The sequence below is a fragment of the Pelmatolapia mariae genome, linkage group LG8 (assembly GCF_036321145.2).
Source record: "Pelmatolapia mariae isolate MD_Pm_ZW linkage group LG8, Pm_UMD_F_2, whole genome shotgun sequence".
NCBI lineage: Eukaryota > Metazoa > Chordata > Actinopteri > Cichliformes > Cichlidae > Pelmatolapia > Pelmatolapia mariae.
Window position 1 is genome coordinate 322,142 of NC_086234.1, and position 60,359 is coordinate 382,500.

Genomic DNA, 60,359 nt, shown 5'->3' on the forward strand with positions numbered 1-60,359 from the left:
AAACTTTGTTTTGGTTCGTCAGATTTTGTTTTCAGGGATCAATAAAATGTGAATTTGAAATATTGATGTAAATGTTGAATGACTCAGCTCTGATGATGTCAGCGTTCCTGGTATGGACCTCAGAGACCTCTGTTCTTCCAGACGTGCAGACGTTAGCCTCTAGCAGAGCTTCTTCTCTGCCTGCAGAGAGCGCTCAGTGAGAAACATGGAGCCTCGTCTAAAAGTCAGAGGCTCAAACTTCCTGATAAAAAAAACAGCTGCTCCATTTGGGCAGGAAGTAAATAAATCAGGAGATAAATGGAAAATAAACAAGGAAGTAAAGCAGGAGCAGTGAAAATATTTTATTAAATATTTCATTAAATGTTTCAAACAGGAGGAAACTCAAACCCAGAACCGCGGACAGGTGACCTGCACTAACATTACATGCTGAAAGTAATCAGAGTACATCAAAAATGCTCAGTAACTGATCACTTTCTTCTTATCAAACATGTTTGTTAGCCTCAGCGTGCTAACAGTTAGACTCCTCACATCCCACCGCTGACCCCTTATTGGTCAGATCAGAAACAGACTCCTCCCACTTCTCCATGGTTTCCTGACTTTACTTCATGTGCTGAAGATATCTGTCAGAGCTATGCAATGCTGTCAACTTATTGGGTATTATTGATCCAAGGATCAAATTATCAGTAAATCGGCTTCAGGTCAGGAGCCAATCAGACGCCTGAATTCAAGTCATTATGATGATGATCCTCTTATATAAATGGGATAATCTGAAGTCAGCATCTGTTTACTGTCAAGTTCAAACTGCACGTCAGGGCTCAGCATGGCTGAAGTCTGCCCGGCAACAGATGAGTGCCGTCAGCACTGACATTAGCCAATCGCAGTGTTCTAAAAATGAAAAAGCAGTTCAATAAGTTTTCAGTTAAAACTCAAAAAGATACATCGATTTAGTTCCTGATGAAATAAACATCGATGATTTTACAGGTCAATGAATCCACAGCAGCAGGAAGAGGACGCTTTGCTTTAAACCTCACAAAGCTTTTCAAAATAAAGAGCTGAAAGAAGGCTTTAAATAAAGTTTAATCTCGGGGTCAGACAGCAGCTCCACTTCTTTAATATTTAAACCTCATTAAAGTGATGAGCAGTGTGGGGTCATGTGACTTCAGCCTGAGAATGAGACTCCAAAACATCCAGTAGAAACCTGTGGACACAAGCTGCTCTCAGGAGGAAGAGGAGGTGGTACAGGTGCAGCCAACCCAGGGACAGAAACAGCTTCACGGCCTCTGAGGTCATGTGACAGCAGCGATGTAATCCACATCGCATCTGACAGCACCAGATTTAACTTCCCGTCTGCGCGCACGCTCACAAGCTTATATAAGCATAAATCTCCCTCAGTGGAAACTATCCACACACACACACACACACACACACACACACACACACACACACACACACACACTCTGGATCAATAACTTATACAGACCGTCCATCTCACTTCCTGTTAATTGAACAGATTCTGCTCGATCACATGGCCGCTCTGACTCGCTGACCGCCCTTTCCCCTCGGTTCAGTCAGCTGGACTGTAATCAGACAAAACCAGGAATGTTAATCACGCTTGCAGCCATCAGCTCACATCTCATCACGCCAGCCTCCTCCTCCTCCTGTCCCAGAGAGCATGTTCGAGTTTGAAACCCTCAGAGTTGGTTGAACAACAAGGACACTTTCAGGTGAAAACATCCCAATTTAAAACAATTACTGATTATTTATCTTTCATCTCTTCATATGATGTCAGTTTTTCAGAATAAAGTAAGCGAGAATCAAACTTTACAAATGTTAGACTTTTATTATGAAATGATACACAAAAATAGGAACAGACAAACACTCCCTGCTTACATCACTTCCTGGTACAGACATCATCATTACATTTCACATTACGTTACAGCCTTGCTACAGTGCTAGCAGCTAGTTAGCTCATGAGCTAACCAAGTTAAATATAATAAGTCAGAGCTGAGGGCGGGGTTCTGTGGTTAGGGAACTGTGCCCCCACCCCCCGATACAGTCGCTCATACAAAAACTCCAAGCCTCAGGGCTGACAGCACCTGAACGCAGCACAAGCCCTTCAGGAAACACTTCAGGGCCCATCAGTATCGACATCATCATCGTTCGCTTTAAACACATTTCCCTCTTACTTCTTGTCACATGGTCCCCACATGCACACACGCGCACACACACACACACACACACACACACACACACACACACACACACACACACACACACACACACAGGTAAGAGCACTGCAGTGTTCAGTAAAGGTTTCAGGAGCAAAGAGGAAGTGAAAGGTCACGTGACTCCGCCCATAGCAGAGGGTCAGAGTAAAACAACTAAACGTGACAAGGCTTTCCTGACCTTTGACCGTTTAAAGCTACATCAGTGAGGGGGAAAAACATGGCCGAAATCTGCCCGGTAACAGATGAGCCACAGTTTTGACATTGACCAGTCAGACAAGTTTGCGTCATCAGGCTAACCTTTGAACCTGGTTATGTATGAGGTCATGTGACTTTAGCTCAAGGACTAGCCTCTGAAGCTAACATTTTCAGGAACTCAGGATCCCCACAGGGAGACGTGAAGGCACAGCTCTGACTGAAGCTGGTCCAGTCCCTGAAGGGTCCAAGTCACAGGTCAAAGGTCAGATATTAGAAGATCTCAGCATCAAAACAAGTTCAGACTCGAGAACGGTTAGTCTAAGCTCACTGACATAACTATAGCGAGTCCGAGTCGACACAGTAGCGAACAACTGCAACAAAAAAATCTCAGATAAGAGAGCGACAAACCAGTCTGAACAGTGACGGACCACAGGGTGTGCCAGCTAAACCAGCAGCAGCTCAGGTGACCACAGCTCTGCCCCCATGAACCCTGCCATCATCATAATAACTAGCAGTGAGTCACGTGCGTGCCGTCTAAAGTAACGGCTAAAACACTTCCTAAATCTGACCTGTTACAGCACAACACTGATCGTCACGGTCATGCCGAGTTCATGAACCAAGGAAACTCAAAGCTGTGTCCTGACGACAGAAGCAATTCAGTTCATATAAAACAACCCAAAAAAGTTGAGCCCCGCACCTCCTCAGGAACCCTTACATTAACCATGCTGGTGTTTCAGAGTCCTCCAGAGAAGGATGCTCATGAAGACGTGAAGGTCATCCAAGTCCTGTGAAACCCAAAAGAAGAAGAAGAACATGTAGACCAGAGGAAAAAACGTTTGTAAGGCGCTGATTACGGATCTTTGGGAGCTTCTGAGAAAGCACTGAATCTTAAGCCTGTCAGCTCATCTCGTGGTTCAAAGTCTCCTTTGGATGCTGGTTTAAAGCCCTTTGAAACTCCTGGTTCCTCCTGACTGCTTCTCTGTGCTGCGTATGAAGGAGCCCCGGGTGGTATCCGGCTAGGCGCCGGGATCCTGGGAACCAGGGTGTAAGTTAAAGGTTCAGTTTTTGGGTGCATGGGGTAAAAGAGTACGAGACAGATCCAGAGGTAAACATCTGTCTGAGAACTCCTGTGAGGTAAAGTGAGGAAGTGCGCAGTGAATCCTACAAACATCTGGATCACAGCTGGAGGATAAAGTGTTTCTTTAGTGCTCGAGTGGATCTTGTACATCATAAAAGCCAGTGAGTGTGACCTAAAAATGTGTCTTGTGGCAGTCTCACCAGTAGGGGGTGGTCTCTATGTGGCCCCAGCTCTGCCATTCAGGAAAGATTCCCGCTGATGTCCGAGGGCTTCCGAACGGATCAAAGTCCGAATGGATCTCATCTCTCTTGTCTCCGCTGCGTTCTCTCTGGAACGGTACTCCAGCTGGACTCTCAACGGCCGTGCTCCAACTGTTTCGATCGGCCGTTGCCAGCCGGTAGTTGTTCCCAAGGTTGTTGTCCCAGAAGGTCTGGTCCTGAGTCTGGTACCGGATGCAGAACTCCACTTTTCCAGAGGGCTTGAGGAGCTCCGGGAGTGCGATGGAGAATGAGAAGGTGTCGGTGTCGGGACAACCGTAGACGTTGTTCAGGTACTGACAGCGAACGTCCTGGAAGGAACACCAAGAGTCAAAGGTGATCCGCACCCAGACAGACTTCTCAAAGCAGATGTTTCGGACCTGGACGGTACCCGAGAGCAGGTGTTCCTGGACCGAACAGGTCTCCAGGCACACCTGCTGGGCTTTGAGCCGACTCCTCAGGTCTAAGTAGTCTGCGGCTGGCTGGGTGAAGGCCAGAACCAGGCAAGAACCACAATCTGCTGGATCTGGAAGGAGGAGAAGAAGAAAGGTGTCAATAAAGAACATGAAGCTCAGCTGAAATGTTCTGACTTCCCAACTGCTTCAGGGATGCAGAAAGAAGAGCGAAAAACAGGCTGTGAGTAAGCAACCAGGCACAAAGAAGCTTCCAGAACAATGCATTGATTAATAGATTACTGATTTGTTTGTTGTTAAGTATCAGTGACCTCCTCCGTCACCTTTGATGTTTGCCAGGTGCAGTCCGGCGGCAGCACCCTCGATCTCGGTCAGCAGCTCGCTGAGCGCCTCATCTTCGCACTCGTTGTAGACGTGGACAGTGGCGAGTGCCAAACCCCGCGAGTCCGCAAACACCACGGTCTTCCTCTTCTTCCTCCTTAACATCCCCGGGCTGCCGCTGCTGCTCTCTGCGCCTGCTGATGGTGCCGTCGCCATCGCGGAAGTAAGGCAGGGTCGCAGCGGTCGGCAATGCGGCAGCAGAGCGGCTGAGGATGAGGAGCGCTTGTTGCAGTTCCCGAGGAAGGAGCGCAGAGGAGGTGAGCTGGCCAGGCAGATCCTCACGGCCACGTCGATGGGCATGATGGGAGATGGGCCCCCGGGGCGAGGGTTCAGGACATGGAGGACCCTGAGGAAGACAGAGGGGGTCAGTATTCAGAGTGCAGAAGAAGAAATCGCCATTAATTTGAATAAAGTCAATGAAGATACCGACTCCCTGCAACACCAAACACCTGAACTACATATGGCCTCTCAGACGAAGTTCAGAGCGCTTGAGATGAAAAAGTGACCAATCAAATCATTCTTTCCTCGTTAATGTATTAAATGGTCAACATTCTGTGATTCTTAATACATTCAAACTGCCTAAAAAGCAGGTATGTCAGGTGTGCTCATACAGCACCAGCACTCATTTCTGAGTCCTGGACTTTTAGACCCGACTGTGGGTTTTCAGAGATTCTCTTTCCTGCCCGTCCTTTCTTTTGTTCAAAATCTTGGCTGTGTGAAGACGGCGAAGAGCGCAGGAGGCCCAGGTGTCTTTAGAGGTGATTTTACACAGAAAAAACACAAACTGGACGATATCACAGAACTGCAGGTCCAACTTCAAATTAAAGAGCTGGTAAAAGTCGAGACTTAATACAGCGTCTAAAAATCAGTCCGCGTGCAAACGTTTTTTCATGCACGAAGTGAGAAAAACTCCAGCGCGTGTCTCTGGGCCACATAGTTAGGTTTCAATACAGTCCGTGTGATTGGCTGGTTCTGCTGATCAATGTTTGAAACCAATAACCACTAAATGATTGATTATTGGGCATCTTTAGCTCACAGGTATGTCGGACACACAAACATGAGGAGGGCGACTAACAGCAGTCTAAAGAAAACACGTTTGCATTTATCTGCTTTCTGTTTCTGATATCACACGAAGCAGAAAGAAACACACCTGAAGCGGTGCTGACAGAGTAATCTGAGTGCATGGTCAACAGTCAAAGCCAGATTATTGATGATTTGCTGGGTAATCTGCAGCCCTGTGATGAATATTTAAACACTTCTCCGATTTTAAAGCTGAAGTTCAGAGTTTACAGACTGACCCGGCGGTTCTTCTGATCGATGTTTGAAACCAATAACCGAACCATCGCTTATTGATCAGTGCCAGGCTGCACTGGAGCTGGAGTTCACAGACTGATGATGAAGAGGAGGATGAAGGCTGTGGCGCAGTTTAATATTTGAGCAGCTCACCTGGTGCAGTTCATGGAAACCTGTCGCCCGGTTCGGCCCGGTTCGGCCCGTCCCGGACAGCAGCGGGGTTTCCCTCCGTGTCCACGTTTTTTTTTTTTTTTTACTTTTTTTTCTTCGTTTATTTTTCCGCCATTTTAAAGTCCGACCGCTGCCTGTCCGCGCGCACCGACACGCCCCCTGACAATCCGAGAACGGGGAGAGAGAGAAGCCAATCAGCGCTCGGCACCGTCAGCTGGTCACACTGACAGCCAATCAGAGAAACGCCAAATAGAGCGAGCGAGAGAGTGAAGGAGAGAGAAGGTGGGCGGGGCCTGATGCACACTGAGCTTTGACTGACAGATGTGTTAACAGGAAGAAATGCAGGTGTTAGTGAGTGAGAGACGCCACTGATAACTGCCAATCACGCTTCTGTACGTCATCCACCCGCCCCCTCTTAAACTGACACATGTACCTGAAACAGAATTTGCTGTTTTTAAAGTTACCACATAAACAAAGTTATGATTTCGATCTGTCTCATGTGTCTCTGATCCCGTCAATGTCATCAAGGTGGACTGATGAGGACAGAGTCTTAAGAGTCTTCTGCGGTGAAGCTGCACCTTCTGAAAGATGGACGAGACGACCATCCTACAAACTTCCCCACAGGTTGGTCCAAGCTGCTTTCCTTTTTACTTACAGATTTCAGCTGCAGAGACCTCAGGAAATCGCTGAGTCTTGTCAGACAGACTGAGGGCTGAAAGTTCCCATAGTGAACAGGTAAACTCACAGGTAAACTCAGAGGAAGCTTCATCCTTAGCTGCCTCGTACATGATCAACAGACTGACAGACAGTTTGCCTCCTCTGCAGACCGTGAAACTGAGGTGAGGACAGGATTAGACTTTTAGACTGTCCTGCAGCAGCTTTGCATGATTCAAAGATCAGAATAATCCTTCTTTGTCTGTTACTGGTTGCAGCTCCTCGACTCCTCCAAACAAGCTGTTTTAGGGCCTTTCCTTTAAGGGGGGTTTGTTCTGATTGACTGACTTCAGGAAGTCTGCAGAGGGGCAGCCTGTAGTGCTTTAGAAAGACGCTGATGTTTAGTGAGGAGTCAGAGGTACGTGTGATGTCACATGATGTAGATTTAATCTGTGACACATTCAACATTATTTATATAACACCCTTTAACAGAAACATACCTCCAGCAGAACCAGGCTCAGGGAGGGGCGGCCACCTGCCGCAACTGACTGAGGTTAGGGAAGACGCGACAAAGTCACGCTGTGGAAGAGAGCCAGAGATTAATAAGAACTAATGACCGCTGTAAAGCGCTATACAAGTACAGGCCATTTCAGTGCAGAGAGGTCTATTAACACATAGTGAGTGAAGAAGAAACACCCAGTGCATCATGGGAATCCCCGGCAGCCTACACCTATTGCAGCATAACTAAGGGAGGATTCAGGGTCACCTGGTCCAGCCCTAACTATATGCTTTAGCAAAAAGGACAGTTTGAATCTTAAAAGTAGAGATAGTGTCTGTCTCCTGAATCCAAACTGGAAGCTGGTTCCACAGAAGAGGGGCCTGAAAACTGAAGGCTCTGCCTCCCATTCTACTTTTAAATACTCTAGGAACAACAAGTAAGCCTGCAGTGTGAGAGCGAAGTACAGCACAAAGTGAATGGTGCACTGAGGTCTAGCGACAGCAGTGATGATATTGACCACAACAGGCAGAAGCTTCATTAATAAGGTGTTTAATAGCTGTTTGGGGTAATAAGACATACAGACTGTGTTCTGTTCCAACAGGAACTGTGCTTCATCACTTTGCTTACTTCATCTGCAGACAAACGTCGTCTTCATTGTAAAAAACACAAGTGCTTATTGAAGATGTGCAAAACAGAGTAACAAGAACAACAACAACAACAATAATAATAATAATAATAATAATAATACTGTCAGCAACAACAAGGAGAAAAGAGCTTCAAACTTCACAAACTCACAGTGAGAAACTCTGTACCATCAAAACAGAAATTATGGCTTCAACAGTGCAAACAGTCCAACACCAGATCCTCCGAGGTCCAGCCCTGATACCCAGACATCCGGTGCTCGCTGCTGTGAGGAGGTTCCTGTACCTCCTCCACGCCTCAGAGAACCCATTCTTCACACTGAAGCTGCAGTCAGGGCCAAAGTTTGTTGACAGTTTGGGGCTCTGAACGGCACGCCTGAACTCGGAGCTCCACGACCTCAGAGAGCAGTTGTTATTAATAACCCCAGCATGCGTACTGTCTAACCTGACCTGGCGCTCTGCTGCCGCCCCCCCGTGAAGCCTCGTGCAGACTCTGCTGAGAGCTGCTCGTTTGGTGATGTCACTGATTACTGGACTTTGTGAGCTAATGTTAGCTCACAGGCTCTGAGGCACATACTTTGGTTTCAACGTTAGACTCACCCTGAGACCGTCACCGTCCACGCTTTGAGTTCCTGTTTGGTTCTAGGCACAGCGCCTCCTTCAAGACGTCCTGAGCAGCTGATTTAATCAGTTTAAAGAGCGACGTAGCCTCACCTTCAGACTTCACCAAAGAAACGCTTTGAATGAAACTTGATTTGAGAACCTTCATCACCGTGATCACCTTTTTCAGATTATAGTTTGCCCGTATTTAAAGATTATCTTCTATCATTTAAGGAATGAGAACATTGGTACTTTGAGCCCTGATGATGGGATAATGGAGGGTTGTATGAGTTTAGATGATTTAAAGGTCACAAATGTAATTGTTTCCTTTTTTAACTTTATAGTTAATCAGTATAAACACTCTCACAATGAAAAAGACTTTAAAGTCATGGTAATGAGAACATTTCCCATTTTTTCAGATAACTATTTATTTCATTTATTTTAACTCGAATATTCTTCTTTAAGGCCCAAAACAGAGAAATACAAAACTCATATTTTACCAGCACCGAGATTAGTTCAGGTTTTTCTTTTCATGCTAATTATTTATTTTTTATTATTACAAGAAATGTTTTCATTTTTTTTTTATGTTTGCTTTTGAAATGTGTTGCAGAGTAAAATGACTCTTCTCTCTTTTTTAAAAGTCCGAAAATAAACACGTCAGGTGTTTTTTCATTACATTAAATAATTCAACATTAATTATAATTCACAAAGTTATAAAAAGTTTCTTTGATGAACTCTGAACTTTGAGCGATTATTAATGTTCATCCCTGTTGCCATGAAAAGTTATTCTGCTCTCATTGCTGAAAACAGCTATGGAGTAAAAGGTCAGAGGTCAAGCTAACAGCTGATCTGCTTTCCCACACAAACATCATTGTAGTTTCATTTAAGCACTGAAGATCTGAAATTTAACGAGGTCAGATCTTCCTCCTGCTCCTCCTCCTGCTTCTCCTCCTGCTCCTCCTCCTGCTCCTTCTCCTGCTTCTCCTCCTGCTCCTCCTCCTGCTCCTCCTCCTGCTTCTCCTTCTCTACAGACAGATCTGTTTGGCGAGCTCGCGGTCCAGGTCGTGGATTAGCGTGTCAAAGTCCTTCAGGCTGAGCCGACAGTTAAACGGAGCGTCAAAGTCCAGGAAGTCATCCATGTACAGAGCTCCGCCCCCTCCTGTTGGCCATGCCCTCTTCTTCTCCTCCTCGTCTTCATCATCACTCCCTGAAAAACCAAGAGGAAGAAGCAGAGTCAGAGAGGAGAAACTGCTAACACCTGTCAGTTCTACAGTCACCCTCTCAGGCCGTAATGTGACCCAGCAGGAATCAAACAGGTGTGATTTCAGTGACACCTGTGAAGGTTAACCAGACGATCAGCTGATTTTTACCTGCATCGCTCTCACTTCCTGCCACCTCATCGTAATCGGCATCCTGCCCAGTCAGAAACTCTTGTCCGCAAACGCTCCAGTCTCCCGCGTACCTGTTGATTGGCGGTGGACTCTCCAGCCGGGCCACACCGCCACGCCCTCGCCGTGACACCACCACCTCCTCTTCAGGGCTCTGTGGTAGAGCCAGGCGCAACGCAGGATGCCGCTGTTGCTGCACCAAAGGATTCTGGTGAGGGGTGGAGGAGGGAGGAGGTGAGGCATTGGCGTCGGCTGGTGCTCGGTGAGTCGGCACTGAGGAGGAAGAACAATTGGGACGATCTTGATGGGTTCCATGGCCAGGTAAGGTATGTGGGCAGGTCTGTAAGGCTTACCTGGCCACAGCTGCAGCAGGTAGTGCAGCGCTTCGATGTGCCGTTTGAAGTCCACTGCGCTCGCCATCTCCTCGCCATGATAGAAACCCTTCGTTGATCCTCTTCCCGACTTCCCTCCTCCCCCCCTCCACGCATCTTGGGTTGGCGTGAGGAGCACAGGCCCGAAGCACACGGCAAGGTTCTGATGAGTCATCCTGTTGGCGGCGCTGAAAGATGCTACGAGGCTGAGGTGGTCGAGCAGGAGCAACAGAGTGGCCTGAAAGCGAGAGGTGGCGAGGACAGTTAGCAGACAACTCAGCGGTTGACCTGCTGAAATCTGACCTGATGTCAGATTTCAGATTAACTCGTCTCAATTTTCCTGAATGTAAAATATTCAGCCTGTTTATTTTACTTCAAAGGTTCCAGGTTGCAAAAAGGTCAAAGGTCAGGGTGTTAGGTTGCAGCTGAAGCTGCCAGTTTTCTACCCCTCTGCAGGAGCAGGTGTTCATACAGGAAGTAAACAGGAAGCATGCGTTCATTATTCCAGACTATTCTTCCTGTTCAGAGGCTGCTGCCAACATTACCCACAATGCACCGGGAACCGCGACAGCAGCTTCTGCATTAACGAAGAAGAAACGTCCCTATGAGAATGCAGTTGGTGCATGCTGAATTCATTGACTACTGGAATTATGTCACTGGCCAGTTGCAGCGCGACATGCTCGATCAGACGAAATCTAACCTTCATCATTTGCTTTAAATGTAAACACTGTGTGTTCTTTATCTGTCTAACACCAACTCTGCAAACTAGAGGGGTCACAGAGGGCTCGCAGCTGGGTCACAGTAGTGTCCCAGAGACAGGAAGGAGCAGGACCAACAGCAGGCCTGCACACAGAAGAAGAAGAGTAGCATGAGGAAGAGTGTTGTGGGTTAGTGTCCATCAGATAGACCGAGTCAAGGCACTGCTGACCAATGTTCCCTCTAATTTTTCACGTGTCTGAGCGAACACACAAACTCCCTGAGCGATCCCTTGGACCACTGTGTGCGACATCAGACGTGTGCACTGTGGTCACAGCAGCATCGAATCCATCCAAGTTACATGGTTTATTAAAATAATCAAATTACAGCATTTACATTTATGTTAGACTACTTTTAATTAACTGCTGTAGCCCACTTACAATGAAAATGTAAAAAAAAAATCTTGTTCATGACCTGTGTAGTATGTTAACACTACTGGAAGTAAAAATAACTTGAACTCCAATTTTGAAAACACAACTTTCTTTCTTTTTAAAAAAAGCTCTGACTTGTATTATGAGTCTGTGGTCTGGGAGAGAGTCCTGTAACTCTCTGTCTGCAAAATACAGTAAATAATGACCAATGCTGGGCAATTAATTATATAGTTCTTTAAAAAAGTAACTCAGTTTGGCAAACAACAAAGTTTTTTTGCAGCTATTTTTTTTTAAATGCAGCCAAGGCATTTTTAAATAAACATTTCAAACTATTTACAGAACAATCAGCTGTTCTGCATCAAATCTGATGCCACACAAATTATTTGTGCCACTCCAAAAAATAATTTGTGTCCACTATGAGATAAAGTAGAACAACAGCCTGATACCTGCAGGCCTGACAACAGCAGATGTATCACTCCTGTAACACCTGTAACATTCAGCAGTCGTCTCATTGTTCTGACACACACAACAAAACTATTGACTACACTACACACTAACTACACACTAACTACACACTAACTACACACTAACTACACACTAACTACACAAGATTTGTGCTAAACGTCTCAAATCTCTCACATCTCAAAGCACCGCCGTCACTCCTAAAACTTCCCACAGTTTTGTAACAACTAGATGTCACGTTGCCATATCATTTTTTGATTGGTCGACATGGTACTTTTTTGGACGAATAGGAAAGGTGGGTGGAGTTTGTTTTTGCTCACAGGCTTTCGAGCCTTTTTCCTTATAAAACGCCGTTTTTACCGTTTCTTCCCGCAGTAAATATAAACAACGATAGTATTCAGGAAGAAAACCAAACATTGCAGATATTTTTATCATAACTCTGGTTTTACGTGGCCGATCAACACAATTTAAAAACTGGTATAAAGTCCACACTTTTTCCGTAATTGTTCCGTCTGTCCTGCTCACATCTCCAATGGTTGTACACGTTGTCATTAACGTGGCTTCACTCCACATCAGCCACGCCGCTTTGCTCGCTAAAACACCGGTGTCGGCACATAAGGACGCTGTCATAGCCTGTCAACAACGTTGACAGGAAGCTGCAATGTAAGAATACTGCCGGTGTACTGCAAGATTACCACAGTAGTACTGCAGGAGTACTGGGTGTTACCCTTTCTGGAGGTGGCAGACAGGACAGCAGCTCCACGGTCCTTTGGGACAGTTGGGGATCAGGTGTTGCAGGTTGGACAGGTGGGGGTCGTAGGGTCATGGCCTCCCGGACCACCTGGTACAGAGTCCTAGTGATGAGGGGGGATGGCAGCTCCCGCAGGTAGTCCTTTAGAATCCCTGAGGAGACAGGTGAGTGCAGTCACAATGAGGACGATCAGAGGTCGGGTCAGAGTCTAGCTCAGACACAGGGACAGGGTAAGGAGTCAGGGGTCAAGTACATGTTCTCTGCTGTGCTTACCTGTGATTACGTTGATGTCAGGGTAGAGGTCCTCAGACAGACAAACTGCTGAGCTGTTCCTCTCGAACCAATCCCTGAGCTCCTTCTTCACCGCAGCAGAGCCACAGAGCCTGTAAAGACCTACCACCTGACACACACACAGACACACAATCAGCTGACGGTGAAGCCGCGGCATCTTTGTCACAGCAGACCTGCACGCTAACCTTCAGTCCCCGTCGTTCGATCTCTGCCACTGTTTTCTGGATCAGCAGGGGGACGGGAGTTGCAGAGCCCTCTTTCTCCACCAGGTGGTGGAGCTCAACCCCAAACACAGAGGACGGGGTGGACGCGTCGCCGTTGGGCTGCAGACACACAATTTATGATTGAGTCTGTAGCGGCGGTGGTGGTTGGTCCACAGTTCACAGCACTTCATGCTCATCGTGGAGATGCTGATTTCCCTTTTCAGCAGCACTTGACACCTCCTCACAGCGGTGCAACTCCTACCAGAGGGTTTGCTGAGCATGATGCTACTGTGATTGGTCTGCCAGCTCACCTGACCTGAACCCCTACCTGGGCTTCTGTAATACTGGAGCAGCTGCAGGCTGACCGTGTCTATGCTACACTGCACTGCAGCAGGCATTGATGGTGAAGGAGCCCCCACCAGGTACTGACTGTGTGAGTGAACACACCCTTGAGAAGCTGGACGTTTCCATATCACAACCAAAATCACCAAAATGAAAACAAAAAAGGCTTCAAATATTTCACTTTATGTGTAATGAGTATGTGAAAGCTTACTTTTACCATTATATACGGTGTTACTATATTCAAAGTTTTCGAGTTGTGCTATTTGAAGAACAGTCCATACCAACAGGACGATGTGACCCCGCCCAGGTGACCTGCTGGTTCCAGTTAAATCTAGCTCTGTGCTGCGTGTATCAGCAGCAGCAGTGGGATTGTGTACCTGTGTGTCCCATTTCTCCTGCAGAGACAGTTTGATATAGAGAAGTCCTCTGGGCTCCAGCTTCACACAGAGCTGCTGACAGCGACTCCCTGACAAACCAAACACATCCTCAGTATACAATTCAGACATCAATGATAATCATAGTGTCAGCTGCATTAACAATGAACAATGTGGTACAATGAACCTTTGAAGAGAGGGGGGATGGAGACCCCACCCAGACCGCACACCCGGTTTCTAGTTGGACCACCTGAGTTGGGACTCTGCTCGGATGTTGTTTTGGGTGCACAGACTGAAAAAGGGGAGAAAAAAACAATTCGTGAGCAGATTTAAACGGACACCCAAAGAATATGATGATGTTGCGGATGGGGTGGGGGGTGGGGGGTCGTGATCATGACATCATGATAGCTGGAGGTTGTTTAAAGTACAGTTTTTCACCAATGATAGAAATGGAGGAATCGTCAATTTGTCTAAAGACTAAAGTAGAGACTGTCTGAAGAACTGAACCGGTTACTTGCTGTTTGCTTAAAAACATTAAGAGTTTTTTGGATAGATGAGTGTGGTCCATGCTTTTTAGAGCTTAAAAAGCACTTTGATGCAGTCAGTAACAAGATCGTGTCTCAATTAACGGAATTTAAGCTCTCTTCACAGGAGATGATATGGTTTAATACCTACATTAGAAATAAGAGTCAGTAATTCATCACTGCTCGCTCTGAGTCCACAACAGTCTGTTTTTTTAACATTTGCTTTTTAGCTTATTTACGTAATAAGATTTATGAATATTGTACAGGGACTGGACTACACGTTTACGCTGATAGCATTTTCTATAACTGTTTTGGCTTGTTCACAGAGAATATTTCACCCCCACATCCTTGTTTCATCTTAGTCCTGCCCAATGTTCCCTCTAAGCTGCGCACGTGTGCAGTCGCGCACTGCTGGCACGGTCTCTGCGCACAAAAAAAAAAAATCTAACCTGAATTGAAATTAAAATAAATATGTTAACAATTCTGTTTTCCAGTGTTAGTCAGTAAATGACGGGTGACTGGCTGCTCCAGCCAATGATGCGATTCACATTCGTATATACGCAGCCAATCAACGTGGTTGACAGGCTATGGCAGCGTCCTTATGTGCCGACACCAGTGTTTTAGCTAGCAAAGCAGCGTGGCTGATGTGGAGTGAAGCCACGTTAATGACAACGTGTACAACCATTGGAGATGTGAGCAGGACAGACGGAACAACTGACGGGAAAAGTGTGGACTTTATACCAGTTTTTAAATTGTGTTGATCGGCCACGTAAAACCAGAGTTATGATAAAAATATCTGCAATGTTTGGTTTTCTTCCTGAATACTGTCGTTGTTTATATTTACTGCGGGAAGAAACGGTAAAAACGGCGTTTTATAAGGAAAACGCTCGAAAGCCTGTGAGCAAAGACAACACCAAAAAACCCCACCCTTTCCTATTGGTGGAAAATGTACCATGTGGACCAATCAAAAAATGATATGGCAAGATGGCATTTAGTTGTTTAGGAAGGAGGAAGTTTTAGGAGTGACGGCGGTGTTTTGAGATGTGAGAGATTTGTGACGTTTAGCACAAATCTTGTGTAGTTAGTGTGTAGTTAGTGTGTAGTTAGTGTGTAGTGTAGTCAATAGTTTTGTTGTGTGTGTCAGAACAATGAGGCGACTGCTGAATGTTACAGGTGTTACAGCAGTGATACATCTGCTGTTGTCAGGCCTGCAGGTATCAGGCTGTTGTTCTCCTTTATCTCATAGTGGACAGAAATTATTTTTGGAGTGGCACAAATAATTTGTGTGGCATCAGATTTGATGCAGAACAGCTGATTGTTCTGTAAATAGTTTGAAATGTTTATTTAAAAACGCCTTGGCTGCATTTTTAGGTAAACAGCTGCAAAAAACTGTTGTTTGCAAAACTCAGTTACTTTTTTGAAGAAGTAACTATATAATTAATTGTCCAACATTGGTCATTATTTACTGTATTTTGCAGACAGAGTTACAGGACTCTCTCCCAGACCACAGACTCATAATACAAGTCAGAGCTTTATAAAAAAAAAAAGTTGTGTTTTCAAAATTGGAGTTCAAGTTATTTTTACTTCCAATAGTGTTAACATGCTACACAGGTCATGAACAAGATTTATTTAAATTTTCACTGTAAGTGGGCTAAAGCAGTTAATTAAAAGTAGTCTAACATAAATGTAAATGCTGTAATTTGATTACTTTAATAAACCATGTAACTTGGATGGATGCTGCTGTGACCACAGTGCACACGTCTGATGTCGCTCACAGTGGTCCAAGGGGTCGCTCAGGGAGTTTGTGTGTTTGCTCAGACACATGAAACATTAGAGGGAACATTGGTCCTGCCTGAATGCGGCTTTGTTGTATTACCTGGCGTTAATACCACTATGCGGAGCTGCCTGGCTCGCTCTAGCTCCAGGTGGAAAGTGTGGTTTAAGGGGAGGGCCGAGCCTCGCAGCATCAGGAGGGCAGTCCGCGCTCTCGTCACCCCATCAATCTGTATCGCCAGGAAGACTTCCTTACTGCCCTCTGACCTGAGACCGAACATCCAGAGAGACAGAGAGAATGACTGCTCCAAAACTGAACCTAGCCCTCCAACAGGGGGCCCACCTGAACACAACATTCACAGAAAAATGTTGTCAGTGGAGCCAGAAGTGACCAAGAGGGTGGATTAGTTTGTTAGACTGTACAGGTCTGTCCGGTGTATCACACAGACACAGACGACCTGCTAATTAGTACTCAGTAACATCCAAGTAAATTCCTAAAACTGGAGCTCAGACTTCTTGTATGGTCTGCTGGTAACCCCAGCAGACATATTGTTGGTCAAATACCTGCCCCCAAGAGCACAAACACCAGCCAGAGATCCAGTTAGAAGAATGTTTTATATCAGACCTGTACTCAGACAATTTATACCCTATACAGTCATGAATTAGCTGCTCGTAAAACAGCCAGTCTGAGCTTTAGACTGTTGACCTGCAGTTCTCTTAATGTCCACCGGATGCTGCTGTGTTCAGATTCTGTGTTAAAGTGAATTAAAGGCTTGAAGGTATGTTTGTACCTGCTGGTCTTCATCTCTTCCAGCCCCAGCAAGTGGACTGTCAGTAAACCCGTCACCCGTTGGCTGCATCTCGGCGGGTCGGAGCCCACGTACAGCTGGAATGAGCTGACGTCACAGGGCCCATCCTGGGTGGTCACGTGTTGAGAGGGCTGCTGTCGTGGCAGTAGTTCAGGGGAGTCCCCGTCACTAAGATACCCTGACAGGAAGACATACATGTTCTATTATAGTAGTCACTTAGAGGCTGAGACTCCCCACACTCTATTGAAAATGGATGAAGATGGAATCCATGACCTTAATGTGGTTCTGGCAAGGTCAGAAATATCAGGAAAATACACAGATTTCTGTGAAATACAGTCACAGACGCTTTGTATTTACTGTGTACTCATTCTCATTTACTCCTGAATCCTGCCCAGAGCCATGAAAGTTCCTGCTCTACATCTGAGCTAACCTCTTCTAACCCCCGAGCGGTTTACCTCCTTTACTGGCTGAACATCCTCTTGATGACCGTCGCTGTGGTCGGGCTGGAGAGGTGGAGCTGTCCAGATGATACTTGCTGATCACGTTCTGGTTGGAGAGCGCCAATAATGATGCCGTGCTCTTACCAGCCGACTCCTCTCCGCATCCTCTATTGTCATTTGTTTGCCGATGGGCCCGAGAAGATGAGCGGAGGCTGAGTTTTCGTCGCAGCTCGGGAAGTTTCTTCATCTTTAGAGAGAGTTTTCTTACCGTACCAGGAGACCTCAACCTGTCAATCATACTTCCTGACATCCCCCCTTTCTTTTGGGAGGCGGGACTAGAGTCTGGAGGAGAGTCTGAAGCAGGGTGAGATGAAGAATGCCAATGAAGACAAAACCTGAGCAATGTGGTGACAGCAGGTGAAACAGGAAGTCTTACCTGTATTTTCTGCTTTGATGTCATCGATGTGATGACTGACACTTGGATTGGGGAGGCTGGAGCACTGAAAGTCCTCCAGTGGACTGTCACTGCTACAACCTCCGCCAATGTCTGTTCCAGCACTAGGCTCATCTTTTTTTGCCCTCCGCTTCCATACATCCTCGTCCCGGCGTAGACCTCCTAAGTCCTCCTCCTCAGGGATCGGGTTGTACCAGATGTTGCTGCCACTGTCCTCCTGAGGGTCGCACACTTCATCTGAAGTCTTTCCTGAGGAAAGCACCCAGGCTCGGCTGCTGCGATCCAGGCTCTGCAGGTAGGCACGCTGGCCAGACAGCTTGGCACTGACGGAGGTGGAGGGAGATTCAGTGGGGTCCCCTGCTGGGTAGTAGGATTCCTGTTGCATTGTTGTGCTAACACAGGAGGCACTGGTCTTATCCCAGGCCAGACTGGTGCACATCCTGTCAGCACACTGCTGCATCTGCAAACCATGACAATAAGGAGTGGACATATCACTGAAAGGAGAGAAGGAATAGAATGAGGAGTCAAACCACCATCAGATCCAGGAGGAGGTGTCCATCTACCAGCAGCACAATCTCTGTCCAACAACCTTGCAACTGTTATTTCTGGGAAGTGCACATATTTCTCTGTTCAACATTTCCCTGTTAAAAATCCATGCCCAACACAAATAAGTGCACGCACTGTATTGTTTTAATACGTGGGAATGTATTAATGAAGGTACCTGAATTGAGACATAGGAAAGGGTTCAATAAGCAGGAGCAGAACAAGAACAAGGGACCCAACCACCATGGACATCGTAGCTGGAGGAATACCAGGAGGAGAACATAGATAGAGAACTACCAGGAGGACAAAGACTAAGGATTACCAGGAGAAGAACAATGATTAAGGATTAGCAGTGGAAGTAGGAAGACTAAAGATTACGAGGAAGATAAAGCCCAATTATTAGCAGGACAAGAACAAAGATAGCGGACAGAACAAAAACCGAAGCAGCAGTAAAGGTCTGACTATTAGCAAAAGAAGGGACAAAGGAGAATAGCAGTGTGAAGGCTCGATCATATAGATAGTGTGCTATTACCTTGTCTTGCACCAGCCTATGGCTCAAGGCCTGCCCAGATGCATCCTGGGATATCCCTGTGGGTCTCTCCTGGTCTGACAGTCTGATGGTGGAGCTTGAGGTCAAGAAGGTGGGTGGAGCTGCAGAGCCCTGACGTGCCCACTGCTGTTTCTTCGCCACTGTGATGTGGTTTCGAGGAGGCGATGGGGGGTCGGGGTCTGTAAGTGTTGCCGACGATGGTGAGGAAGAGGACTGGAAGATATTGTCGGGCCGGACTGGAGCCTCTGTAGTAAACAAAAAGCTATTATTATGGGCTGGATCAGTACGTTTGGCGCTATCAAAGTGGTGAGGTGGGGTGAGTTTGATCTGCACACACTGGTCCAGATCAGATGATAGGAAGCAAAACAAATTTGTCCACATGTGGTTGTCCCTCCCTGAGCCTGGTTATGCCGGAGGTTTCTTCCTGTTACGAGTTTTTCTTTCGCACTGTTGCTAAGACAGTTGCTTGCCTGCTGTTGTCTCATGGTTGTGTCAGATTATCCAGCGTTTTTGAGCTTTTGGACTTTCGAGTTTTGGTTTGTAGAAATATTTTATTTTGATTCTTGTCTTGCTTTGCATATTATTATTGTATTTGGTCATTAATGTATCTGTGTCGTCCTCATTTAGTGAGCTCACTTTTCTTTTGCTTTGAGAATTAGTGTTCCTCGTGCTTTGATTTTAGTCCTCTGTGATTTGGTTCAGCTGTGTCTCCATCTGCACAGCTGTCTCCACTTGGTTACCCTCCTGTCTCTGTCCTTCATCAGAACATTTGTTCCCCTTACCCCAGTGTTCTGCTAGCGTTATGTGTTTCTAGCTTTCAGTTTCCTCTGTTTTTGGACTTTATGATTTACCTTTGGGATTTCCTGCATTCACTCAATAAGAGTTCAACTTTGTCTGTCTTCATGACTCCTCTGACTCTCGCATGGTCTGCAACACCTACAGCCTTCTGACATGTTGGAGTTTCTCTGTAACATTAAAGGGTTTTTACTTTGACATATAAAGCGCTCTCAGCTGACTTTTGTTTTGATTTGAAGCAGAATAAATAAAATGAATTTTAGCGCAGCAGGCTCTGACTGAAGGTCTGATTTCTTATTGATGGTCATATGATCAGCTGTTGCTGTGAAGGAAAGTGGAACGTTTCTCTGTCACATCCTATACATGTAGATTACTGTTCCAGCCCTCAGCGCAGACCCAGTGTGTGTGTGGGTGTGTGCGTGTGTGTGTGTGTGTGTGGGTGTGTGTGTGAGATCCTCGTGATGGTCTGCAAAGTAGCTGTCTGAGCTGCATGAATACACTCTGTTTGTTTCTGTGTGCGTGTTTCAGCATCTGTAAATGTGACGTGTGTTCTGAGTTCATGTGTTAAACTCGTTTGTGTGAAATTGTTAAACGCCATGAATGCACCATTGTGACTTCTTATTGGGTAAAGTCAGCAGTTTACACTGTGTCCTCTGCATTCAGGCACCCCCACCAAGAGAATCTAAGAGAAGTCCGAATTCAGGACTGCATTCAGGACCCCTCAAACTGTTTTAAAGTGGTTTGGATGGTGCTCGAGTGTTCTCGAGGGTCAGTTATCAGCTGGTGTGGTTTCCTGTAGTTAAACTGTAGTTAAACAAAGTCCCAAAGGACATCAGGATCATAGCTAAAGTAGGATGAACTAAAGAAATCCCTCCTGGAGGTTAGGATCACTCTCTTTCACTTTGCAGGTTAAAACATCGTCACGCACACGCGGGATCCTTTCAATGCATTTGTTTTACACTTTAAAGAAATGAAAGGTGGACTGAATCAGACCAAGCTACAACATGAAGGCTAGCTGTTCTCCTTGTGTTCTTAGCACAGCCCCTTTGGACTGAAAACGGGCCCAGACAGGAAGTGACACTCTGCAGAGGTTGTCCCTCATTTCCTGTCATCAGAGACGAGAGCGTGAGCGCTAATAATAGTCCATCTGTTTTTCATTTCAACGGTCCTACAAACAGCGATCACTGTGGGGCGGGGGTGGGGGAGTTAGGGCGTAGAGTGGAGTGGTGGGGGTGGAGGGGGTGGTAGGGTGAATAAACAGCTGTGACTGTGCAGATGTGAATGAAGTCTCTGTGTTTAAAACCAAACACACTGCTCACACTGCTGTCTATTCACTATTCATTACAGCCTGCAAGCGCGCGCGCGCGCACACACACACACACACACACACACACACACACACACACACACACACACACACACACACACACACACACACACACACACTTTCTAAACAAACTGATGTGTTTCAGACACTTTCATTTAAAGGCTCTTAAAGGGACAGTTCCCTGAAAATCCTCCTCTGACCTTTTGTCTGCTTCAGCTTTGACCTTTGACCCACATGTTTACATCAGAAACTCAGTGAGTGAGTTTCAGGATGACCTTCGAACCATCAGACTAACCTCTGCATTGGTTTAATGTGTTCACTCCGGCTCGCTCCATGAATCGCAGCGTGCATGTCAGCATGTGTGAGCTGAAGGAAGAAGCCATCGAGCTCGTTTTCTGTGAAGTTTAATCTTTGTATCCACATGTGAACGTTTGTGTCTGCATGTTTACATGTTCACCTGCGTGGTTTAAAAAGTCCTTACACATACTGTTTGAAATGTTACTATGAAATAAAGCCATCGTGTTCACTGAGATTCATATCTGAAACTTTTACTCAACATCCCAGAGAGATAAACAGGAAGAAACCACACACAGGCCTAATGACAGGAAGTGGCTAACTGACCCAGATTTTCTACAGAAAGCTGACAACGTGCGACTGTCCCCAGGATCTGGATCTGGTCATGATTTCAAACCAGGACTGAGGAGAACCTGTGACACTGTTTCAGTCTGAACCCTGAACCCTACTGAGGATTTACCTGGAAGTGTAACTACACGTCGCGTCATTGATCGGTCTGTGGAGCACCATCTGTTCCTCCTGTTTACTTAAAGCTTTTCCTCTGGGTTTTCAGAAGTTATCAGAGGATAATGATCATTACTTTAGTGTAAGGACTCCCAGATGTCAGAGAGAGATCAGTAAAACGATCAGGATGGACACGGGCGGAAGAACAAAGAAATGGAAAACTTAAGGGAAAAAATATGTCTGCCCCTCACCACAACAAAGAGCGAGGACTCGGGAGTGGAAAAGTCTCAGCACTTCATCTCTTTGGCTGCAACTGCTGATGAAACAGCAGGACAAGAGCACACAGCCATGAACTCGTGATGCACCTGCATGAAGCTCTGCACAGAAGAAATCGGGCGCGAGACATCATGTTTTCACATGGCACTGAGCAGTGACATCGCAGTGACATCATGAGCATTCGGTCCATTCATTGACTGTTTGTCTGTTGTTATAGAAACAGAAGACGTCACTGCTCTGTGTGTGTGTGTAAGAGTTCGGCCCTGAGCCCAGAGTCTTGATCCAGAGCAGACCTGCTCTAAAAATAAAGTGAGGAGGAGGTCTGAGCACGCACTGAGGAAGCTCGTTGAGGACTCTCTCAGAGAACCGAGGTCATGTGGCAACATTTTTCCTCTCCACAGTCTCTGATGCAAGAGCGCAACTCTGCAGCGCGCACACACACTGCGTTGAGAAAAGGATCTAACGTACATATTAGTGAAAACAGCACTGCAAATCCACACTCTGAGTTCCCTCGGGTGTGACGTGACGGCTGATTGGCTCAGGTAAAAGTGTACTGTGCTGGTGTTCCAGATGTGCAGGTGTACCTTCACCTTCTCTGACACCCCCAGTTACAGGAAAGCGCACTCGTGTTTCTTATTGTTCCAAGCTGAGAAACATGTTATAAACAAGCTCCACCAACACACAATGTCACAAAGACTGTTGAACAGGAGGGAGAGCAGGTCATTTGTTAATCTGAAGGTTGGTGCTTCGATCCCTGGCTGCTCCAGTCTGCGTGCCAAATGTTCTTGGGCAAGATACTAACCCGGAGTTGCTCCCTGATAGATCCATCAGAGTATGAATGTTAGACAGAACACACATACATAGTATGAAGTGCCTGAGTGAATGAGGCAAGTTTTGTAAAGTGCTTTGAGCGCTCAGAATAGAAAAACACTTTATAAGAAGCAGACAACACAACATCAGATGTGTTTGACACAACAAGAGTTTCAGTCAGGTTTCAGAGCTCATCACAGCACAGAAACAGCTTTAGTGAAGGTTACAAATGATCTTCTTATGGCCTCTGACAGTGGACTCATCTCTGTGCTTGTCCTGCTAGACCTCAGTGCAGCGTTCGATACTGTTGATCATAATATCCTATTAGAGCGATTGGAACATGCTGTAGGTATTACAGGTACTGCACTGCAGTGGTTTGTATCATATCTATCTAATAGACTCCAATTTGTTCATGTAAATGGAGAGTCCTCTTCAAACACTGAGGTTAATTATGGTGTTCCACAGGGTTCAGTGCTAGGACCAATTCTGTTTACATTATACATGCTTCCCTTAGGCAGTATCATTAGAAGACATAGCATACATTTACACTGCTATGCTGATGACACCCAGCTCTATCTGTCCATGAAGCCAGGTAACACACACCAATGAGTTAAACTGCAGGAATGTCTTAAAGACATAAAGACCTGGATGGCCGCTAACTTTCTGCTTCTTAATTCAGATCAAACTGAGGTTATTGTACTCGGCCCTGAAAATCTTAGAAATATGGTATCTAACCAGATTCTTACTCTGGATGGCATTACCTTGGCCTCCAGTAACACTGTGAGGAACCTTGGAGTCATTTTTGACCAGGACATGTCCTTCAACGCACATATTAAACTAATATGTAAGACTGCTTTCTTCCATTTGTGCAACATCTCTAAAGTTAGAAATATCCTGTCTCAGAGTGACGCTGAAAAACTAGTTCATGCATTTATTACTTCCAGGCTGGACGACTGTAATTCTTTATTATCAGGATGTCCTAAAAACTCCCTGAAAAGCCTTCAGTTAATCCAAAATGCTGCAGCAAGAGTCCTGACAGGGACTAGAAAGAGAGAGCAGATTTCTCCTGTATTGGCTTCCCTTCATTGGCTTCCTGTTAAATCCAGAATTGAATTCAAAATTCTGCTCCTCACATACAAGGTCTTAAATAATCAGGCCCCATCTTATCTTAATGACCTTGTAGTACCATATCACCCTATTAGAGCACTTGGCTCTCACACTGCAGGCTTACTTGTTGTTCCTAGAGTATTTAAAAGTAGAATGGGAGGCAGAGCCTTCAGTTTTCAGGCCCCTCTTCTGTGGAACCAGCTTCCAGTTTGGATTCAGGAGACAGACACTATCTCTGCTTTCAAGATTAGGCTTCAAACTTTCCTTTTTGCTAAAGCATATAGTTAGGGCTGGACCAGGTGACCCTGAATCCTCCCTTAGTTATGCTGCAATAGACGTAGGTTTGTCCTGTCCTCCTCTCCTCACCACAAGTGGTCGCAGCAGATGGCCCCGCCCCTCCCAGAGTCTGGTTGTGTTGGAGGTTTCTTCCTGTTAAAAGGGAGTTTTTTCCTTCTTACTGCTAAGCGCCTACTCATAGGGGGTCACAGAATTGTTGGGGTTTTCTCTGTATGTATTATTGTAGGGTCTTTATCTTACAATATCAAACACCCCGAGGCGACTGTTGTTGTTGTGATTTGGCGCTATTGAATTCAATTGAACAACATACACACCACACACACCAACACAGTGAGCTGTTGATGTGATTACTGGTATGTGAGTGAAGAGGTCGTGTCTAATATCGATTGATGGTTTTGAATGGTTTGGTTGGCCACGTTGACTGGAAACGTGTGGACATTCACCCTGAAACATCTGAGGAATGGACAGCAGAGAGGAAGACGCCGACCTTGGCCTCTGTTAGCGTGTTAGCACGAGGTCGTCTGCTCATCCATGGATCATGCTGACCTCCACTCTTTGCTGAGAATGCAAACACAGAGCGTCAGAGTCATGTGTCCTGACGAAGGCTGCGATGAAAACAGAAAAGTCACATAGACTCTCCCTGTGCTCTGCTTCAGCTCTGATCAGACACTGTTTGCCCTGCGACCTGAGACACCTGAGGTCATGAGGTCAACGCTGATTCCAACAGCAGAACTTTATTTAAACAAACTCTTTCATAAGAATGGTCCTCTGCCTTAGTTTCCCGCCCACTTCAGGGATGAGAGCAGATCATCCCTCAAGTTTGGGACGCCGCAGGAAGCTTGCCGTGAGCGTGCTCACAGTGCCTTTAATCTGTGATAGGAAGCAGCTTCATCACGTGAAGGCATCGTGAGGTGTTCACTGCCCTCACTTCATAAACTTTATTCTGACATTAAAGGTAGCGTGAGGCATTTACAGGCTGCATGTAAGTGAAGGAAAAGTGAGTTTCAGCTGCTTACCGCTCAGTTTGGGGTCGGTCTTCCTGCGGCTTCTGTCTCTGCCTCTCAGCCTGGAGAAGGTCCTCTTCAGCAGGGGCTCAGCCATCGTGCACCTCCCTCTCCTCCTCCTGCTCCTCCTGAGTCGGGAGGTGCTGGGAGGAGAGTGGAGTCAGTAATCCAGCAGGAGAGCAGGAGATAGAGCTCCTTCTCCACGAACTCCTCGTCTCCTCCTTCGTTCTCAGAGCTGTTCTACAGGAAATGAATTCCTCGCATTCTTTCCCAAACTCCCCCTTCGCCCCTCTCCGCCCCATGCTCCTCCTCCCACTCTCCTCCCTCTGCAGGGACACAGGGAGAGCTGCACTGAGGCATCATGGGAGGTGTAGTTCCGCTCCAAACAAGTGCTCAGTTTCTCTTCAGTTGATGATTTTAAAAGTGATTCTTAACACTCATGTTGACGGGCAGTGAGGGTGACTCCCACGTCATCGGTGACACTCGTCTTCTTCTACTGTCTAATTCAGGGTCATTAACCAAATCCTGGGGAGGACCTGTAAACTCAACACAGAGAAGCCCTGAATACAAAACCCAGGACTGTGCTGCTCTCTGCTGCAAACCGCCGCTCTCTGTCCATCTACTGATCTGTAAGAAATAAAATCTGACTGATCGAACTCACGACTCAGCTGTTACGCCCTCTGCTGGAAGGAAACCGGAACAAAGAGGCTGAAGGTGAAACCAGGTTTAGGTGCAGGAGGAGGAGGAGGAGCTTTGGAGGTCTCTGTTGGTTTCTTTAGTTTTGTAGAACACAAAGTGGGAGTGAAAGCTGGAGTGTCGCCTCACCTCCCAGTGACCTGAGGTAGTCTCCTCATGCTTGCGTTCACAGGTGTAACCAAAGTAAACTCACTTCCTGTGTGAGCCGAACTGCATGTTGTCTGGAGCTGAGCCTGTCAGGCAGCAGGTAACTCACCTGTGCTGGAAGCTGAGGCCTACTTTAGGCGTCTCAGCAGGAGGCGAAATCTGTAAATCCTTTATTTCTGTGTCTCAGTGGAGGTAAAGGAGCGAGGAGTAACATCCATGTGACAGGAAGGAGAGCTCCGAGGTTTGGACATGGAGCTGCAAGCAGAGACCAGACAAATGGCAAAGAGCTTCCTCCTCTTCATCAGCACTAAGGTGCTTGGGGGTCTAGGACCTCCAGACCCCCAACGCTCTCAGTGAGCTTTCCCATGTGACAGCAGACAGCCAATGAGGTGACATCACTCTGAGGTGTAACCAGGTATCTAACCCACTCAGAGGCAGGGGAGCCTGTGGGCCTCCTTACTCACCTGTCCCTCCTATGTGTTTGAGGCTGCCTCTACGGCCCTCACTTTACCAGAAAGTTTATGTCGACACAATGTTTCCTGAATCTTCATCGATCAGCTGACTCATCTGTGTGATGGTGACCATCACATTTTTTATTTTACTTATCTTTTTAGTTTTAAATAGTTGTACAGCACTTTGTTTGAAAGCGCTTTATAAATAAAGTTATTATTATTATTATTATTATTATCAACAACCAGCACCAAACTTAAATCTACAATTAAAGATAAAGACAAATCATAAAACATTATGTGAACATCAGCAGGTATGAAATCACCCATACTGACCAATCAGATCTCAGGAAACTGCGTCACCACTCCTGCAGCTCCCTCAGCTCAGCAGGAGGTCCGAAGTCTTTGTGTTTGATCAGTAACAGAATTTTATTCTTTATCTCACAGAACTCAGTTTTCTGTGAGCATGAATATCTGATCCTAACGCAGAGCAGCTGTTTATCAGACCCACAGCTCAGAGCATCGCAGCTGGTCTTTAATCAGTCACCCGATTAGTCTGTCACACACACACACACACACACACACATCGACAGTCATATGTTTCTAATTTAACCACTCTCTTTCCAGGACACCTGTTAGTGTGTGTGATTGGTTAGATGCTGACAGCCCCGCCTCTTCCATGTGAACCTGTTTTAACACTTGGCGTTCACTCTCTGGGCAAGTAGAGTGTGACTTCCTGTTCCTGTTACAACACAGTGGCGTTTTTGTGTACCCTATCCCCTTACTTGTTATCATCTATCGTCCACCTGGGCCTTACACAGAGTTTCTCTCTGATTTCTCAGACTTTTTATCTGATTTAGTTCTCAGCTCAGATAAAATCATTATTGTGGGTGATTTTAACATCCATGTAGATGCTAACAATGACAGCCTCAACATGGCATTTAATCTGTTATTAGACTCAATTGGCTTCTCTCAAAATGTAAAAGAACCCACCCACCACTTTAATCACACTCTAGATCTTGTTTTAACATATGGCATAGAATAATAACAATAACAATAATAATAATACTGGATTGTATTTATATGCGCTTTTCTAGGCACCCAAAGCGCTTTACAATTCCACTATTCATTCACTCTCACATTCACACACTGGTGCAGGCAAACCACAGTTGTAGCCACAGCTGCCCTGGGGCAGACTGACAGAAGCGAGGCTGCCATATCGTGCCATCGGCCCCTCTGGCCAACACCAGCATCATTAGAAGACATAGCATACATTTTCACTGCTATGCAGATGACACCCAGCTCTATCTGTCCATGAAGCCAGATAACACACACCAATGAGTTAAACTGCAGGAATGTCTTAAAGACATAAAGACCTGGATGGCCGCTAACTTTCTGCTTCTTAATTCAGATCAAACTGAGGTTATTGTACTCGGCCCTGAAAATCTTAGAAATATGGTATCTAACCAGATTCTTACTCTGGATGGCATTACCTTGGCCTCCAGTAACACTGTGAGGAACCTTGGAGTCATTTTTGACCAGGACATGTCCTTCAATGCACATATTAAACAAATATGTAAGACTGCTTTCTTCCATTTGTGCAACATCTCTAAAGTTAGAAATATCCTGTCTCAGAGTGACGCTGAAAAACTAGTTCATGCATTTATTAGTAGTAGTTCTGATTAAGCAGAGATGCACAAATAAAAATACAAGTGTCATGGAGTAGGATCTGTCATCAGAAAGGAGCAAGCACTTTGGCGACAGTGGGAAGGAAAAACTCCCTTTTAACAGGAAGAAACCTCCAGCAGAACCAGGCTCAGGGAGGGGCAGGGCCATCTGCTGCGACCGGTTGGGGTGAGAGAAGGAAGACAGGATAAAGACATGCTGTGGAAGAGAGACAGATATTAATAACAAGGATGATTCAGTGCAGAGAGGTCTATTAACACATAGTGAGTGAGAAAGGTGACTGGAAAGGAAAAACTCAATGCATCATGGGAATCCCCCAGCAGCCTACGTCTATTGCAGCATAACTAAGGGAGGATTCAGGGTCACCTGGTCCAGCCCTAACTATATGCTTTAGCAAAAAGGAAAGTTTGAAGCCTAATCTTAAAAGTAGAGATAGTGTCTGTAATGTTTGCATGCCTCAAACATTAATGATGACACCTTCAGTATTTCTCAGTTCCATTCTTTAATTCTCAGGCTTGCAGCAGCAACACAGTCTGCAGCGCTAACTTGTTCCTCTAACGTTTTCGTTCCTTTCCTACTAACTTCCTTCCGCCTTAAGTTCGACCTTTTCAAAATAAAATATCTGTAAACATTACAGTGTCTTTCTCCTGAATCCAAACTGGAAGCTGCCCCCCCCCCACCCTTTTTTTTTTGCATGTTTCATGTCTGTGTTTGTGAATCCAGCTGCCAAATTAAGTTTGATGTTGTTCTCCACCTGTAATTACGTGTCTCTCCACTAGATGGAGACATACTCCATCAGATGGTTTGAAGTCAGTCCCAACAGCCACCATCAGATCATCACAGAGAGTGCAGAACCAGCTTTAATTGTATGAATGCCTGAGGCACACTATTGTGATCCTGTTTCTCTTTAAACTTTATTATTCTACCTTATTATTCTAGTTGTTCCGTTTCTTTGCTGGCGAACTACTGCCTCAGTTTTTCTGCTCTTTCTGCTAATGCCTGCTATATCTTTCGGTGTGCATAACTTTTATACTTTTTGAAATATTAAGCTTTTATGACATTTTTTGGCCCATTTAGATGAATGGGACCACATTACAAGTGTGATCACTGGTTTTGGATGAGCTGTGTTTTAGCTCAGTGAGATGAGCTGCCGTTCTCAAAGCAGGAGGCCAGCGTTCGAATCTCGCCCATGGCAACATGTTTTCAGCAGATACTTCAGGCTGGCAGAACTTTAGGTTGTGCAGCCTAATTATTTCTGCCAATTAATTACAATTTTGCAATGTTTTTATGATTTCAGCAAATTTTCTAATATCCATTTTAGCTTTTTTGCCTCTTTTCACCGGAATGTTCTGCTTCTTCACCTGTTTTGAGCACAAATTTCAGCTCCTTCACCTCTTTTCTGCGGAAAGTTCAACTTTTTCAGCTCTTGTCAGCTAATTTTTTTTTTTTTTAGCTCTTTCTGCTAATTCCTGCTATATCTTTTGGTGCTCATAACTGTTATACTTTTTGAAATATTAAGCTTTTTATGCAATTTTTTTTTTTACCCTATTGAAATGAATGGACCACATTACAAGTGTGATCAGCGATTTAGCTCTCTGGCACGAGCCTTACTTTACCTCATTGAGATGACCAGCCGTTCTCAGAGCTGGATGGCCAGGTTTGAATCTCGCCCATGGCAACGTGTTTTCAGCAGACAGTTCAAGCTGACGGAACTTTAGCTTATGCATTTTTTTTAAGCTGAATGTGTTGCTTGTTTAATATTTTTGCTAATTCATTACAATTCAGACTTCAGCAGCTTCTACAACTGTCTTCAGCAGACAGTTCAGCTTCTTCGCCTCTTTTCAGCACTAAGTTCAATTCACATGTTTCTCTCATCATTAAAATGAATGGACCACATTACAAGTGTGATCATTGATTTAGCTCACCGGGGCGAGCTGTGTTTTAGCTTATTGAGAAGAGCAGCCGTTCTCAGAGCTGGAGGGCCGGGTTCGAATTTCACCCAATGCCAACATTTCTTTTCAGCACATAGTTTAACTTTTTAACCTCTTTTCAGCACAAACTTCAGTTTCTTCCCCCATTTTAAGAAGAATTTTCAGTTTCTTCATCTTTTTAGCATAATGTTCAGCTTCTTCACCTCTTTTTAGCAGAACGTTCTGCTTCTTTACCCCTTTTCTGTAGAAAGTTCTGCTTTTTCACCTCTTTTCAGGAGAAAGTTCTGCTTATTCACCTCTCTTCAGCACAAACTTCGGCATCTATTGCAGCACATCTTCCCTCTTCGCACTCATTCTGCTTTCTTCACAGTCACTCAGTATACCCTTTTAAATAAAGCTGTCTTCAGCGAACACTACAGCTTCTACACCTCTTTTCAGCAGATATTTCTGGTTCTACACCTCTTTTCAGCAGAATTTTCTGGTTCTTCACTTCTTTTCAGCAGATAGCTCTACTTCTTCAGCTGTTTTCATCAGATTCCACTACACGGCATTCACACTGCATTTTCGCAGGAAATGCAACTTTTTCTACTTCTACCTTATTGTGTGAATGCCGTGAGGCTATTCACACTATTGTGATCCTTTTTCTCTTTATTCTTTATTCTACCTTATTTTATGAATGCCGTGAGGCTTTTTATGCCATTTTTTGCCCCATTAAAATAAATGGACCAAATTACAAGTGTGTTTGCTGATTTAGCTCGCTGGGGTGAGCTGTGTTTTAGCTCAGTGAGATGTGCAGCCGTTTTCAGAGCAGGAGGGCCGGGTTCGAATCTCAGCCATGGCATCATTTCTTTTCAGCAGACAGTTCAACATTTTCACCTGTTTTCAGCACAAATTTTAGCTTATTCACCCCTTTAAAGCAGAATATCAGTTCTTAGCACAGATTTGAGCTTCTTCACCTCTTTTAAGCAGAAAGTTCAGCTTTTTAACTACTTTTCAGTAGAAAGTTCTGCTTTGCCGTGATGCATTCACACTATTGTGATCCTGTTTCTCTTTATTCTTTATTCTTCTACCTTATTATTATTATAGTTAGTTTTAGTTCACAAAATATCACAAGATTATAGGAGATTAAATCTAAAGTTGACTGAAATATAATCTGTAAAATCATCTGGAGACAGACACTATCTCTACTTTTAAGATTCAAACTTTCCTTTTTGCTAAAGCATATAGTTAGAGCTGGATCAGGTGACCCTGAATCCTGCCTTAGTGATGCTGCAATAGGTGTAGGCTGCTGGGGGACTCCCATGATGCACTGGGTGTTTCTTCTTCACTCACAATGTGTTAATAGACCTCTCTGCACTGAATCATTAGTTATTCTTAACAGTGGCGGTCCTAGCCTGTTTGCCGCCCCGGGCAACCGCCCGTGTCGCCCGTATCAAAAACCGCCACTGATTATTAATCTCTGGCTTTCACAGTATGCTTCTTTCCTGTCTTCCACCTGTGACCCAACTGGTCGCAGCAGATGGCCCTGCCCCTCCCTCAACCTTGTTTTTCTGGAGGTTTCTTCCTGTTGGAAGGGGCTTTTTCCTTCCCACAGTTGTCAAAGGGCTTGCTCATAGAGGGTCACCTGATTGGGATTTCTCTGTTTTCTCGTCTGATAGTTGAATGATGTGTTTATAAACTTGGTGTTTATATACTTTATAAACACACAGACTTTCTGTTTTAGATTTAAAAACAAACATTTGTGAATTTGTGTAGATAATTACAACTCATGATGTTGGAGAAGAGGAAATAAAGTTTTTGTCCAGCAGGGGGCGTAATGCCTCCTCACAAACACCACCCACAGCACCTTAAAGAGTATGAATAAATGTATTCAATAGCTTTAACAAACTTAAATAACAATTAAAATAATTGTTATTATTGTTGAAGTAATGACGTAATCAAAACTATAAAAGTGATTAAAATGAATAATGATAATAATAATAGTTATAAAATTCTCCACCTTGTGCGTGAGGTCACTGATCCTCAGTCTGGCCTGACGGGCGCGTTGCCCATCAGGCTTGATTACGGTGTGTGTGCATCTTTAATTGCTGCTAATGGAAGTTGATGCTTCTTTAATGAATTGACAGCGAGGTTAATGAATGCAGCTGTAAATGGCAGGTCCAGATGTCCAAACCAGGCTGTCCTCAGTTTGTATCCTGCTAACTCGTCCTCTGAATGTCTCTTTGTCCTCTTCATCAGGACAGAGATGGGGACTTTTATTGTGAAGGGGAAGCTTTGACATAAACTTTAAATTGCAGAGGTCAGCAAGCAGTGATGTCAGCTGATCAGCTTTTCATGTGAAGCTCTTCATACGATGTCTGAAGAAGAAAAGAGGATGTGAGTGGTCCTGAAGCTGATCACATCATTACAAACCGTCACCTCCCACTTTGAGGTGCAGGACACGGGGGGCTTGTACTGGGACAAATGAGAATTTAATCAGGTTATGTTTCCAAATGTTTTGTCTGCAGTTTTATTTCGATGTTGCGTGAACAACATGGCCACACTGTTGTGTTCTAGTGCTAAACTTTGAGCTTGTTTAAAATTTGAAGAGGAGTCTTCACGGAGAGTAAGGGATGAAGAACAGGGAGACAGTGTGTGGTTTTTTTCTGTTTGCAGTGAATTTTATTTTGCTTTATTTATATTTAAATGTTTGAAATTAAAAGTCAGTCAATGAAATGTCTTCATCAGATTCCACAGTCCTTCACACATCAGTTTCAGGAAACGTCCCCGGCCTGCTTCCCTGCACAGCAGCTGCTCGTCCTCTTCATGCTTTAAAGTGTTCTTTGTGTTTTCATGTAACACCATCTCGTCTCCACCTCTGTCAGCTGGACGCATCATAGTTCCTCTGGATTAGGGCTGGGTATCGTCACTGATTTCTAGAATCGATTCGATTCCGATTCACAAGGTCCCGAATCGATTCGATTCAATTTGATTTGATTTGAATCGGGGAAATTTTGCCTCAGACAGTCAGAAATATTATAATTCAGATCATGCATCAGTACATTTCCATATTTTTATATCTATAAAAAGAAAGCTGACACTTTATCAAAGGTGTGAGCATCACAGCAGATGCCTTTGTGTCAAAGTAACTGAGGATAAAACACAGAAAAACATGAAGGAGATTTTCCTGGCCTTGGATTTTATAAAAATATTCTGCAGTAGATCAAAAACGAAAAAGAAAACCATTAATCAACATATGAACGTTACCTGATGCTGCTGAAGTGAAGCAGAGCAAAGTTACAGAGGTTTGATTAGAGACACAGCGTTTTGCAATTTTAAAAAGTTTAAATTTGTTCAGTATTGAACAGCAGAAATGAGGCTTTCTTTTCAGAAGTAAGTAAAAGGAAAAAACAGCGGCCGACAGCGCTGTAAGAACGGTAGACTTGTGCGTAACAAGTAAGCGAATAATGCAGAAAACAGATTTTTAGACGGGAAACTGTTCATGAAGTACACAGAGAGAGAGAGAGAGCTGTGCATGAAGTGTGATTTTATCGTGGTGGAAGCAAAACAGCAAAAGTCAGAGTGAATCCATGACGATGTTTATGTGAAGCGTAGTTTGGATCTTCTTTTGCTGCTGGTTCAGTCAATATTGTTTGGAGAGAGATAAAAACCTGCAGCTTCAGAATCGGCGCAAAAAGGGCGTAAACACAAAGCGCCGACGCATCAGAATCAGCGAGCTGTTGGCTTTCACCCCCGACCGTGTCCGTGCTGTCGGGTGAGAAAAGCGAATTCTCACTGATTCTGATCCGTTGGCGGGTCCGAGCTTTGTGTTTACGTCTCTGTGCAGAATCCGTGTTCCTGCTCTCATTTACTGTTTTAGCTGTTTGGTGGTTGTTGAAATTTTGTGAGGTTTAACCTGAGATTCTGGCGTTTCGGCCAAAATAAATTTATATTAAAAATCGATTCAGGATTTTAATGAATCGATATCACCTTATCCAAGCTAGAATCGATTTTAATCAATAAATCGATAATCAAAACCCACCCCTACTCTGGATCACTCTTAAACACTAAATTCATTTTTGTGTCCTCACAATCAATCATATATTTATAAAAATGAACAATGTGATGTAGTTTATTAACACCAGTTATTATAAAGTGTTTAATATTATTATTATTATTCATGTCTGTTCTTTTATCACAGTTTGTTTGGTTTTTTTGCATGAAACTCTGCTTCACTTTGTAATTCCTTCAATAATAATAATAATAATGATGATAATAATGAATAGCTCTTATTTCCTGTTAACAGGATTAGGATCTTCTGAAGCCTCTTTCTGCTGTTTTTCCTTTTAGTTCAAGGCTTTGAGGCTCAGTGTGTCATCATCATCATCATCATCATCGTTCTACTGTTTCTATTGTTTTTTCTCTTTTGTAACTTTGAACTGAATAAATAAACCAATCAGTGTCTTTGCTCTGTAGCAGAAAGCAGCTTCATTCTCATCTGTGCAGTCTTCATCACGGACCAAGCTGATGATGAAGGTGAGTTTGGGGTTATTTTCCCATTAATGGCTCGTGTTGTGGAGTTTGATTTGGTTTCTGCTGTTGGACTCGTGTCTTTAATGATGCTTGGACTTTATTCTGAATCATTTTACATGAGACTCACAGCTGAAACGTATCCTCGCTTTCTCCTTCTGGTGTCGCTCTTTCCTCGCTCACCCAAGTCTCTGCTGGGATGGAGGGAATTCCCTGAACTGGGATGCCTGGAAATCCCTTAGCAGCGCACACACACAGACACACACACACACACACACACACACACACACAGTGTTTTTCTGTTTGGTGCTGAAGGTCGAGCGCTTTGTTTCCTCTCGTTTTATTTCCATTTTTCTGCTCTCTCTCCTGTTTTGTCCTCTTTTTGTTTGACTCCCTCAGTACCTGCAGTAGAGTCAAACAATAGAGACACATTGAAATAAAATACAGTGGAGACGTGAGGAGAAAGGAGAAGGTGAGGAGAAAAAGCCCACATAAAAAATGAAATGGGGACGAGCGGATGAAAAATAAAGGGTAATGTCAGTGATGACAGGACACTGAGGAGTCGAGCTGAAGCCGGTAGAGTGTGACTGAGAACCTAAAGGAGAACTGTCAGCCATTATCCAATCAGATGCAGTCAGCAGTTTGATTGACAGCTGAGACTCTGGTTGACTGGATCAGCTGAGATGTGAGGCACACGAGACAATACGAGCTCAGGTTTAGTGTCAGGCTTAATACATTATTGTCTTTGATTTTATTCCCATCTTCAAACTGACCGCGGCACAGCCGAGTCTTCGCAAACTTTTCGGAGCTGTTTCGGTGACGCCGTCATCCACAGCGGGCTGATGTCAGACTCGAGCCACTGGCTCGTTCACACCGAGCTCGTCTCTTTTCATTCAAATAGAAGAAATCATGCTGAAAGCTGATTGATCAGAAATCGTACGTCTCTTAAGATAAAATGAACTTTACAAGGGTAACAAGGTCAGGATAATGTTGGAAAAATGTGACAACGTAACCTGACATGACGTGGTCTTTTATTTTGTGGCTGTAGTAAGATCCCAATACAAACACTTAATGTAAGATGTTTGCAGATGTTTTATTTGAGGAAAACTGAATCTTTGAGATGAGCCTGCGATAACAATTTAAATAAAACTGGAAAAAACTGAGGTATTGATGTGTGCACAGGTGCAGGTGTGCAGAGAGTCGTCTGCTTAGAAAATCATAAAAGCAGCAGAAACAAAACTGGAAAGAACCAAAAATTGGCACGTGTGAAAAATTGGAACCGTCACGATTTACTGAAATTTAGACGGTGAGTTAAAATGTTTAGACGTCACTGACACATTTAAACATGCGTTATATTCATCTTTCTAATGCTGCTGCAGAGGTTTGTCTGTGTTATCACCGGCTCTGGTCCTGGGACGGGTCTAGATGATCAGGAGGAAGCTGGACAGATCCAGAGTTCCTGTAAAGGAGAGCTGCTGGTGGAAACACTCAGGTGATCTGACCTGCTCAGTCGGGTCGGTTTAAACACTCTGTGAAATCAGCTCAGACCGGCTCAGGCTGCAGCTTCAGTTGCCGCTGTAGTTTTGGCTAAACAAATGAACCAATGAGTGTTTTTTACAGAGTCAGCTGTGTGTGTGTGTGTGTGTGTGTGTGTGTGTGTGTGTGTGCGTGTGAGAGAGAGAGAGAGAGAGAGAGACAGCTGGGCCATCTGACTTTGCTGTGACATCTGGGAAACCCGCCGGTTTGTGCCGTGAACGCTGGTTGATGTCGCTATTTAAATGCAAATGTGTGTGTGTGTGTGTGCTGAGTGCTCCCAGCGTCTCACACACACACACAAAAGGAAACACTTGACACACAATACAGAGGGGCTGTAACGCACACACACTCGCTGCAGCGCTGAGCCTCGGCAGTGAATGCAACGAAAAACTGCAGAAAGAAGAAGAAACGAGGTAACATATCTGAGTTTATTTGAAATGATTAAATTCACATATTTTAACTCATCTGCTAATCTGCGTCTAATCTGAGTGAAATCATTGGATTTCACTCAGATTAATAAATAAAATAAAACAGACAAGCAATGTTACATTTTTCATTCAAAGAAAATATCAAAAGCTAATTTTAATTTTGGCACAAACAAAAAACAAAGATGAATTCAGGCTTCAGTCTGGATTCATCTGTTTGAGCTGAAAGACTTTTTTAATCCTACATTTAAATGATTTTTCTGAGAAAATCACAAAAACATTAAGCTGATAAAATGTTGATAAACCTGATCACTGAGAGGTGAGACCTTTGTCACGGCTTCAGACGCTCCAATAATGAAGTCAAATGTGGGGAATAAGTGATCGCATCCATCAGCGCGAGCGCGCGAGGATCGGTCGCCTGCGGTTGATGAATGGACTCGGACCCTAACCGAGTTTCTCTTCATGTAGATCAGATCATAAAAGCACATTTAAATAAAAGCTCACAGTGGAAACAGGAGTGCGTCTCTGCTGACCTCTGCACCCACATTTACAGCCTCGCTTTAAATCAACTCTTTTTCCTCTCGTCACCATCAGTCCGCTCTTTATTCTCCAGCTTAAAAAAAGAGAAACTCAATTTTCTCGTGTTTATATCATTTAAAGGATCATTTTCTGTCTCTAATGTAATTACAATAGACGAGCGTCTAAATTACTGAACGTCCATATTAACAGTTCATCCACAGGATGATGAATAAGCAAAAATTAAATTAAAAACATAAAATTATTTTTATTAAAAACTAAAAACCATCAGCTGATGTGGAAGTGAAGCAGCGGGGGTGTTTACGTCCATCCCCCTTTATTTTCTCTTCACCCTGCGAGCGGCTCGGGGATGTGTCCCAAAAGAGCGACCTCCTCCCTCCCCCCACCCCCCCCAGCCTGCCCGTACTCGGCAGCTCATTTGTTCATTGTTCACTTTGTTAAATTTGAACCTGCAGGCTGATAAATTGTTATTAAATATAATTATTGATTATCGCCGATCGTTTATTGGTCGATGAGTTGCTGAAATTTTTATTTATATTTACAATTTGTTTTTTCATCACTCACATTCATCCTGGAGAAAGATCACCTCCTGCTCCTCCTCTCCTCTTCCCTTTCTGCTCCTCTTCATCATATTTTCACGTTGAATTTCCTGGAAATAATTTAATTCTCCTCCTTGTGTTTTTCCTCTTCTTCTTCATTTGTGCAGATGGGTTTTCTCTCCTCCTCTTTTCCTTCCTCTGCTTGTTGGTCCACCCCTCGGAGCCTCGGAGGCCTTCGCCCCTGAAGACTGGAGTGCCTGTGAAAAACCTGCCTCGCTTCTTGTCTGACAGTCAGATCATCTCAGAGGAAGTTTCTGACCAAGGTGATGAAAATCAGCCAAAAGACAAAAGTGAAAGAAAGCATCAGACAACTGAAGATTGTTCTCAGTGAACCACAGGACGCAGGAACGCACCGTGACGGCCGATTGGACATTTACTGATGGAGATGATCGATTGAGATGATTAGGATTCAGAGATAATTGGATTTCTGAAGTCACCTCTGAGACAGGAAAAACAGGCCCAAACCTATTTGTGTCCAGGTCACAGCGCTCCCTGGTGATTGAGCACGAGACTATTTAAGCTCAGGTGTTTGAACACCTGTGCCGGCTTCACGTTACCCAGGTTTCAGTGAGCGAACACCTCCGGTACCGCCGCCACTTAGATTGGTCCCTCTGAGCAAGCAGGAAGTGGTCACAAACTTGAGCCACAGAAGACACTTGCTGTGTTAGAAACATGAGGATGGGACCTGGTCCTGAAGCTGAACCAGAACTAGACCCTGGTGACTGCTGTTCAGGTTCTGGATCAGGGTCAGGAATAGTTCCACCTTGACCTCGTCCCTGGACGAGAGTCTGAACTCGGTCTGGTCTTTCAGCCTCCGTCTGGCCTGAGCTGCTACCATCAGGGACCCGCTGACCTGGCTCAGGGTCTGATAACAGACCCAGGACCACAAGGACTGGATCTCTGAGCGGATTTTCATCACAACCACACGAAGTGATGGGATAAACTAGAAACCAGTTCAGACTGAGAGAGAGAGAGCGAAAGCATGGGGCGATCAAGACCTCTCTCTCTGGCTCTGGTTGGTTGGCACCTCCTCCCCCTCCTCCCTCTCTTCATCTTGCTCTCGCACACCCGCGCACACACATCGTCTCTCACCTCTCCTGTCCTTATAAGGCCAGGCCCCACCCCCGCCGTGATGTCGTCAGCAGCAAGGAGGAAGACCCGTGGGGTTTTTGGGTTTTGGCGTCCAGTCCTGTGGGGCCGCAGGGCTGAGAGTTTCTCCTCCGCTCCTCATCCCTCCATCCCAGCCCACCTCCTCTCTCCTCCTCTCTTTGGGGAAAAGAAAAAAGACACTTTGCTTGATTCGCCGTCCGGACCCGGCTGTTCTCCCCCTCGTTTTCTCGTCCTCTGAGGATTTTATTTCTCTTTTCTCGTTTCCTCCTCCTCCTCCGGCCTTTTTTTCTGTCACTGATGATCAAGAATAAAAAAAAAACCTTCTTAAAAACTTGCAGACTGGATTTTTTTCTGCCCTGAAAAGTTGAATTAAATCTGCAAATCAGACGAAAAGTTCTGCAGAATTTTAAACTCCTTGTTTTTCTTCATCCTCGCCGCCTCGTTTTAGACCTCGACGTGCGGGTGAAGAAAATGTCGCCCGTTCAGAAGCCTCGCTCCGTCCTGTAGATCACATTTTTTCTGCTGGACTTTTTCTTCTTCTTCTTGTTTTTGCGGCTGAGCTGCAGCAGCGACGCTCGCAGCATCCGGGCCCCTGAGATGTTTGGGATCCAGGACAACCTGCCCCGTGGGGCCACGGCCAACATGAAGGAGGAGCCGCTGGCCGTTCGCTCCTGGATGCACTCGGCCGGTGTGGTGGACGCCAACACGGCTGCTCAGAGGTAAACTGCCCGCCACCCCGCAGGGACTCTGGGAGCTGTAGTCCCAACGGTCCCACAGCAGTTTTATTTCACTCGAAAGAGAAAAAATCTGCAGCTCAGAGAAAAGATTTTAATTTTAAATCTTCAGCAGAAAAAAAACCCTAATTATTATTTTGCTGGAGGGGAAAAATGGATTATTTAGATGTTTCTGAAGGTCAGACAGATTAAAAATAAGATTTTAAAATGTTTCTGAAGTTTAGGAAAATTCCTGCAGCTCACAGACAAACAGGGAAAATGTTTTTGTAAATGTGAGTTATTTAAAGTGAATAAAAACAGTGAGGAAACACTTATCAAAAATCATCCAAATAATTCCTATTTGATCTTTAAATTTTCAGAGTTTGACTCAAAGACTTTTCCTTGTGTTTGTTTCCCAAAGTGAAACGTTTCTCTGAGCCGAGGAGCAGCTCGTTTTATTTTTCCTCAGACTGACTTCATGTTTCTCTGGATGGCGTCGAGGGTTTGGGGTTAAAGCGCTGCGTGTAATAAATGAGGCACGGGTCGGCGGCGGCAGCGGTCTGAGCTCGCCCTGCAGCTGAGCGTCACAGTTTATCATCGTTAGCAGCTTCAGCCGTCGGATCTGTTTCTGCATTAGAACGATGGAAAACACCACAAAGTTTTTTCAGGATGATCCACAAAAATCATTGTGTTCAAACATTAATGTTCAAAAATAGTCCGAACAAAAAGAATTAAATTCATCTGAACATCTGCAGGAAATTCATTTAAATAATTTTAAAAATGAAACAAAAGCTATTAGAAACATTTTAAAATTCTCAGCACAAACTCTTTTCTCTCGTTAGATTTCCTGAGACACTGATTTTAGTTCATGATGACATAAACTACAAATTCAAGTTTATTCTCATCAAAAACATTTCTAACATTTTGTAACCTTAAAGATTTCAGATTAAAAGCACGAGTTGTTTCTATGAAAGCACGTTTGTCTCTGCGCCGCCGTCCGGGTTTAACGCTGCGAGATATTCCGATGATGTTTGCGGTCGAGGTCAAAGCTGCAGTTTGACTTCTTCGCATGAATATTAATAAATCGAGCATGTGATTCACAGTTTGTGTGAATCTGATTTTCTCTCTTTAACATGTTGTTAAACGCCTGAAGCTGCGTTCATGTGACTGTTTAAAGTTGTGCAGCATGTTTGGTGAATGATGAAGATTTTTATCCTCACACATTTATGAATAAATTGGATCATGTAGGTTTTCCTGCAGCGAAATCCTCCGTTTAATTTTAACAGAAATGTTTCACCTGATTTATTATGATTAAACTCATGAAATGTGAATTTTTCTTTTTTTAGTGCAGAGCTTGTTTTTCCACAGTCACCTTCTCGCCGTGAAACAAGGAAAACCTGATATTTTCACCCGTGAGAAGCTTTTTAAAGTCGACTCAAACGTGTTTATTTAAATTAAACACAAATTTTACTACAGTACTAATAATGCACTGCTGTATTATTACTGCAGTATAATGTGTAATTGGTCAGACTAAAGTGTGTCTGTGCTGAGACTGAGCGTGTGTGTTGATTGTTCAGACTTTTGGTGGATGTGTGATGTGTTTCTCGGCCTGACGACCGCGTGAAGCTGCGATTAATCACGTCTGACCTGTGTTTTTCTTCAGCAAGTCCTAATCTGAGCTCTGACCTTGTTCATCTTCAGGAAGTTTTCCTGGATTTAAAGCACTTTGTGCATTTTACTGTAATATGCTGTTTTTCAGCACATGAGCCAGACGTGAAATATTTTACTGTGACAGAGAAACACTGAAGAAAACTGTAATCCTGCTGAAATAACAGAGCAGGAAGCTCTGTGACGACTGCAGTAATAAACCTGACCTCGTCCTCCGTGTCCTGCATCTTTTATATTTCTGTCCATCTCTTTGCTTTTCAGCGGGGTGGGGTTAGCTCGCGCTCACTTTGAGAAGCAGCCGCCGTCCAACCTGAGGAAGTCCAATTTCTTCCACTTCGTGCTGGCTCTGTACGACCGCCAGGGTCAGCCCGTTGAGATCGAACGCACCGCCTACGTCGACTTTGTGGAAAAGGAGAAGGTGAGACCCAGAGGGATGCGGGGAGGAGCTGGGACATAAAACAAACACACCGCACAGTGTGCAAAGACAGAAATCAAAGACACTCTCATTCTTATGACGGAGAACAGAGACGGAATCTGAACTTTAGAGACTCAGTCGCATCCCGACAGGAAGGAGAGCCTCTGCCAGACGCCGTAACGCTGCGACTGCCGTTCAGGCTGAACTCCAGCACAGTGAAACAGTAGTGCTGATTTTATCAGCATCGCACATGTGGCTTTTATTTGAACCTCACTTCATATTTTTTACATTTAAATAAAAATGCAGATTTATCTGGACAGCTGAGACCGTCAGCTCCGCATCCCGAGCTCAGGCTTCGTTTATCGCAAACTGATACCACAGCTCCAGCACCGTAACATGTCCACAGCGGTATAATAGACAACAGCACCTGTGACAGGTGTGTTTGGCAGTAGTGTGCACAGTAAACACGATAAAATGCAGTTTGCGTCATTTTAATGCAGCAGTTTTTCCCTCTGACAGTTGCGTCTGTGCCGAAGGTTGATTCATGTTTATCAGCCCGACAGCTCCGGCTCAGTGCAGACAGACCAGTGTGAATGTGGCCCCGATTCACCAAACAGGGAAAATGAAGCGCCAAACAGAGCTGATAGGTGTGTTTAGTTTTACGGCCGATTTCCAAAAGTTTGGATGTTTTCAAAACGGAGGAGCTGACGCTTCATTTCAGCATCAAGCAAACAACGTGTGGTTAGAATAATCAGTAAATCAGTTCAAGGACTTGGTTAAATCTTCCCCTCTGTTTATGCAGCAGGTTCAGCCATCTCAGACGTGTCCGCTGGTCCGAAATATACGGACTCACCAAAGTTACACACCAGCGCGCTCTAATGCACTAAAACATGCAGAACTTCTGCTTGGTCACATCAGGTGGTGAAACCAAACGCACCCACGCCTCAGTTTGTTTCCTGACTTTGTTTCAGGAGCCGACGGGAGAGAAGACCAACAACGGGATCCACTACAAGCTGCAGCTGCTCTACAGTAATGGTGGGTGCGCTTGTTTTAATGAGCGGCACAGCCCCGTCTCTGCTTGCTCACGCTAACCCTGACTGTTGGTTTGTGTGCAGGAGTGAGGACGGAGCAGGACCTGTACGTCCGCCTCATCGACTCCATGACCAAACAGGTGAGATTATTGATCATCAGCATGTGCACCGAGAGGAGACTGATCAATAACAGCAACGGCAGTGACTATTGTTTGGATCTGATTAATGAACCTCCAGCAGAAAAATCAGACGTTTCACAATAAGAGCATCTTTTTCTTCCTGCTGCAGTCCGAGGTGTCAGACAGAGTTTCAGATAGACATCTCCTCCTCCTCCTCCTCTTTCTTTTCCTCTTCCTCCTCCTTCTCCTAGTCCTCCTCCTCCTCGTCCTCCTCCTTCTCTTCATCCTCCTCCTCCTCATCCTCCTCTTTCTCTTCCTCTTCCTCGTCCTCCTCTTTCTTTTCCTCGTCTTCCTCCTTCTCCTACTCCTCCTCCTCATCTTTGTCCTCCTCCTCCTCCTCGTCCTCCTCCTTTCTTTTCCTCGTCCTCCTCCTTCTCTTCATCCTCCTCCTCCTCCTCTTCCTCCTCCTCTTCATCCTCCTCCTCCTCCTCCTCTTTCTCTTCATCCTCCTCCTCTTTCTCTTCCTCCTCCTTCTCCTCCTCCTCCTCCTTTTTCTTTTCCTCGTCCTCCTCCTTCTCTTCATCCTCCTCCTCTTCCTCCTCCTCTTTCTCTTCCTCCTCCTTCTCCTACTCCTCCTCCTCATCCTCGTCCTCCTCCTCCTCTTTCTTTTCCTCTTCCTCCTCCTACTCCTTCTCCTCATCCTTGTCCTCCTCTTTCTCTTCCTCCTCCTTCTCCTCCTCCTCCTCTTTCTCTTCCTCTTCCTCCTCCTCCTTCTCTTCCTCCTTCTCCTCCTCCTTGTCATCCTCCTCCTCCTCTTTCTCTTCCTCCTCCTCCTCCTCTTCCTCTTCCTCCTCCTCCTCCTCTTCCTCCTCGTCGTCCTCCTCCTCCTCTTCCTCCTCGTCGTCCTCCTCCTCCTCTTTCTCTTCCTCCTTCTCCTCCTCCTCGTCATCCTCCTCCTCCTCCTTCTCTTCCTCGTCATCCTCCTCCTCCTCTTTCTCCTTCTCCTCCTCGTCGTCCTCCTCCTCCTCTTTCTCCTTCTCCTCCTCCTCGTCCTCCTCCTCCTCTTTCTCCTTCTCCTCCTCCTCGTCGTCCTCCTCCTCCTCTTTCTCCTTCTCCTCCTCCTCGTCGTCCTCCTCTTTCTCTTCCTCCTCCTCCTCGTCCTCCTCCTCCTCCTCGTCGTCCTCCTCCTCCTCTTTCTCTTCCTCCTCCTCGTCGTCCTCCTCCTCCTCTTTCTCTTCCTCCTCCTCGTCGTCCTCCTCCTCCTCTTTCTCTTCCTCCTCCTCCTCCTCCTCTTCCTCCTCCTCCTCCTCTTTCTCTTCCTCCTCCTCCTCTTTCTCTTCCTCCTCTTCCTCCTCCTCTTCCTCCTCCTCCTCCTAGATATATTTCAGGTTTTTCTCAAACAGGACTCTGAGCCACTGAAGTCAAACGCAGACTGAAAACCTTTAATCACAGAGTTTATTTCTCTCTTTGCTCGCGTTTGTTCGACGGTTCCAAGTTAAAACTAGCGCCCGAGACTCGGAGCAGTGACGGCGCTCGGTCTGCCGCCGTGTTGAGTTTATTAGAGATTGATCTAACGTCGTGTCACAGCTTGTTTGCATTTGTCTCTGAGTGTCAATAAATCAGCTGTTAAAGACTCGTGCTAGCACGCCACTTCCAGAGTAAACATGTGATCGGAGAGAGTGAGGAGCCACTGCCATCTGCCGCCTTCACGTCTGAGCAGTTTCCTCATCGTCTGAAACGATGGCGGGAATGTGGCGAGCACGTGTCTGTCAGCTCTGCGCGGTCACGCTCGCCTGCTCCTTTCCGATCAGGCTCCTCCTGACTGGTTGGAAAAGATGGACACTGTTACGTCCCCTGTCGGTTTCTGTGGTCCGAGTAAAGCCAGGCTCATAGCTGAGGCCAGACGGGGGGGGGCGTGCTCCATCAGCACCGAGGATCGTTTGTGGTCTGTAGGAGGCGCTGATGGGCGTGGTCCCTGTGTGATAGAGAAGCGCTCCATCAGCAGCCGGGTCACTCAGGTTTGACTCTAATGAAAAGCAGCAGCAGCGTTTGAATCCTACGACTCATTCAATTAGCGCGCTTTAACGAGCGAGCCGTCAGCCGGCTCGCCGTGACAGAGAGGCGTTTCATGCGTTTGGTTCCAGCTGTTTCATGTGAATATCTGCAGGCTGCAGCTGTAATGAAACATTCAGAGGATCAAATGTTTGTGTCCCGCTCCTCTCTCACTCAGGCTAATCGCTAATAATGAGCTCTAATTGAGACGAATGAAACCGGCTTTAATGGAGCTGTTTCTGCTGCAGGCCAGTGGGCGGGGCCATGATGAAGCGCAACAGGTGATCTTCACTTTACCTGTTTGTGTGTGCAGGCAATCATCTATGAAGGCCAGGACAAAAACCCTGAGATGTGCCGAGTTCTGCTGACGCACGAGATCATGTGCAGGTAAGGCCGCGAAACACCGACCAGATCTGAGTAGTTCTTCTTCTCTGCTTCAAATAAAAGTCCTGATGTTTGAGAGCGGTATCCTCACGTCCACGGTGACTCGTGCCCTGATGGAGCCTGTTCCCTGCATACAGAGTGGGCGTGTGCAGGTGTCTCACCTGAGCTGTCTGAAAGAAATACGAGGCACTGCAGTGACTGACGGGTCTGCTTTCATTTTTGTCTCTCTGTGTGCGTGTCAGCCGCTGCTGCGATAAGAAGAGCTGTGGAAACAGGAACGAGACGCCGTCAGACCCCGTCATCATCGACAGGTAACAGATACGAAGCATCACGCACTCACATACACCTGTCAGACTGTTTGTGCGCTCGCTCTAACATCGAGCACGCAAACAAACATGCAGCAGATGCAAGAAAGACAAATAGACACCGACGACACGCGGCGCATTCCTGTCAGCCTTCTTACGTACCCGAGCGGCAGATTCTCGATCAGTCATCAGAGAGCACCAGCCGAGTCACAGACACAGGAGGAGCTGCAGGTTGAATAGCGCCCCCTGCATGACGGTTATTAGCAGGATGTGATGAAAGACGTCAGCTGATCTGCTGCGTTCAGGTGAGTCTGTTCATCCACCTGCTGGTTTCATACCTGGATGAAGAGGCGGTTTGGTGCCACACAAAGTGAGAAACAGCAGGTTGGATTTGTGTGTTGGTCAGTTACCTTTGTCAGTCTCAGGTTAGCATACGTGTAGTGACATCACAACAGCACAGTATGAATGAAGCTTGTTGTAACAAATGTGTCACACAGTAAGGTTCATGCTGGCGTTCCTCAGGGTTTCGTGCTGGGTCCAATCATGTTTCCATGTGGCAGATGGCCCCGCCCCTCCCTGAGCCTGGTTCTGCTGGAGGTTCCTTCTTGTTAAAAGGGAGTTTTTCCTTCCCACTGTCGCCAAAGTGGTTGCTCATTGTTGTTGGGGCTTTACCTTACAGTGTAAAGCACCCTGAGGTGACTGTTGGTGCCACATCAATAAAAGTGAACTGAGCTGTGACACGAACGTGCTGATTATGTGCGGTGGGAGCGCGATTCACGCTGAGTAGCTCTGTGAATTTAAGGGCTAATGAAAGGTGAACATTAAATGCAGCTCAGCTTTACATCATTCAAACAGGATGACATGTAGAGCTACTGGGCTGATGTGGTTGAGCCTGCGCCTCCTCTTCATCCTCCTCTCAGATTCCTCCCCCTCCCCTCCTTCCTGGCCTCCCATGAGGAATCATACGCTATGCTCTTCTCTTTTCACCTCCCCCTCCTCTTCCTCCTTCTCCTCAGCTCTTGTCCTCCTCCTGAGTATTAATCTCAGTCCTCCCTCCCCCTCTTCCTTCTCTGAGGCTGTGGACGGAGGAGGGGGGAGTATGGATGGATGGAGGGATGGATGTGACTGCAGCAGCTCTTTGAAAAGAGAAGTGGTGATTTTTACAGCAGCTCTTTTTTCTCTCTCTGCCAGCTGAAATGCATGATGGGAAGGTCTCCTGTGTTTTTGGCGGCGTCCAGTGAACAGGAAACATGTCAGGGTCAGACTGCAGAGAGAGCACAAACACTGCGATTCGTTCGCTCTCACTTCAAGAAAACTAACACAACAGCATTTCATTTCTTCTCCTTCACTCCAGAACCCAGCGCTGGTTTCTGTCAGCATGTCGACCTGCTCTAAGACACAAACATCTGCTTTTTAGCTTATTTTTGTTTTGTTTGTGTTGTTGAAAAAAAAACCCTAAAATGAAAAGCTGAACGCAGCTTTAAAGATAAGCGTTAATTTACAAGGTGTATAAACAGTGCACAAAAGTGCAAGAAAGGAACATCAAAAATGAACTGTGAGGAGGCAGAAAAGAGAAATGCACCAAAAAACTGACAGGTGAACGGAGTGAGCACAGGGTGGGCCGTCACAAAGGAAAGGAGGACAAAGACAGGAAGTAAAGCCAGCAGACACGCAGTCGGAAGATTCATAAAAAAAAGCAGGATGCAGCCACGGGTTTAAAGTCTTTGAACACGCACAGATTTTTACATTTAACTTCATGATTGTTTTTGTGGCTCATTAAAGGTTAGAAAATGTACTTGAATAAATTAATCTCTTCTTTTCATTTCCAGCTTCCATTTTTAAGCAAACGTTTAAAATATATAAAAAATATCCTGAATGCATTCACTCATAATTATGGATCATACTGCTTTTAGTTTATTAGGACTCTGCATACAGGACAGAAGCTGGACAACAACAACAATAATAATAATAAAACATATGCAGGAATTTTACAGTTGCTTTGTTTAACGTGTTCTTTCTGCCACTTTGAAATCTGAAACGCAGACTGTAGCTCCTTCCTCACTCGTACGTGTGCGCACAGAAATGCTGCATAAAATAAAGCTGATTTAAAACAGCTATGAAACAGAAAAACACTCTTCACTGTGACGTGTCAATAAACGAGAACTTGTTATTAAATGTGTCTCATTTTTATATAAAACAGCACATTTCAGTAAACTTGTAATATAAAAGAGACAATGACGTGAGTCAGTTTTTTTATTGCTGTCGGTGAACGCAGCCATCGGTGCAGGATACCTGTGTCACGTTTAGCCATTAGCTTTCAGACGTGCGAACAGCGCCGCATCATCTGCAAACATGACGACCGTCTGACAGGATGCAGAGCTGCAGCTTCCTCCTGCTTCCTGCATGCAGCGATTCACATTTTTACTTCTGCGATCATCACTTAGTTTTGGACCTCTGAGTCAAGTCCAATAATCCAGACCTGGATGACGGAGAACCTGCACAAACATTTCCCCTCCCAGATGTTTTTGCTTCATCCTCTGAAGGCGTAGTTTCAGACCAGTGACCTGATTTCTGCCCACTGTTCCTCCGTCAGGCATCCTGTGGCGTTCCCGTCGGTAAGCCATTACTCTGTGCAGGTTATTTCCCCTCACGGCCTCCAAATGGGCCCAGCCCACAGGCTGAACCTCGTCTGGCTCTTTGTTCTGAGTGAAGAGCTTTGGAGGGTCATCGATGATGGGACGATCCCCCTCTGAGCGCCGACTGTGAGAACATTTTAATGCGATGATCTTCAGTCACGTTCACATCTTTAAAAAGCTCGCCGTCGATCTGTCTGCCTGTTTGTAGCTGCTGATGATGGTGGTGATGGAACTAGCTCTCATCTTTACACGCTCTCGCTCTGAATACCTGATGTGAGAAATTTTTTGGGGGGGTACAATCTCCCGTCTGTGAGGGTCTCTGGTGTCTGCAGCGTGGGATTATGGGAGGACGATGGGCTGTCAATCATTTAGCGGGCGTAGGTGTGATTTCCCTCTCATGCTGCAGGTTGGTTTTGGATGGAATCTCATTACTGGCCGTGTTTCAGGGTGACTGACAGCAGAATAATGTTTGGGCCCCCAGAGGGCCGCGGCCGGCTAAATGTTAAATGTATGAATGCATGGGAGTCAATGGAGAGATGAAGTGTAGCTGAATATTTTATTCTTCCTGGGAAACAGTCACGGAGTGGAGAGTGTGACCCTGAACACACCATCTGCTGCTGTTTCGCTGCCGAACACGCCGTTCACAGAAAGCGCAAATATGGCTGACTGGCAGAGTCACCTGGGGGCGCGGGCGGGGGGGCAGGTAAATAAACAAAGACTAATTAACCAGGATTTGTATAAAAGTGTCAGACACACAGCAGTCACCTACGTGTATTAGCTGTGCGTATACACACTTTGATGTTAATATGGAAATAATCATTCAATTACCAACAACTCCGATTAATTCATCTGAAAACATGTATGTGTCTTCTTCAAAAAGAACAGATTATGACAGAGAAAAGTCCAAATCTGTGTTTTTAGGACAACGAAGTGTGTTTAAAGATCCAAACGCTGTGAAAGACGAGACGTGACAGCGAGCAAAGCTGAGGGGTCGAACTTTGTGTTAAAAAGTTAGTAAACTCTGAAGATGGACTCCTTCTCCTGGGCTGTGGTCTGCAGGTCAGGGCTTCTTAAACTGACTGTGAGCTGTTACTGTGGGGCCTTACAGCGTAAATCACCTTGAAGCTACTGTTGTGATTTGGTGCTGGATAAATAAGTCTGTAACAGAAAGCATGATTCAAACACAGGAAGGGGCGGAGCAGTTTGTTGGATCAAACGAGACACTCGGAGATGAAACTAATCATGTGACTGATGTTTGTTATCCAACATACGAGCCTCGACTCAGGAGCAGAAAAACCCACTCTCACTGTGTGTGTGTGTGTCTGTGTGTGTGTGTCTGTGAATGCGTGTGTGTGTGTCTGTGTGTGTGTGTGTGTCTGTGAATGCGTGTGTGTGTGTGTGTGTGTGTGTGTGTGTGTGTGTGTGTCTGTGAATGCGTGTGTGTGTGTGTGTGTCTGTGAATGCGTGTGTGTGTGTGTGTGTCTGTGAATGCGTGTGTGTGTGTGTGAATGCGTGTGTGTGTGTGTGTGTGTCTGTGAATGCGTGTGTGTGTGTGTGTCTGTGAATGCGTGTGTGTGTGTGTGTGTGTGTCTGTGAATGCGTGTGTGTGTGTGTCTGTGAATGCGTGTGTGTGTGTGTGTGTGTGTCTGTGAATGCGTGTGTGTGTGTGTCTGTGAATGCGTGTGTGTGTGTGTGTCTGTGAATGCGTGTGTGTGTCTGTGTGTGTGTGTGTGTGTGTGTGTGTCTGTGAATGCGTGTGTGTGTGTGTGTGTGTCTGTGAATGCGTGTGTGTGTGTGTGTGTGTCTGTGAATGCGTGTGTGTGTCTGTGTGTGTGTGTGTCTGTGAATGCGTGTCTGTGTGTGTGTGTGTGTCTGTGTGTGTGTGTGTGTGTGTGTGTGTGTGTGTGTCTGTGTGTGTCTGTGTGTGTGTGTCTGTGTGTGTCTGTGAATGCGTGTCTGTGTGTGTCTGTGAATGCGTGTGTGTGTGTGTCTGTGAATGCGTGTCTGTGTGTGTCTGTGAGTGCGTGTCTGTGTCTGTGTGTGTGTCTGTGTGTGTGTCTGTGTGTGTGTGTGTCTGTGAGTGCGTGTGTGTGTGTGTCTGTGAGTGCGTGCGTGTGTGTGTCTGTGTGTGCGTGCGTGTGTGTGTCTGTGTGTGTGTGTGTGTCTGTGAGTGCGTGCGTGTGTGTGTCTGTGAGTGCGTGCGTGTGTGTGTCTGTGTGTGTGTGTGTGTGTGTGTGTCTGTGAATGCGTGTGTGTGTGTGTCTGTGTGTGCGTGTGTGTGTCTGTGTGTGTGCGTGTGTGTGTCTGTGTGTGTGCGTGTGTGTGTGTGTGTGTGTGTGCGCGCGCTGCCCCTGTCAGGAGTTAGAGGTGACGTATTGATCGTCTTGTTCATCATTAGACATCAGACGCTGTGATCGAGGAGACGCTCACTGACTTTACAACTAAATCTCTCCTCTCCCCTTTATCCTCACAAACTGCTCCTCCTCCTCACCTCCTCTTCACCTCTTCGTCTCCTGCAGTACTCGGAGAGTCTTCCTCTCATCTTCGTCTTCATCTTTTCTCCTCTTCTGTCCTCCTTTGCTGTTACGAGGATACAGATTCAGGGGAGACAGATCTGCTCCGTCTAATTGCTTTTTAACAGGTGTCTCCTCCTGTGTGTGTGTGTGTGTGTGTGTGAGAGAGTATTGATCATCAGTAAGTGTTGCTGGTAGAGACACGTCCCTATTGATTATCAATTAAAAAAACAGATGTGTGTGTGGTTTCATGGCTGCGCCTCACACACTCTGTTGGTATTTCAGGATTCAGCTTTACGTTGCATCAGACAGGCTAATTAGGTACAAAGCTCTCTCACACAGACACACACACACACACACACGCACACAGTCAGAGTGACGTTTCTGTGCTTCATTTTGTGTTTTGTTGTTTGAGTTAACGAGTTTTGACGAGCCGTCTCTCACAGCGGCGAGGGTTTTACCTCCTCTGATGTCACTTCTGCCAGCTGCACACAGAAAGGAAGAACTGGGAATCTGTTGCTGCTGTTGTGGTTGCTGGTTGGTTTTGGTTGGAGGGTTTGGGGGATGTTTCCACTGCATCTTGTCTCTTCTGGTCTCACAGGATTGATTTTTATTGACCTTCATTTTCCTATTTTGGAAACGTTTGCAGTGTTTGGTTCACTGCGACTGTCACTGTAAGCACATAAAACCATCACATGTACATTAAATCTTAGAAATTCAACAAGTTGCTGCACAAATCTATTTTGTAATGGTCAGCTGATAAATCAAAACTTCCGTCTTAAATCAGCTGATTTCCAGAACATTTTCTGTTCAACTGTTTCCAGTTTGCGTAAAAATACTTTTACAGATGTTTATTGAAAAATTGCCACTTTCACACAGGTGTCACGCTTACATATCTGAGGCAACGTTTGAACATAAATATCTCAAAAATTATTAAAGATAAAAGTCTGAAATTTTCAGTGATCTTTGTTACCATCAAAATAAATCAGGACACAGATGCATAAAAAGATGTCGGATAATTCATGATAAATATATGTGTATTTAGGGATTTTAGATGTATTAATATTAAGAGATATTTGTGTCCTAACTTTCACATTCTGTGGTATTGTTATGTCACTTCCTGTGAAGGTCCTCATCCCTCCTCTCTTCTTAAATTTCCTCTTCTGAATTTTAACAAGAGGTGACTTTATGAAAACAGAACACCTGCTGACATTTCATTGGTCCATGTGCAAAGCTGGTGTGTGATTGGTCAGAGCCCGTGCTACTAAACGTTAGCTCAGTGCTCAGAATATTTAAACATACTACTTCTTACAAAGAACATGGCGCCTGTTCTGTGTGGTAAACGTGTTCATGGACAGCAGAGGAATCAGAGATCCCAGGCTGGTCCAGCTGTTAATAACCTCCTCCTCCTCCTCCTGTGATGAAGAACAGAGGAGGAGGAGCTGTCTGTTTTCATTTACTGTGAACAGAGAGTTGATGGACTCCTCATTATCTCATTTAATTACCTCCTCCTCTGTACATCGGAGTCTGAACACTGAGGAAGGGCCAGTGTGTGTGTGTGTGTGTGTGTGTGTGTGTGTGTGTGTGAGAGAGAGAGTGAGTGAGAGTGAGTGATTGACAGCTGACATTAAGTTGTTTAGCAGTAAAATGTCAGAGTCTGAATATTCCTGCTGCTCTGTTTGACCCCGTCTGTCTGCCGTAGGAGGACCTGCGGACTCTTCGGGATAAATCAGATTTCTGTCAGATGACAAACATCAGTCTGTGTTTCTGATCCACGGCAGGTTTCATGCTGTGTTAGTGCGACTGGACCAGGATCCTGAAACTGGACAGCTGAAGAGTAGAAACTCATAGTGGAAACTGTGGTTTCCTCACTGAGATGAAAAACTTGTGAGTTTCCTTCAGAATTTTTCTGCTGTCGAGAAACGTGACTCTGACTTTACATTAGATTTGAACACAGCTGCGACACATCTGGATTGCGTCTCATCTCCTTGACCTGAATGGACTGAATGTTCACTGCTGTGTGTGTGTGTGTGTGTGTGTGTGTGTGTGTGTGTTGTAACAGCTGGTACTCAGTTCTTCAGCCTGTGATGCCATCTGACACTGAAACACACACGACTCCTTATAAGTGTGCAAATCACACATTCTGTCTCTGACTATAAAAAAGCAATCTGTGTGTGTGTCTGTGTGTGTGTGTGTGATAGAGAGTCATAATAGCTGTTAATTAGCTCAATGTTCAAACCAGCCGCAGATGCTAATTAGCAAAAACCTGTCCAGCATTTCGTGATAATTAGAGCGACAGGCCCAAACACATCTGACCACACACAGACACACACACACACACACACACACACACAGAGTACAGCTCAGCTTTAAAACAGTTGAGACAGAGAATGCACAAATCGTCATTAAACACCTAAAATTAAAGTGAAAATAACAACATTTGAAATGTGATTGCTCGGGAAAATAATTCAACAATTTTACAAAAATAATTAAGACTCCAGAATTTGCTGGATGTTGGTGAATGTTGCTGGATATTGGTCGATGTTATTTTTGACATTGCCGGATGTTGCTGGATGTTGCCGGATGTTGCTGGATGTTGCCGGATGTTGCTGGATGTTGGTGAATGTTGCTGGATATTGGTCGATGTTATTTTTGACATTGCCGGATGTTGGTGAATGTTGCTGGATGTTGGTGAATGTTGCTGGATGTTGCTGGGTGTTGCTGGATATTGGTCGATGTTATTTTTGACATTGCTGGATGTTGCCGGATGTTGCTGGATGTTGGTGAATGTTGCTGGATGTTGCTGGGTGTTACTGGATGTTGCTGGATGTTACTGGATATTGGTCGATGTTATTTTTGACATTGCTGGATGTTGCCGGATGTTGCTGGATGTTGGTGAATGTTGCTGGATGTTGCTGGGTGTTACTGGATGTTGCTGGATATTGGTCGATGTTATTTTTGACATTGCTGGATGTTGGTGAATGTTGCTGGATGTTGGTGAATGTTGCTGGATGTTGGTGAATGTGACTGGATGTTGCTGGATGTTGGTCGATGTTATTTTTGACATTGCCGGATGTTGCTGGATGTTGGTGAATGTTACTGGATGTTGGTCAATGTTATTTTTGACATTGCCGGATGTTGCTGGGTGTTACTGGATGTTGCTGGATATTGGTCGATGTTATTTTTGACATTGCTGGATGTTGGTGAATGTTGCTGGATGTTGGTGAATGTTGCTGGATGTTGCTGGATGTTGATGAATGTGACTGGATGTTGCTGGATGTTGGTCGATGTTATTTTTGACATTGCCGGATGTTGCTGGATGTTGGTGAATGTTACTGGATGTTGGTCAATGTTATTTTTGACATTGCCGGATGTTGCTGGGTGTTACTGGATGTTGCTGGATATTGGTCGATGTTATTTTTGACATTGCTGGATGTTGGTGAATGTTGCTGGATGTTGGTGAATGTTGCTGGATGTTGATGAATGTGACTGGATGTTGCTGGATGTTGGTCGATGTTATTTTTGACATTGCTGGATGTTGCCGGATGTTGCTGGATGTTGGTGAATGTTGGTGAATGTTGCTGGATGTTGCTGGATGTTGCCGGATGTTGCTGGATGTTGGTGAATGTTGCTGAATGTTGCTGGATGTTGGTGGATGTTGCTGGATGTTGGTGGATGTTGCTGGATGTTGGTGAATGTTGCTGGATGTTGGTGAATGTTGCTGGATGTTGCCGGCAACATGTTGCTGGATGTTGGTGAATGTTGTTGGATGTTGGTGAATGTGACTGGATGTTGCTGGATGTTGGTGAATGTGACTGGATGTTGCTGGATGTTGGTGAATGTTGCTGGATGTTGCCGGCAACATGTTGCTGGATGTTGGTGAATGTTGCCGGATGTTGGTGAATGTTGGTGGATGTTGCCGGATGTTGGTGAATGTTGCCGGATGTTGGTGAATGTTGCCGGATGTTGGTGAATGTTGGTGGATGTTGCCGGATGTTGGTGGATGTTGGTGAATGTTGCTGGATGTTGGTGAATGTTGCTGGATGTTGGTGAATGTTGGTGAATGTTGCTGGATGTTGCTGGATGTTGGTGAATGTTGGTGAATGTTGGTGAATGTTGGTGAATGTTGCTGGATGTTGGTGAATGTTGCTGGATGTTGCTGGATGTTGGTGGATGTTGGTGAATGTGACTGGATGTTGCTGGATGTTGGTGAATGTGACTGGATGTTGCTGGATGTTGGTGAATGTTGCTGGATGTTGCCGGCAACATGTTGCTGGATGTTGGTGAATGTTGCTGGATGTTGGTGAATGTTGCCGGATGTTGGTGGATGTTGCCGGATGTTGGTGAATGTTGCTGGATGTTGGTGAATGTTGCCGGATGTTGCCGGCAACATGTTGCTGGATGTTGGTGAATGTTGCTGGATGTTGGTGAATGTGACTGGATGTTGCTGGATGTTGGTGAATGTTGCTGGATGTTGGTGAATGTTGCCGGATGTTGGTGAATGTTGGTGGATGTTGGTGAATGTTGGTGAATGTTGGTGAATGTTGCTGGATGTTGGTGAATGTTGGTGAATGTTGGTGAATGTTGGTGAATGTTGCTGGATGTTGGTGAATGTTGCTGGATGTTGCTGGATGTTGGTGGATGTTGGTGAATGTGACTGGATGTTGCTGGATGTTGGTGAATGTTGCTGGATGTTGCCGGCAACATGTTGCTGGATGTTGGTGAATGTTGCTGGATGTTGGTGAATGTTGCCGGATGTTGGTGGATGTTGCCGGATGTTGGTGAATGTTGCTGGATGTTGGTGAATGTTGCTGGATGTTGCCGGCAACATGTTGCTGGATGTTGGTGAATGTTGCTGGATGTTGGTGAATGTGACTGGATGTTGCTGGATGTTGGTGAATGTTGCTGGATGTTGGTGAATGTTGCCGGATGTTGGTGAATGTTGGTGGATGTTGCCGGATGTTGGTGAATGTTGGTGAATGTTGCTGGATGTTGGTGAATGTTGCCGGATGTTGGTGAATGTTGGTGGATGTTGCCGGATGTTGGTGAATGTTGCCGGATGTTGGTGAATGTTGCTGGATGTTGGTGAATGTTGGTGAATGTTGCTGGATGTTGGTGAATGTTGGTGAATGTTGGTGAATGTTGCCGGATGTTGGTGGATGTTGCCGGATGTTGCCGGATGTTTGTGGTTGTTTGTGGATGTTGCTGGATGTTGGTGAATGTTGGTGAATGTTGCTGGATGTTGGTGAATGTTGGTGAATGTTGCTGGATGTTTGTGGTTGTTTGTGGATGTTGCTGGATGTTGGTGAATGTTGCTGGATGTTGGTGAATGTTGGTGAATGTTGCTGGATGTGATAAGACACATGTTGACCTGTTGTCTTTGGACTATTTTCCATAAAAATAGCCCTTGTATGATTTGTAAATTATTGCAATCTTATTCTTTTATCTCTTTTCCTTTTTACAAACATTGATCCCAATCAGAGTTGATAAGATGTCAAATTGAAGGAAAAGTCAGAGTCTTGAGATTACATTTAATTCAACAAGCAGAGCAGTTAACACCACATAAACAGAAAGCACAGCAGTTGGACTGAGAATTGATAAGATTTAGCAATTCAGTTTCCATAATGAATCGCTTATGGATTCAGTTCCTTTTCACTTCCCGTACCAATTCTCACTGGCTCCACTTTGAGAGCCACCACCATCTCTAAGCAGCATATCAAAGACATTACATTCATGCACATTAATTACATACTGAGTGATCAAATGTTTGTGCATGTTGGAGGTGTTTTCCTCTCTGCTGTGATCAGTTTTGGGTCATTACTCAAAAATGTAATTATTACACAGAACACTTTTCTTGAAAGTAATGCAGTACGTTACCTAATTACACCCAGGAGAAAGACATTCATTATACTACTCGTTATATTACTTTCATGTTACTCTGTAAAATGATCTGAAACACACTGTCTCATAATCACCAGTTAACCATCTAAACCTACGGGCTACAGGGACACACGTGATCTTTCTCCAAGTGTTTATGTATGAGCATAAAGTCGACAGCACAAATCAAAGATCGAAACCAGCACAAAGAGACTTTAAAGTGATTCTGCTTTAGAAACATGAACAGGTAGAAACGGAGGCTGCAGCCTGACTGCTCATCAGTTTGTTACCTCTTGAAATTCAGCAGCAGCTCACGTTATCATGGTGCTGGTCTGGGGTCAGCATTTACTCAGCTTAACATCACTCTGGGCTCTTGGCTAGCTTAGTGTTAGCATGCTGTCTATGTAGGCTCTTGCAAAGAACCGAAGTTGCATTAAGTTAATACAGTTGTTTCTGTTCTGGAGCAGTCTTCACTCTATCATCTCATCTTTTGTGTAATAAAAATATAACATCCATTTCGATGCTGGAGACGGCGCCACTATTTTCTTCCACCGACACAGAACTGAAATCAGCTGATTGTAGCGAGAGTGCAAGGATCGATAAGCGGGCTCGGTAGGCAGACTAACAATTCCATGGAATTAGACTACCGGGAGCCGGCTCTCTACAAGAACTGTTCTCGATTCCCATCCCTAACAGCAGTCGATGTGTCACAGTGGTTAAATTTAGACTGGTATTATATAAACTGTGCCTGCAGCCCCGACACAGTAGCAGACTACAAGACGACAGCAGGGTCTGGGTTAGGGTTTAGGGTGTGGACCTCTGATGCTGCTCGTTAGGTTCTGCTGGTGTGTTTTTGTCATGCAGCTTGTTGGGGATCATTTTCTAATTAAAACTGACATAAAGAACATGACTAAAACATACAGAGAGTGCTGTTACAACACGCTAACAAACGCTCTGACAGCACTTAGTAAACACTCCAAGGACGCATAAACAACAACTGAGATAAATAAACAGGAAGATGAAGAGAGAACAAGACAAGGACACAGTCAGAGCTCACTGGAATCACGCTAAGAACACGCAGAGCACTATGTTGCTGCCTGACAGCTTCTCTAGTTTCCAATAACAACAAAAGTCAGAGGCCTCAAGAGTCAAGTGAAGTGGATTCATCAGGCTAATCGCATGGTGTAGTTTCCTGTTGCTGCTGACCCTTGAGGTTGCAGACACGCTCAGCTTCAGTCTCAGAATCGTCTCTAGAAACAAACACTCGTTCCTCTGTACGCTCTTTTTAAAACGACACACCTTCTCTAATAATTGATTGATGATTGGGTTCGAGATGACCGCTCTGTTCAGACTGGCCCAAGCTCCCACCAACCTGAACTGGATAAATGATGGATGGATGGATAAATGGATGAATACCTTTGCAGGCTGATGATCAGTGTTTAAGTCTTTGGTTATAGAGTCAGGGTCAGCATATCTGCTGCTCGATCACTGCTCTGGCGATGTGTGCTAGCAAAGATCACAAAGGTAACAAAGGTGAGTCAAAAATGAGCAAAGTTCTATGATACTGAATATGTTTTAAACACAGAAAGCAAACTATCAGAAGCAGTACTGGTTCACTGTCCGATTGTGGTGCTTGACTTGTAGAAGCAGCAAACAACAGGAAGCACCTGCAGTCAGAGGTGCCAGGTTCAAGAGTCTCCTACTTAAATTTAAACCCTCGGATTAACGTGAAGTGAAGTTATGGAGCTTTCTCTGAGCAGCTGGACTCAGGCTGCACAGAATGAAAATCAGACGGCTGACGGTTGGCGTTTATTTCTAAGAGAAAAGTGAACGTTCAGCAGGTCGGTCAGGCAAACGCTGAGCTGTTAGTGAGCTGCTGCTTCTGTCTGTTGACAGTCTGTGGATGCTGGCTGGTGTTTGCTGACAGAACCTGGATAATCTCTGCTCTCATGTTCTGCCAGCACTAGAGGTTATGATCGAATACACTGACTGATGTGTTGTAACTTTATTGCAGTTTATTGTTTGATAACAGCATGTTGGTTATTTTGTAAGTGATTTAATTGCTAGCCACATGTTTAGTGAGAGCTGTTAACTATAGATTTAATTTTCTGCTAAAGGGGAGCATTTAACAGGTATTTCATTAGAAACCTGCGTTTCCCAGAATCCTTTGTGGCAGATGAAAGTTACTCAGGTTTTTAGCTAGCAAAGAAAGTTTTGGGAAGCCATTATATGTTGCTCTGATGTCGAGCAGTTTATTTGATGTACATTCCCCTTTTGAAGACCTATATAAAGACTATCGTTTCTACAATTGATGTCCGATCCATTTTTTTGGCTAAGTGGATTCGCCACAATATGATGATTGGTTGCCCCTCTTCTCTGTGACTTAGCCCCTCCTTTATGCTACCTGCCTGCTGCTTTTTAATATCCAGCAGCTGTTTCCTATTTAATCTCTGTGAAGCCTTGCTGCTTATTAAAGTATATTACTGCCCATAAATCGGGGGTCTCAAACTTAAATGAGCTAGGCGCCACTGTCATCTCATTGGACAGATACTTTAGTGTTCAAGTAGTACAAAACAAACAAACAAGAAAACACGCACAAATATTTCCTAAAATATTTTGCTTGTTTTTTTAAATGTCAAATAGACAAAACTGCAAATGTGAACACAGATTGAAGCCTGTCATTGAACGACCAAATAAAAACGTTGGTCCTCTCTGTGCATGTGGCAGCTCTTCTGCTGTCATTGTGTTTGTATTTAACTAAATCAAAGTGCAGACATACGTGTACACATGAGTTTATGACTCTGTCACTGAACTAACACAGCCAGTCCCTCAGCATGTTTGTACTCTCTGCTCATATTGTCTTCATATTCAGTCATTTTTGGCTTTTTAAAGACCAAAAAAGTCACTTCAAGCGACAAACTGCATTATATTTCTTCATGTCAATTCAGCCCCTGGGCCATAAACCTCTCCAGTTTCTAACTGTGTCTCAAGGCGTCTTTTTCTTGAAGTATGTCAGATCTGAGAATGAAACCACATAAAACCTTCAGACAGTTTTTTCTGTGCTATGTTGGTGTCATAAGTCTGTGAATCAGCAGAGACGGGCTCTGCTCTGACCCTATGGGCTTGGTCAGGTTAAAGACCAGCTCATGTCTGCGTAGGTGTTACTGAGCTGATCTCACTGAACATAAATCTGTGTTCATGTTTTTAATTCTTTGCCTTTGTACTGACTGTAGTTTCTAAACAAAGGCAGGCAATAAAAACTCAGCAGTCATTACTTCACTGTATACATCTGACTTTAAACAACTGCACAGGCGAACTCCACCGCTCCTGCAAATCGGACTTCTGTTGCAGCATTAATTTGGATTTTTGATATGTGCATCTGCAGCATGTTTGATCTTCTCCTGTTGGTGTGAAGACAACATGTTTGTCTTTATTTATGAGAACTGATAAAAAGATGATTGTGTGCAGAGAAACAGGTGAAGAGTGTGAACAGAGGTGATGAAGAGTGTTTAAAGGCAGCAGCTGCTTTAAAGCAAAGATGAACCTGAGAGAGAGCAGCGCAAATGACTCGCATCAGATTAACAGACAGAGCTGCCAGCAGCACGTAAATCACACACACATACACACACACACACACACACACACGGAGGCAGTACATTACCGTCAGTATAATTCGTCCTCACTCTGCGACTACATTTTCTACCTCATAGAGCATATTAACTCCAACACAGAGTGTGTGTGTGTGTGTGTGTGTGTGTGTGTTCCCAGTGTCAGTGTGTGTTTGACTTCTATTCTTCGTGGAGATAAATTTGCGGTGCGTCCTAATTTGCTGCTCGTAAATATGAGCTAGTGTGT

At 45.0% G+C, this 60,359-nt stretch overlaps 3 protein-coding genes across 8 annotated transcripts in view; 1 reads left to right on the plus strand and 2 right to left on the minus strand.

Annotated features, from left to right (window-relative positions):
• Positions 1-1,814: 1,814 nt before the first annotated feature.
• ppp1r3cb (protein phosphatase 1, regulatory subunit 3Cb) lies at positions 1,815-6,179 on the minus strand. The gene is made up of 3 exons (XM_063482369.1): positions 5,999-6,179; positions 4,495-4,898; positions 1,815-4,284 (listed from the first exon to the last, which is right to left on the minus strand). Exons 1-3 carry the CDS (start codon positions 6,010-6,012, stop codon positions 3,698-3,700), a joined length of 1,005 nt encoding a protein of 334 aa, XP_063338439.1. The 5' UTR covers positions 6,013-6,179; the 3' UTR covers positions 1,815-3,697.
• Positions 6,180-7,702: 1,523 nt separating this feature from the next.
• On the minus strand, positions 7,703-25,411 carry LOC134633527 (rho GTPase-activating protein SYDE1). Its single transcript, XM_063482354.1, has 14 exons — positions 25,179-25,411; positions 18,795-19,057; positions 17,702-18,179; positions 17,281-17,619; positions 16,808-17,003; positions 16,120-16,283; positions 13,907-14,011; positions 13,723-13,811; positions 12,986-13,123; positions 12,783-12,909; positions 12,486-12,661; positions 10,152-10,407; positions 9,781-10,071; positions 7,703-9,617 (listed from the first exon to the last, which is right to left on the minus strand). Exons 1-14 carry the CDS (start codon positions 25,261-25,263, stop codon positions 9,436-9,438), a joined length of 2,889 nt encoding a protein of 962 aa, XP_063338424.1. The 5' UTR covers positions 25,264-25,411; the 3' UTR covers positions 7,703-9,435.
• An 8,776-nt stretch (positions 25,412-34,187) lies between these two features.
• LOC134633513 (transcription factor COE3-like) overlaps positions 34,188-60,359 on the plus strand; it is a 74,882-nt gene continuing 48,710 nt past the window's right edge. For 2 of the 6 annotated variants that reach the window (XM_063482338.1, XM_063482341.1), the window contains exons 1-6: positions 37,590-39,510; positions 41,434-41,590; positions 42,559-42,622; positions 42,703-42,758; positions 45,103-45,176; positions 45,416-45,484. In XM_063482338.1, the coding sequence (XP_063338408.1) occupies positions 39,389-39,510; positions 41,434-41,590; positions 42,559-42,622; positions 42,703-42,758; positions 45,103-45,176; positions 45,416-45,484 (542 nt within the window). In that variant the 5' untranslated portion in view covers positions 37,590-39,388. Of the gene's footprint in view, positions 34,591-36,452; positions 36,534-37,589; positions 39,511-41,433; positions 41,591-42,558; positions 42,623-42,702; positions 42,759-45,102; positions 45,177-45,415; positions 45,485-60,359 lie in introns of those variants that run through there. The other 4 variants (XM_063482342.1, XM_063482343.1, XM_063482339.1 and 1 more) reach the window with 3 other exon arrangements.

Coding starts and splice junctions, on each gene's coding strand:
- LOC134633527 (XM_063482354.1), bottom strand. CDS start 25,263: ATGGCTGAGCCCCTGCTGAAGAGGACCTTCTCCAGGCTGAGAGGCAGA. Junction 17,620..17,701: donor CATCAAAGCAGAAAATACAG/GTAAGACTTCCT, acceptor ACCCTGCTTCAG/ACTCTCCTCCAGACTCTAGT. Junction 10,072..10,151: donor CCTGCTGCAGCTGTGGCCAG/GTAAGCCTTACA, acceptor CTTCCTCCTCAG/TGCCGACTCACCGAGCACCA.
- ppp1r3cb (XM_063482369.1), bottom strand. Junction 4,285..4,494: donor GCACCTGGCAAACATCAAAG/GTGACGGAGGAG, acceptor TCCTCCTTCCAG/ATCCAGCAGATTGTGGTTCT.